This window comes from Cavia porcellus, unplaced genomic scaffold, assembly GCF_034190915.1.
Source record: "Cavia porcellus strain 051 isolate PalLab524CR breed Dunkin Hartley unplaced genomic scaffold, mCavPor4.1 scaffold_9, whole genome shotgun sequence".
Classification (NCBI taxonomy): domain Eukaryota; kingdom Metazoa; phylum Chordata; class Mammalia; order Rodentia; family Caviidae; genus Cavia; species Cavia porcellus.
Genome location: NW_026947492.1, coordinates 65,507,803 through 65,579,891, shown reverse-complemented (window position 1 = coordinate 65,579,891; position 72,089 = coordinate 65,507,803). Strand labels below are relative to the sequence as shown.

The window sequence follows — 72,089 nt, the reverse complement described above, 5'->3', positions numbered from 1 at the left end:
CTTAGTTACTACCTGATTGCTTGTAGAAAAAATACCAGACATACACAATTTGAAGCAGGAAAATTTGTTTCAGACCACAGTTAATATTGTTTTGCTTCGATATTTTTCTGGCTCCAAGCAATGTGACATGTCATGGGGTTAGCGGTAGAGAGCACGACAGAGAGAAACAGTCTTTGTCAAGGTAGGTAGGAAACAGTAAGCACTGAGCTTGTATTCTTTCTTTTTCTGTTTTATTCCATTCAGGCTACAAACTTGTTGGATAGTTCCACTCACACGCAGCCTGAGCCTTCCCATACCCACACGCAGAACCATGCTAAAGTGATTAGTTCACTCTCTTAATTATCATGCACTCTCAATCCGTATTCACACACTTTAGGTTTTGCCACCTCCTAAAGCCCCAGCTATGACTACAGGAGTCTTTTGAAGGAAAGCTAAGGAAAAGCCATAACGATGTTATTATCCTCTTACCTGGAAATTCTGTTTGGCAAGTGCATTATAATGCATGTATAACCATAATAATATTCATATTTGACTTTTATTAATACGCATCAAATAGGAAGGACAAACATGTTGTAGGGTCCTGTTTTCTTGTGATTTTTTTTTTATCTAAAGAGAAAAAAAAGAAGAAATAAAATAAAAAAACAAAGCAGTAAAAGGGTACAAATAATACAGAATTTAAAAGAAAAAATACAGTAAGATATCACTAGTTTAATAGGTTACATATTGTCATCTTTGAAATAGTTGTCCAAATTATAAAATTAAAGCATGTAAAGTGAACATTCATACAATGAGATTGCAGACAGTGCTGATCAATGATCCAACAAAAGTTCAGTAATATGGATTTCCATCCTACACACTCAAACATACATGCAGTTATGTCCCTTAGACCACCTACCTTTCGTCTCTTTTTAATAACAATTACACTTTTGGGGGTTTTTTACTCCCACAATTCTTATTATTTTTTTGGAGTGAATAAAACCTAACGTGGCTAAACAAAACAGAGTCAGTTAGAACAAAAGGATGGGCATAGTACATGATGTAAAATGAGAATATCAGGTGATCTAAAATGGTTACCATTGTGTCTCTTGCTATTTTTTAAAAAAGTTGCCTATATCGTCAGGTATAACAGAATTGATCAAAACAGTACAGAACAAGACCAATAAAACCTACACTGGAGACCTTACAGGATTTCAAAAGAAAATAATAATCAAACCATAATGGGCATCTTCGTGAATCTTATTTCTTCAGAGCGATTGCCTAGACCCTCAAACTTGATACTATCAAACAAAATAGAATATAGTAAAATCTGACAGAACAAGATGGGGAGAGCAATACTAGGGATCATATCAGGTTAATAGGAAAACAAAAAAGTTACTATAATATATCCCACTATTTTTGAATTTAGTTTTCCCTTAATTGAAAAGATAAGTAAGAAAAAATAGATTAATTTTTAAAAAGGGTGGGATTGAGGTAAAAGAAGACATTGTATTAGAACAACACAGGTCAGAACCGAACAATTTAAGCATCATTGTGTTTCACACCCAGATAATCTAACATAATAGTAGCCACCATAGTGCCTCCTTCCTTGAATTATTTGAGTATAACTTCATATACTACAGCATCAAGCATATCAAGTCAGTCTGAAGGTATTCAAGAGAATGAAGAAATTACAGGATATTGAGAACCAGTTAACAGAAAACGAACAATGTTTTCCATATTATCTCTTTGCCTTTAAAAAATTTTGTTTATACTATTGCATATAGTAAAATATAGCAACATACCACATGTTAAAACTGAAGAAAATTAATATAACACAGATACAAAAAATAACTTACATAAAACTAAATGAAAGATGCACAAAATACATGCTGTCTGACTCCATTTACATGAAGTTAAATAATGAGCAGAAATGAATTACAAATGTAACATGTTTGATTAGCTTGTAAAATATGTAGAAAAATGGAGGACAAAATAAGTATATCACATGCTATCATGAAATTTAACTTTGTGGGAGGTAGTATATTCGTGAAGGAAAGTTTCCAGGCTTTTAGAAAGTGATTGAAGGTTTATTTCTTCATTTGGATATCACATTTATGGTTGCTTCCTTTATAATAATTCAGGGCAAATCTTTTGTTTATGAATTATACAGAAAAACAGAACAATACACTTTCAATATTTATTTTTTCTCATCACCTAACTCAAAGATACAATGGCAACTAATTATTCAGAGACAAATTGAGGGTACAACCTCACATAAATTCTCTTCTGTACATTCTGTTCTTACTAATTGATCTGTATCCATCTATTTTACATACAAAAAGGAGTTATTAGCTAAATATGTGATGTAATATTTTCTTTAATTAGAGTTTTAAATGATCTTATTGCAATGTCATAGTTTCTTAAAGCTATCAATTTTTCATTGAAAAATTCTTTTTTTTTTCTCCATGTCAATTTAAAGATTGCAATGTTTATTCCCCTCATAGTTAAGAAAATGAACGAATCCAAGAGTTTTAAGTAAGGACACATATATTTTTTACTGATATGATGAACTATGTCTATATTTTTCTTGTACAAAAACTTGAAATGAATTAGCATATTTCTGAAGGAATTTTTATTTTTGTTTTTATTAATTTTAGAAAATAATTCTTTATGAATTTTTCACTACATACTGATACCAAAAATAATGAATTATCTAATTTTCTAATGCAGAGTTAAAATAATTTATGTATTACTAACTTTTATTATCATAATCATTACATTAATTGTCTTTGCAGACTACTGGTAACGTTTTTATCACTCCTATAATTGTACTTCTGTTTCTTAACATTTTATGCTGAATAAATGTTATTAAAAACTACCCACATCATGCCACCTGCTAAACATTGTTAAAAAGATTTTTTCAGACATAAAATTACTTTCCCCATCCCGTTTTGAATGATACAGCTTTTCCTGTGTATGAGAGAGGTAGAAATAGAGCAAGACAGACAGAAAAGCAGGTCTTTTTGTGTCCTGTCTTTCATTGACCATATAACTACAAAAATTAGCTATCTAGATATCTATCCCTATCTGACTGCTCATTCTCACACTGTTTTCATGGCACCACCCACATTCTCACGTCCTCCTGTGGCTCTCTGCCTCTCACTGGTCACCTTTTCTCAGAGCACCCCAGACATTTAGAGCCTTCCCTCTGTGTCAGGAGAGACTTGCAAGAGGATAGAAAGGCTGCTCTGTCTTCTAAAAGTCAAGGAATTTCCTTCCTGACAGCCTGTGTTTCCACTGCCTACAACATGTATTTGCCTCCATTTCAAGAAGTACTTGCACCCCAGGATATGGAAATTATAAAACAGCTTACAAAATACATTCATTTTCTTTTAGTAAATATAAACACAGTTTTGAAACCATTTAAGTACAGCTAGAAATATGTGAATATTGTGAACATATATAAAACACCAGATGGTGTAGAGCACTGAATATGGTGTTCAACAGCCTCTACCACTGATTAGAAACTCTCATCGCCAGCCCGCCTTATCATTTGCAAGTGTTTTTGTTGTTGCTGTTGTTGTTGTGTTGTCACTCTGATTAAGTTAGACTGTTTCTGAGAACTGAAATGTCACTATAATCTATGTAAACTAAATGGCAGGAGTATTTGCTACATGTCCCACAAGTTAAATTTCTAAGAATTTTTGTACTAACAAATAAATACTAAACTAAAATCAGCCTTAAATAAGAGGCCGTACATAAAAGATTTTTACCTAGTAGTTCTATTCAGAAATATTTATTAGTTACCTACCATTTCCAAGCATTGTTTTGAAACATTTGAGACAGATATGCTCATTTAGTCTGTATTTATGAAGCACCCGGATTGTTTAGGTAGATGGAGTACAAAAGGCATCATCTACCACTTAATGCATATGCATTAAACATCATTTAATCTCTTACTTTCTTTGAATCATTTGAACTAATTTAGTTTCTTAAGTTTATGATGTTGATATCATCACTTTATGATAGTAATGAGAAAACTAAGAATTATATAGGTAAATTTCCTTCATGCCATAATATTTCACAAAATACAAAAAAAAAAACAAATCTGCACAAGATTTTTCATAATTATTCAGCTCATAGAAAAATGATTACATGTGTATATTTTCAGTCATGTATAAGTGTATGAATATTTCTAATCCAGCAGATTGTTACTTATGTGTGTTATACAGGTGTATAGTGTTCCAGTCGGGATTCTGAAACTATCCCATATAATTTTCATAATTTATTAGATAGATTTGAATGATATTGAATATGCTTATGTTATGCTGCCCATCTCATGTATGGCCACATTTCTAACAGTACAGCATTTCTATAATGCTCAGAAATCTTGCATTTTATCTGGATAATGTTTATCCTCCCCACCAGCAACATTAATTTGTAAAACCTAAGACTGCCACAAGAGCAACAGTTGACTTGGAGAACAACTGAATCCCAGTCTATATGCTAGAATTCTGATAAAATACATTTTTGAGAAATAGCACACAAAGAGGTGTGAAAGTTTATAAGAATTAAGGACTAATGAATTGGAAAACAAACCCAATAGAAACGCTTGTTTTCAGTGTATCAAACCACAGATCTTATTTTGTGATCACTTTGTGAATGTAAGTAATCAATTTTCTACTTCCAAAAGGTCTGACTTACACTATGCTAGGGCAGGTTTCCCAAGTCTCAACATAATTGACATTTTAGGCCAGATATATTGTTGTGGAAGTTTCCTCTGTATTGCTCATAATTTAGCAGCATCCCTGATTCCTACTCTTTAGATGCTAGAAGCAAACTCTTCTAACAAAAACCAAGGATATGTTTTACTGACAAACATCCCTTGGATGTGGGGAGAGGGACATACCTCAGCCACATGCTTCCCACTATGTTAAAGTCTTAACAGTGGGGAGGGGAGGCGATTCCACTTGAATAAGAATTAATCACTTTACTTACTGTTAATTAACTTAGAAAGAATTTAAGCACACAGACAAAGAAACGATTCTTCAGTCTATATGCTACAAAGCAAATAATTCCAAGAACAAGGAAGAGCTTCCTCAAAACACAGGGGACAGAACACTGCTGCCATTTCTAATCAGTCACTATTATAGCATATAAATTTTCACATAAGCAGAAATGAGAGGAGTTAAGGATAATGAACAGGGGGGAAGACCACATGTAATATTACCATTTTAAGTCAAATACTTTTACACATTTGTTGGTGGCAGGTGGCACAGAGTTTCTGCCTATTATAAATCCAATCAGCAATAGCTTTGGGAATAACTTAAAAGGCTTCCATAACACAAGGCAAGAAGATTTTGACAGAAAGCTCTTTGTGAGGGTTCAAATGAGGTACAAAGAAAGGAAGTGTCAGTGAAGTGTCAGTGAGGGAACGAAAAGGAAGCAAAATCTATGGGATCCACTGACTTAATGCAAAGCCTTGAGGGAAATTTGTCTAAAAATATTCTTGAATGGAGAATTATTATGCTGGATGACAAAAGGTAATCTAGGGAAAATTGGCACACACAGATATACACACTTAAGAAAAAAATAAAGCTTCCTTTGACCATTAATATCCTTTAGCAAAGATAAATAAAGTTGAAACTGTAGAGCATGTACATTAGGATTGGTGTTCACAAGGTGATTAAATTTAGATGCTCGTGTCCCTCAAATCTTTTAAATCTTTGGGATTAGCCTGAGTCAGAACTAGAGTTGTAATTATTCCTAATGATTCAGTTTATGTTAATACAGAGAAAATCACATATTCAAATTCATTATGTTTAAAGCCCTTGACATCATATGTTCTCATTAAATTTCCAAACTTGGTACACCATCTTCTAAAAACAGTAGTGCAGCTGGTTTGAGGGCAGACATGTGCTGGAGGGAACTACTTAGAAAATCAGTTGCTCACGGGTCTTTCAGCTTTGCACTTAGTGACATTATGCTGGTAAACTGAAATCTGACAACTGAAAACTGAACTACCTACAGGAGGAAAACTAGCAAACACTACAAAAAAGAGAGCCAATCCATCACTTGAGGAACAGTAAAATAACTCAAAATAAAATGAAATATTTTTCATGGAAACAGGTAAGTATTTTTCAAATAGTACTCTTGGGTAAGGTCAATGACTTCTAGTAGGCATTTATTGTTCTTTATATGTACTGTGACTAGCATATGTAAACTTATTTGATGACTCCCAAGATCCATTTGAAAATGTGCAAAAAGTGTCAGAACTTTGAAGAATTACAATACTATATAGATTTCTAAGAAAAAATGCATTTAGATATTGGTTAAATAAAGTGATTCAGAAATAATCAGTGTTAGAAATTACATGTCTGCTTATACTCATTCCTGATATGTATCTTTATAGTACATAGCGGGAAGTGCCAATTTCCTGGGTTTAGGATCCAACCTGGGGATTGTTGGACCTCACTTCTATATGCTGGGCTTTCTCATGCAGACATTACCGTGGGTTTCTGTGTCTGGACCCTCACCCTTCTTCTCTGACATTGCTCACCTGCTCTCTTCCCTGCCACCATGAACTCGGCATCTGTGCTCTGCTCTAGTCTCCACCTTAAGACTTTGGCCTCCATGCCAGGTGACCACCAACCGAACCCCTTGAAACGCTGAGCCAAATTCAACTTCTCTTTCGATTTTGAATGTGGGCTATTTTGTGCAACATCAGCAAAGCTGCTAATATGATCACAACAATAAAGTTTTAAATTTTTCAAATTTATTCCATGCAAACTTAGTGAATGTAAATATCTACAAAACATAAGAGGATATTTTAAAAGCAAATTTAAAAAAAAAACAAATATCTCCATTTGTTTTTCAGAGAAAAACAGAAGTAACACATTGAATTATTGTACATAAAGGATGTAGACGTGTAATTTAAACAACTTTACAACTGATAATTGATAAAATGCATCAAGGAAAAAGAAATATAATTTGATAAAAAGTAATATACAAATACAGGGGCCTGGTTTGGATGTATATTAATTATAAGCTTGGCTGAATTAAAGCGGAAGACGCTATCAGGTAAAAAATAATGACTATGGAAAAATTTGACTTTGCTAAATACCTTACTCTATGTTCAAAAATAGTCTCAGATACTGCTATAAAGTTAATATTATTAACCCATAATAAATTATAGTTAGGATTTCAGAAAAAAACACTCATAAATCCTGAGCACATGCTAAATGAAAGAAGCCAGTTGTAAAAGCCCACATATTGTGTGACTGCTCACATGTAAAATACTCATTGTACACAAATGTGTGGAACATAAAATATATTGGTAATTACTTGAAATACCGGGAGCGAATGCACAGTGACTGTCAGTTTTGTATGCTATTTTTTATTGTTGTGATTAAAATATTCTAGCTTGAGACTGTCATAATATTTGTGCAACTTTGTGAGTATAGTAAAACACATGGGTTTGTATTCCTGTAAAGTGTAAATTCTGTGATAGATAAATTATATATAAATTTCAAAGAAAACAAGTAGCCATTTTCTATTGGTTCTATGAACTAGCACAGACACTACAAATTTCAATATGGACATTCCTCAAATATCTACAAATAAAAATTCCATTCTACCCACCTTTCCCCCTTCTCAATAGCATCTAAAAAGAGTTAAAAACATCATATTGCATTAATACCTGTGTATCCATGTTTATCCAGCACTGCTCATACTATATCCATCAATAATGAATGAATTAAAAAATGTGATACTTGCACAAAGTTAAGTACTACACTGCCATAAAGAAAGACAAACATGAGTAATTTGTTTGATGTAGCTTGAGGATATATTGTGAAGTGAAATAAACCAAATCTAAATGTTTAATATGGTTTCTCTTGTATGAGAAGCCCAAATATAAAAACAAAGTAAAAAGTAATACCTAAAAATAACACACACAAAGTAAAACAATGAGATTTATCATCATGGGACATACAAATAGACAGGAAAAAGTGTACACGTGTGTACAGTATTACAATAATGATGCAATTCGACAACCAAGAAAATATAGTTAATATGCAAGTGTGAAAAACTTTATTCCAGCAAGAAAAGATGAGAAAGTTCTCTACTCCCCACTTAATTTTCTAGAAAGCCAAATTTGCTTTAAATAAAGTATGTTGTTTTAAATACAGTAAAAGTTTGAAAAATTTGTACTCCAGGTTTGCAAAATACTATGTTCTCTCACTAAATTTGGGATTTCTGTTTCCCTCCATATTTTAATTAAGAAAAATACACAAATAATTCTATAGCAAAAGTTCATGCTTATTGTGCAACTTTTCATAAAACATTTAATGTGTATCTTCTCTCTTTTTTCTTTAAATATATGCTTATTTATCATTGAAATATGTGAATAACAAGTCATAGTAATATTTTAATCAAATTTTTACTTTCATTCAATATATCTCCTTGTAGGTTTGATTTATATTATCTGCATATTAAAGAGTGACAACCTGCGTGAGTAAAAAAAAATAAGAAGGAAACCTGTGTAAAATGTGCACACTGTAAATGATAAATAATAAAATCTGTATCACCAAGAAGATGAACACAACTTTAACATCGATATGATAAATTGAATAACCATTTTTAAGGCAGATTATCTGAGTAACCATTTAATAAAAGCAAAAATAAAAATTACAATATACAATATAAACAGATTCCAAAATTCATTATAAAATAAATTAGAAGAAAAATTTTGTAAGGATAAAAATTATTGGTATTATTTAGCACAGAGCAAATATAAACAAAAAAGACTCATCTACTACAGAGAGAATGTAATTGAATATAATAAGTTGCAATTTCTGTAAATATTTATACTATTTATAATTTTAGTCAACCAATTCTCTTTTGGGGACCACAAATTTGCAATGGTTAATTTAACTTACTTCCCTAAGGGACGATAAAATGGAGGCTTGGGGTTATCAGTATCACCCATTTGAGAGTTCCCATTGCCTTTCCTTAACATATGATCAGCTATGTTCATTTGAATCATCTTGAGATTGTACTGGAGGACAATTTCTTAGCATAAGATCATCTCTGTCCTCTTGAGTCATCCCAGGGTTACATTTCAGGACAAGATCCTTCTTAGCATATGATCATCACTGCCATCTTAAGTGTGAGTCTCACTGAATTGTATTTTTCACTAGCCACACTTATCACAATATACACCCAATAAATAGTGGTTGTTTAGGGGTGTGAAGAGGAATACCTCTCCAGAGACACCGACTTCCCAGTCACTCAGGTACTGTTCAATTTGTCTCTTTTATTTTACTTTCTCACTGCCCCCTTAAGACAGATAATAGGGACTTTTTGTTGGATGCTTGATTGTATTCCTCTTCATATTTTATGGAATTAATTCACTGGAGAGAAGTTAGCAAATATGCAAGTATCTTGTAACAGTGAATTTTAAATTTTCCATATTTAAAATATTTACATTACACTCATCCTGGTTAGTTGGTTCAGGTTCATACACATTATTTCATCCCCTTTCTCTCTCCTTCTTCACTCCATTTTTTTGGTCTCCATTCATTTTGCAAAATATGCATGTCTCTGTTTTGCATTATATTATATTTTGCTGCTAATATATTCATATATTCAGTTTCCCTTAAAAGACAAAGAAGAATATCTTTAAGCTTACATTTTAATACTGAAATTTTAAGATATTCCAAATGCTCACCAGTATTGAATTGACTGAAGTCCTCAATGTGCATCCATGTAATAGAAATAATTTATCAGTTTTTTAAATGGTGAATGAAATTTATGTCACCGGTAAAGATGATTAACAGTACATTAGGTTAAAAAACACTTTAATACACTATGATTATATTTTTGCGAACAAGCCAGTAATTTCATATTAAAGCAATCTGAAGAAGCAACATCATACTGTTTAGAGTGGTTAGATGAGGAAGATGTGGTTCGGGTTCAGTCCCACTCTTGTCAGTTACCCTCATAAATGCACACCCACACTCGTGTATGTATAGTTGCACACACACACATTTACCGTTACCATCACAACCTCATTGTACATAACTTGTTGTGTGAGTGTATATGCCTATGAAAAATAATGAATTCATACCATTCCAGTTAAAATTTGAATCACTAAACTTCCTTTTAGAAGCAAATATTTTCACAAAATTAACTTCTCCAACAGTATAGAAGTTGGTTTTCATTTTTTAAAACCATGTCTTCCCATTATCTGGAGCCTAGGATATACAGGAAGCAATTTCTATACGGCCAACAGGAGTCAGGTTCCAAAGTAAACAAACTGTTGGGAACTCAGAATTTGTTTAAACAGTTTTTAAGTGATGACAGTTACATGGTACATCTTAAAACTATATTCTAAAGTAAATACTTTTTGCTATTTTATCCAGATAAAATGTAAGATTTCTGAGCATTATAGAAATGCTATACTGTTAGAAATGTGGCCATAAATGAGATGGGCAGCATAACATAAGCATATTCTATATCATTTATACTTATCTTGTAAATTATGAAAATTATCTGGAATAATTTCAGAATCCCAATTGGAACACTTACTAAAACAATTTTAATGCTCATTTTCTAATTTTATTGAAATTGCTTTATTTCTCTTCTAGACTCTCTTTCTAGTAAACTGCACCACTTTAGTACTGTGCACTGTCTTCTTCCTTATAATTTTTTATTTTGCATATGATAGAGTTTAGCCCATGTGCACCATGAAGCTACCAAGGATCTTTGATTAGAGCAATCTATTCTGAAATGAGAACAACTTAACATTGATCATAAAGATCTGAAAAGAAACAAATGATTAAAGAGAAGTAAAAACACCAGTGAAAGTCTCTGCTTGCTTTCCATTCTTCCACACAGGTGAAAATTTGATACCCTATATATGTTATCTACTAATAATATGGTAATGTAGTCAGCATTATTTTGTTGTGCTTTATTTTTATAATAAATTATGGATTTTTTATCTACCACATTAGTTTTTATATCAATAATAGGGATCAAACTCATGACCACATGCTTGCAAGGCCGGCACTTATGCCACTGAGCTAAATCCCCAGTCCTCACCACATTAACTTTAAAGTATTCTGAGACCAGATACTTTCCACTGAGTTTCACTCCATGTGATAGTTTCATTTAACTTACAAAAGTCTTTTTCTTTTAGTTGCAAGAATACCTATTAGGAGTTTTGTAAGGCACATTTCACGGGATTACATTTTCTCAGGTTTACTGGACACAGGATTCTTGAGAGGCAGGGGCTTTGTTTGGTGGGATATTTCTTTGCATTTTAGCCCTAGTAATGTGAAAATATGATCCACAAATCTTTTCTCTTTTCTTCCTTTCTGGTTTTCTTTTTTTTTTTTTTTTAACTGGGGACTAAATTCATGACCCCATGCTTACCAGGTAAGTGCTTGAACCACTGAGCTAAATGCCCGGCCCCATCCACACATCTATAATGGCCTATAGAGTTCATATTTTCAAAAATAAATTGTGGTAATTTTAGATGGTATTTGGCTTTTTTTTTCTTGTGCTACCTAGAAAATATTCTCTTTATCCCTAAACATGATGAATTTGTGTTCATCTCTTGAAGTACACCTCATCCATTTGAGATTATTTGGCCTTGGACATTACGGTGGCTGGATGTTTGTGTCTTTCTCTAAGTTTGAGAAAGTTTCTGTTATTGCTTTTTTAGATAAGCTGGCTACTTCTTTGACATTAATAAGTCTCTCTTGAATTTTAGTAACCTAAGTTATTTCCCATTTAATGCTTTTCCTAATGGCTTAAGGAACTCTCCCATCTCAGTCCTTGAGTTTCTTTCTCTTCCAACAGTGTATTTTTAAATGATCTGTCTTGATTTCACTAACTCATCTATTTTGTCTAGTCTGCAAGTAGTCTCCTTTATTGACAAGCTGAATTTTTCTTAGTGCATTTTTCACATAAGAATTGGCATTTAAGTTTTCAAATTACTTCAAAAAGTCTGTTATTTTTCCACTCTCTGTGCTGTCTTGATGCTTGTTGAATTTCTTTAAAACATTTATCTGGGTGTTTGAATGGTCCACCTCAGAGTTGCTATAAGATCAGTATTTGTCACTTAATTTTGTTCCATAAGTATTCACACCTTAGTCTACAGCCCGAGAACAACAGTACAAATTTGTTCAGGAAAGTAATAGTCTTTACAATAAAAACCTTTTCCATAAAAGTGCACTAACTGCATCTTTCAAACAGAAAACAGTATATTCAATAGATATTACATTGTAAAGGATTGATCCTGTTGTATAAAATAAAATTTGTTTGCTATGATTCTCAGAAAAATGCCTGTTTTAATCAGAAAGAGTTAGGACTATTTATGTACCAAATTTTGAAATTCAAAAGGCTTTGTGCCAGTCTATGTGTAAACTATGACACAACATAAAATTCCTATATGATGACGTTGATTTTAGTTGAAAAAGTCAGTTCTTAAATGTTTTGAATCATTGGTTAATGTCAGAATGTGCTTGTCTTAGTTACTTCCTCATTGCTTGGTAAAAATATCAACACACACAAGTCGAAGCAGGAAAGTTCATTTCGGATCACAGTTTATAGTGATTTCCTTCAATATTTTTCAGCCTTCAAACACTGTCGCATGCCAATGGGAGAATGGCAGAAAACATGCCAGGGGAGAAGCCGTCTTCGGCAAAGCAGACAAAAAGCAGCAAGCACTGATTTTGCATGTTTTCTGTTTGAATTTTATTCCACTCAGTCTATAAACCTATTTGATGGTGCCACTCACACCCATTATGAGTTCTTCCATTATGTATGCTCAGAACCATGTTAAAACAAATTAGTGGATTTACTTAATTACTGTACACCCTAAATTCATATTCACACACCCTAGATTCAGCCACCTCCTAAAAGCCCCAGCCATGACTATATGAGTCTTCAAAAACAAATCTGTACAAAAACCATAAAGTTACTATCCTATTAACTGGAAATTCTGATTGGTAAGTGCATGATGATACTTGTATAATCATGATAATATTCATAATTGACCTTACTTAATGCATATCAGCTAGAATGGACAATTATATTGTAGTATTCTATTTCCTTTGGATATTATTCAGAGATAAAAATGAATATAGCACTAATACAAAAAATTAGTTAGATAAAACTAAGCAAAGGATGTACAAAACACATGCCCACTTATATAAAGTTAAATAATAAGAAAAAATGAATTACAAAATGTTAGAATGCATGATTAAATTGTGTTACAGTTGATACATTTTATCAACTTGACAAGTTTGCAAGTTTAACTGACAGATTCAGTAGGGAGTCAGGGTTCTTACTTTGTAAATATCCTTATACTGTGCAAAGGAGAGCAAGGAGACTTTCTGAGTGCCACATTTGCCCTGGGGGGGTCTCCTTATATTATAAGGAAGGATAAGAGGCTTGTCCCCCCTTCCCTGGCTGCTGCCTTGAAGTGCTGCCCCTGTGTCATGCCACTCTGCATTGGAGCTAACTGAGTATGGACTAAAACCTCAAAAAACTCTAAGAAATAAACCTTTCCTTCCTTCATGTTGGGGATCAGGTATTTTGTCTCAACAATGAGAAAAGTAACCAAGAAAGGTTGTAAAATAAGCAGAAAAGAGTGAAGAATAAAATAGTTATATCACACATTACCATTAAATTTTACTTAGTGGGATGTGGTATATTCATGAAGGAAAGTTTCCAAGTTTTAGATGGTGATTGAAGATATATTTCTTCATCTGGATAACAATTTTATGGATTTTTTTATAACAATTCATGGTGTCGTTTATGAATTATACACCAAACAAAAGAAAAAATACACTTGCCCATATACATTTTTTCTCATCACCTAACTCAAAGATAACTATTTATTCAGAGGCAAACTGAGGATACAACCTCACATATATGCTCTTCTAGACCTTTTATTTTTGCTAATTGATCTGTAGCCTATCAATCTAATATACAAAAAAGTGTCGTTACCTTAGTATGCCGTGTAACATTATCTTTAGAGTTTTAAATGCCCTTATTGTAGTGCCACAATATTTAATGCTCTAAATTTTTCATTCAAAAATTAATTTTATCTCTTAATGTCAATTTAAAGTTTGCAATGTTTGGTTACCTACATATTTAAGAAGTTGAATGAAACCAAGAATTTTGTGCAAGGACACATATTTCTTTTTAACCTGATACAATGAGCTATTATCATTTTTTTCATGTATAGAACCTTGAAATGACTTGGTATATTTCTGAACAAATTATTGAGTGTTTTTTGTTAATTTTAAGAATATAATTGTTCATGAATTTTTCATTATGTACTATTGATATCACAAATATTGCACTATCACTTCTTCTAAAACAGAATTAAAATATGGTATGGATTATTAACTTTTATTATAATATTTGCAGTATTACTTGTCTTGATTTCTATCAATTAACATGTTTTATCCATCTTGTCTTTGTACTTTTGTTTCTTAATAGAGTTACTGCTGTGCAAATGTTATTAAAAACAAAACACTTCATGCCAGTAGTTTAATATTGTTAATAAGATTGTGTTTAAAAAATATTTTCTACATTTGTCTTTTAAATGATACAACTTTTCATGTGTATGAGAGAAAACATACAAGAAGAAAAATGGAAATCCAGATATCTGTCCCTAATTGACTCTTGTTAAAAATCGCATCATGAGATGCAAAAATTGATGTTTGCTGATGAAAATTTAAACTAATTTGTGATTATAACAAATTATAATTTCTCTCAATGTTTATAATATTTGTAACTTTTAGTTAATTGTTCTACTCTTGATATTTTATGATACTAAAGTACTGAAGCCAAATTAGCAAAGATACACAAGTATCATGCAATAATGGTTTTTAAATCTTTTTCTTAGTATATATTGAAAACATTTACATTGCATTCACCTTGGTACATACACATCATTTGTTCTTCCCTTTCCCTCTCTCTCCTCTTTTTCCTCCATCTCTTGGAATTCATTCCTTCTGAAAAGAATCCATCCTTCAGGTTTGCATTATCTTATATTTTGCTCTTAAGATAGTCATATCGTTTTTCTTAAAAGAGAAAGTTGATGATCTTTAAGCTTCTGTATTAATAAATAGATATTACAGACATTCCAAATGCTCATCAGTGCTGAGTTGAATGAATGAAGTCCTCAGTGTGCATCCATGTGAAGGAAGTAACTTACAGACTTTGAAAATGGTGAACAGATTTCATGTCATCAGTAAACATGGCTTGCAGTACATTAATATATAAAGGAGTACAATGCACTCTTATGATAATTTTTATGAAAAATCAGTAAATTCATATTAAAGCAACCTGAAAAAGCAACATCATACTTTTTACAGCGGTTGTATGTGAAAGTTGTGGGCCAAAATCAGTTCCAACCTTGTGTGGTACCATCATATACACACCCACAACCCCCCCCAACACACACTTGCACACACACACATTTACCATTATAATCAGAACCTCATTCTACTCTTTATAAATTATCTTGCTTCTTTGGTTTTTTGTTTTACTGATTTTAAAAACGTCTCATATCCCATTGCATAACATGAGTGAGACAGAATGTGTTTGTACAGCAATTTAAAGTCACAATCACACTGAGAGAAATATTTTAAGTGTTTCACAAATTGCATAGGTAATTAACATATAAATAAATTAGATATGTGATGTAGGTCAAGGGACCAGTTACATGAGGAAGAAATGGGAGGACAATGTGACATTTGTTAGGAAAGCTGGGAAGCAGGGCTCAGAAACACAGCAGTGAAATGGATAGATCCTGTCATGGGAGGATTCACCTAAATAAATTCTAGAAGCTGAGCAGGAAATTGTCTGCCAGAAAAGTACAACTGCTAATATTCGTATAACGACAAACAGCATGACATGAATCAGCAAGCAGCTTATTTGCTGCATAAAATGAAAGAAACTTTCAATTTTATGAAGTAATAGTAAATCATAGCATATAGGGATGACATGGTAGACTTTACTTTTACAAAACTAATTCTAACTTACTGAAAAACACCATTCATAAAATATCTAATACGTGAAGAATGAAACATTTCATATTTTATTTTATGTAAAGTCTCTTTTAAAGTGAACAAGGAAATATTTAATAACAATGGAGAGAAAGAAATACATTTCACATTTTTTCCAAGATACCACAAGGACTTGGAGATTGAGTAGGGATATTTTTGGCAGCTGAGCTTAATGTCAAAGGAAATGACAGGGATGCTGAGTTTGCCAAGTGTGTCATTAAAGGCACCATGTACTCAGAGATATTATGAGAAACAGAACCTTCCTAAAATGTTTTAATGATAATCTCATTTTAAGTACATGGAATTCTTCAGGAGTCATGTGTCAAACTTTTTATAAGGTGTATCAAAATTAAAAACTTTTATCATTTTACCCCTTTTCCTTTATCTATATGTAAGTAAATATTTTGATTGATCAATAGATCAGTAATGATTTATCAACTGATAAATTGTTTTCTGAACAATTTAGGAATCAGTTAAATAAATAGTATCCATTTAACTTTTAAATATTTAAACTGCATTTCTCAAATAAATGGATATAGAATTGCATAAGTATGGTACTGTAGCCACAATCAAGACATTTCACATTGGAATAGTGTAACCTCGTCTACATGCCTTCTCTACTTAAATTCAACAAGAGTTTAAACAGTGACCTGTACAGTTATGTTTTCTTATGTCTACTCCATCTGACCGTCACATAAGACATTTAAATTCTGTGAATATTTAGTCTTCTTAACTCTGCACCAGCCCCTCAGCCTTTTCTTTCTGTTCTTGACAGTGAACTTTCTGAACAACAGATATCATTTATTGTACATGATTTCCATCATTGGTCTTTATTTGATGTTGTTCATTGTTAAGATGAAGTTACATGGATTTTTCTGAACATATCTCATTAAAGAATAAATTGGCCTTTCTCCGTTCACTATGTTGCTATTCATATGATTCTGTATTTTCTAAAGAAAATGTTAGTTTCAGTCACTTGGTCTCTGGATCTGATCTCCTATGTGGTTCATTTTAATTTTATTCCATGTAGAAATCCGAGAAGAGACATTTTGGTACTTTGAAATGCTACTCCCGCTAAAATTCTATTTCATTGATGAATTTCCAAGGCTATCAAACCTTATATATTTATTTACTAGCATTATACTCTAAGGAAGACTGTAAGCTCTATTTTTTGGCATATTTTACTCATTTCTATATTATCTTACAGAACTTAATTTTGTGATGGGCTATAAAAAATTCCCATTATTGTTTCATTGGCTGTAAAAAATTCTTAAATTTTATTTGAACAAACATCTCTGAAGACTGTCTTGGATGCTTCAGGCATGATTGGATCATATGTTGAGGACCTCCTTTCTTTCTGGAGAACAGGTTTCCAATTTATTTTATACTTTCCAAGTCGAGTCACAGAACAAATATTTTCCAAGGAAGCCTGGTCTTTCTGAGTGAGCAAAGCTTTTTACTTCTCACTTTCCAAAGGAAATTCACATTACTAAAGCTCATTTTAGAATTGAATTTCTTCATAAATTTGATTTCTCCAACAGTGTGGAAATTAGTTTTCATTTTCTGCAGTCATTTCTCCCCATTACTGACGCCTAGGATACACAGGAACTAATTTGTTTGGGGTCAGCCTGAGTCAGGGTCAAAAGTATTGATAACCATTGCTCAGCATTTGTTTAAACAATTTCTTATAGTAAGGTCAATAGAGTGTGTAAATCTTAAACACAGATGCTGCAATATATATTTCTCATTGTTTTATCAGAAGATAGAAAATTACTTTCATTCCAGAAATATTCATCATCCTGTGTTTTAGTAGAGTAGAAACCTGTCCTTCTTCTTCTCTGGAAACTCTCTTCCTCCTCTTCCATCTCCTCCTTCTCCCCCTATCTTCTTCTTCATTTTGTCTTTTCTTCTTATTATTTTCCTTTCCTCCCATCATGTTCCTCTGTTTCATCTTCTTGTTATTCACCTTCTTATTTTTCTTCTTCCTCTTCCTGTTCTCCTCCTCCTCTTTTACCCCATCCTCTTTTCATATATCCACTTCAGATTATCTACCTGAAACTTAAAATGCTCATATTTTTATCCTTTTTTCCCTGCCCTCTTTGTTCATGCCCTCCTGTCTCTACTTTTCAATTTTTGTTCAAGCAAACACTTAGCTATAAACTTATAAATGTAAGACATGCATCACATTTAATATAGTAATAATTTACTACCATATTATTATTCTCTTATGTAAGATTTGATACATTGTGATTTTAGCACTTGAAAACTTAAGAAGTGTGGGAAGTAGTAGAAAAATTATTGATGCCTAAATTTCAACACTTAACTCCCATAACCTATGGGACTATAATGTCTGAATGAACTTCGGAATGATTAAAGTTTAAATTTAAAAAAAAACACACCATATAAATATTTCTAGTTTAAATCATATTTCAGAATCTCTTTCTTTTGTTTTTTAAATTACTGAGATTGTCAAAATTAATAGGATAAATAACTTGTATTCAGTGCCTGGACACTACAGATTAATGAACCTCGAGTGTATTTCAATTCTGTGACAGATGTGTACTTCATGAATCCTCCTAGAGAAGATTCTTAGAGGAACAACTGAAACCAGAATAAAAGTAAAAGGGAAAAAAGGTGTAAAACATGTTCACTGTTGTGCTCTGTTTCTATTCCTTATTTGTTCCGTAGGGAGGATGCCCAAACCCTTTGACTGACAGCTGCCATAAAATATTGCATTCATTCTGGAATATTTCACATGACAATTTCTGTAAAAGCAAAAGTTTGGTATCTCAAATAATATGGGTCATTGTTGTTGCTCTATTTGACAGATGGTTATATTTCACCATGCAGAAAGGCCAGTGCTGTAGCAGGGGTAGCAAGGAGAACACAATAGTAGAGGATACATAATTTATATTATTATTTATAATGCTCACCCAAGGAGTCAAATCCCAAGAAAGTACAGGAAATATGTCCATAAACTGAAGATCTAGAGAATCCAGCTGAGAACTTGGATCCCACAGAAATGTACTGCATGAATCTAGTTGAAGAATTAGAGCCCATGTCAATGACTCCCACAAGTTTAACCAGAGACCAAGAGCTCCCAAGTATTTTCATGCAAATGTTTCATGGATATGTGCTGTGAAAGGCCCAAAGGTGAATGGTGAGGACAGAAAGTCTATGCCAGCAGGATGAAGAATCTGTACCAGCAAGCTGAGGGTTCTGCACTGGAGTCAGGAAGTGATGTTTAAAGTAAGAATCAGAGCTCCCCTGAAAAGGCCAGCAGTCTCCCTCAGTAAGAATGAGGTCCTGAGCTCCTCTGACAATGAGAACACCCAACTTCACATCAGGAAGCCAGAGTGAAATTTTATTCTGGAGACTGAGCAGAACACCATCTTCTCCTCTGAAGCCAAGAAGCCATGCTCAACATAAGGACTATAGCTCCACCAAAGGGAACTATGGCCATACTCAGCCAAGTACAGGGATCCTCCGATGATGAGAACAGCCAAGTTCCTATCATAAAAGAAGCTTGACACATTCGTCCAGGAAATGCACAGCAACGGGAGAACCAACAGCTCCAAACAAAACTCTACCTCTTCAGTTGTCCTTTTTATGCTGGGAACAATCCACAGGTGAGCCATCTGCACTCTGCACTATGCAGATTGAGTTCAGCTGGTGTTTTGTTGACCATCGGTTTTCAATCCACCACAGACAGAGTATAACACACAGCAAAATTTTACCACATTAATATGGATCTGCTTGGTCTTTATACCATAGACAAGTGGGTTGAGGAATGGAGGAACCAGTAAGTAAAAGCTAGAAAAGAGGATATGGATCCATGAGGGGATGTGAGATCCAAACCTGTGAGTCAAAGAGGTGAATAAGGCCAGGAGGTAGAACTGGAGGAAGACACAGATGTGTGCAATGCAGGTGTTGAAAGCCTTCAACCTAGCCTCCTTCTGGGGTAAATTAAAAACTGTGACAAATATCTGTATGTAGGACAATGTGATGAATGTGAGGTCAAACCCTGCAACAGTGAAGGCCACAAACAAACCATAGATTTTGTTGACCCTGATATTTCCTGCAGCTAGTTTCACAATGGCCATATGCTCACAGCAGGAGTAGGAGATGACTGTTGTGTGATAAAATTGGAACCGACACTTTATCAGTACTAGGGATGGGGTTACAAGAATGGCAGCCCGTAGGATTACAGAAGCTCCTATTTGGGTGACCAGCTGGTGTGTGAAAATGGTGGCGTATCTCAGTGGATAACAGATCGCCACATAACGGTCAAAGGCCATGGCGAGTAGGATGCCGGACTCTGTGCACTGAAAGGTGTGGATGACCCACATTTGAAACAGGCAGCAATCAAAATTGATATCTGGCAAATGAAACCAGAAGACTCCAAGCATCTTGGGCATAATGCTGGTAGCAAGCACAATGTCTGTAGCACCTAGCATGGCTAGGAAAATGTACATGGGCTGGTGGAGACTGTGCTCTGACCTGATGATAAGCAGAAGCAAAGCATTTCCTATCATAGCGATAAGGTACATGGCACAGAAAGGGATTCCGATCCAGCACTGCACAGACTCTAGGCCTGGGATTCCAGTTAGCGTCAAGACAGAAGGCATGAAGACTGTGATGTTGGAGTGCAACATGGTGCTCTTGGGCCTCCTGGTGTCAATAGAAGATCCACGCAGCTTCTGTGAATCTGCTTTGTGTTTTTATCCAAATCCACCATTCTGAATCTGTTTGATATTGGTGGACTTCGAACATCATCTCAGTCACCTCATTCATACAGTTGAAGAGAAAAGACACCTCTGTAGGGACACATTACTGCTTTCAGTGAGGGCGTTCATGCATATTCTGCCATAGTAAGAAGTTCAAGGCCAGGCTTCTGACCATCTAGTGTTTTGAGACCTGTGGATGAATAAATTATACTCATTTTCTTTTATTAGAAATTCAAAGTGTCATATGATACTGATATGTCTTGATTTCCTGCACTTTTTGTACCCTTTTATCAGTACACTCATTCCAGCCATCTTTAAGTGAGGAGCAGTCAATGTGGGTCAGTAAATTTTCAGACATGCCTCATGTATTAGTGTAAAGGGAACAGTGTTAAAACAGTGGAATAGAAATAGTGCGCATCAATAACAGAATAAAAGCCAGGTTTGATTGTGCTCATCTGTAATGCAAGAACTAAGGTAGGCTGCAGAAGTAGAATCTCAAGACTTTATATCAATTTTTAAAAAGTGGGAAGGATGAAGTTGTGGCTCAGTGTGAAGGCCCTGAGAATAAAGAAAAGAAATAAAGAAATGAAGGAAGGAAGGAAAGATAAATGTATGTGTTTATATCATTTGTATCTGTATATAATTTCCATACCAAAGCAGTAAAACATGGCATAGCATGTCTGAAGACATCCTTTCAAAGTATTCTGAACAAAATGCTTCAGAAAAAATAAATAAGTATGTTTCCAAATTTTAAGTTTTCTCCTTTTGTTTATTGGTACATGTTTGCAGTACTAAAAAAATTAAATCTACTTTAGTGAACTGACACTTGTTCTCTGATGTCCAGTATAAACATTGTTTAATAAAAAGTCTCACTTGTTAAAACTTACAGGTTTTAAGCCAAGTAATTTCTAAATCATATATTATAGAACTATCCACAGTTTTGTCAAAATAGCACTAGGTTATTTTATTCTTTCCTAGATGTCTAAAAAATATTCTGCATTTCAGCAGGCTCAAGAATTTGCTAAATTTATATTTCATATCAACATTCTACCAGAATTTCAATAATCAGCTAGGTTTGATTACCCTAAACCTTCAGTAAAAGAATAGAATCAGCAGCAGACATTTTATGATGTAAAACTCTATCAATTGACAATAGTTTAGGATAAACTGGTCAGTTAACTATAGTACTGTGGCTTGCATAGGTTTTCTCTCAAATTCTTAGTCCTATGATATTACCAATCATAGGTCACTTACTATTTGTAATATGGGCACATTTTTGTGTCTCCCAAAGATAATCAGTTAGAGAGAAATTTTTTAGCAATCATCTTGTGACTTTATTCCAGAGTACCCAGTTGACACATGAGCACTGCTCTACAGATACAGAGGTCCAGAAGTTGTAGTTAGGGAAGCATGAGACTCTCTAGTTAACTGAATTGTATGGCTATTACTGCAAAAACTGATAAAGGCAAATTATGAAGGGAAAACATCAGAATACTGAAACTCACTTTGTGGTGTGGTCTGTGAGCTGGTTGTGTTCTCACCAGGTGTCTGAACAGTACTGGGAGTTGTTCTGTCGTTTTCATCCATCACTCACTCACTGATGCTCTTCCAGAGATTTCTGTCCCATTTCTTCATGCTTTTAGCTGAGTGTTCTCCGTAATGGCACCAATGTGGTGTCAGTCAGAGAGTGTGAACACTTCTGTGATAGCTTCTTGCCCTTCTCTGTCTCTTCAGAACACATGCTCTTTTCATAAATTTGTCTGCTTGCTTGTTCATGTTCCTGCCAAACTCATAGCAAAGTCTGCAGCTTCTAGAAAACTGTGTATTTCTTCAGCTCAAGTTGGTGACGAAAGTTTCTGGATGGCAACTCAGATGCTCCCTAATGAAAGTCTAGAGAACAAGGAGTTATAACAAGGATTTCTTGTCAACCTTCACTTTTTTCCCTGATGGTTTTCACATGAGGGAAAAAAAATAAATAAATGTTAAACCAGGCCTCTTGGGCTCATTCATAACTAATAAGCCTCTAATTCTCTCAACAATTACAAGTCTCACTCTGTTTTTTTTTTTATTAGCTAAGTTCCTTTTCTGTCTCTTTTATATAAAACCTAAATTCTATTCTCTATGGGAAACTAAGACTGAAACATGGACATTTGCCCTCAGTTATATTTGTAGTGTTTGTTTGTTTGTTCATTTGTTGAGTCAGGACTTCCCTAAGAAATTAAATTTTCTAATTTGAATCTCAAATTTTCAGTCTCCTCAAGTGGCAGGTATAATCACACCAAAGTACAAAGCACTCTTGGATACAGACAATTTTGTATACAAGTTTCACTCAATCTTTAAAAATCCATGTGATAATTTCTTTCATGGAGACAGTATTTCATTTTCTTTTCTGCAATGAAACAATCTACCTTTATACTTATTGCTTTATCCCATATACTCTCCTGACGGTCTTGGGCAATTTTATTCTACCAAGTTTCATTTTATTCTTGTTCTTTTCACAAAGTCTGTAACATCCCCAGAGTGACTTATCATAATAGAGATTTCTATGTCCTACCCTGTAGAAAGAAGTCTCAGCAACTTGTGGCACAAATCAATTAACTCTATTCATTTTTCACTTGCTGCTTTGCCTCCATCTTCTTTCATAAATCGTGATATGCCACTCGCCTATGAAGAGACTTTAACACGTAGTTTGCATCACAAAAAATTCAAATGTCATACATTTCCAAGTACTGTGCTATAAATTAGGACGTCATTTATCATGAAAGCATTGAGAAATGTACATCAGTGGGCACACATTTATATACTTCACATATCTGCACTAGTTTTCTAAACTGTCCTGTATATAGATGACCGAGAGCTACTCGATGGAGCATCAAAGCATTGCCTCATTTAGAAAGACCAGCAGTGGTAGGGAGCACTCTCAATGGATTACAGTGAGAGTACAAGCAAAGGTGAACATGAAAGTAATCTTGTATGTTCCCCTCAGTTTCCCCTGTAAAGTGAAGTGAAGGATTATGAACCAATGCTGGATGGACATATTGGCAGCAAAGGTGTCCTCAGGCTCATTCTTGAGTCATAAACAAGTAAATTCAACTACTATGGTGCCACCCTCTTCTTGTACTTTGTTGATATTTGTTAAATGCAACAATTCCCTGTGGTTCTGACCTCACACTTTTTTAATCATGCTATTTTACCTTGCTCAACTTGATATTTTCTTTCAGAAAATATAAAACTCATGTTAGTCACATTTACAGAATTCAAGAAATAATTGCATGGAATCACTCTTGTTTTAACTCATCTGTCACCTGCTTTATGATTGATGCCACAGGCCTGATTTTTTTCTGATGATCAACTGTATGATCAGCTTTTCAACAGTGATATCCCACTCAATAATTACAGTTTAAGTTAGATTTTACTGAAATAATATATAAATCTTTAAAGACAATTGTTAAATAAAATACATAATTTAGAGAATGTTGAAATGATTCTGGCTGTAGCTTTAAATTTAAGAAAAGTCTTCCTAAATTTCAAAATTTATTATTTTTTATAGACCAATTCTGTCTACCAAACCAAAAATAAAATAAAATAAATAAATAAATAAATAAATAAATAAATAAAAAATCAAAATGACAAGAGTCGCCTCGCCACCAGCAAGGCTCCTGCCTGCTGCAGGCAGCCAGTGTAAGCAGATGGAGCCAGCAGATCTGCATCGACCTGCCAGGAGCCACCACCAGAAGGATCTTCCCTGTATGCAGCAGTGTGGGCAGCCAGACTGGTCCACCTCCACCTGCTGGAATGCCCCTTCCTACAGGTATTCTGTGTAGTCAGAGAGAACCACACAGATCTGCCTCTGCCTGCTAGGCACCAACACCAGAACGCTCCTTCTTGTAAGAAGCCAGCATGGGTAGAGAGCCAGCAGGTCTGCCTCTCCCTGTTGGCCTCCACTACCAGAAGGCTCCTCCCTGTGGGCAGCTAATGCCAGCAGATCCACCTCTGCCTGCCAGGCACTACCACCAGAAGGCACCTTTCTGTGGACAGACAGAAGGAGCAAGGACATTCATCCATGTAAACATCAACACCTATAGGCTACTATTGGAAGCCCTTGGTTCCTTTACAGCAGCCAACACTCACTGGGAGAATCACACAAACACACCCCTGAGTGCGTGCCACTATCATGGGAGTCTTAGTGTAGCAACACAGGCTGAGAGAAGCAGCCCCAACTCTGTGCACACCTGGTCATTTGGGAAGCCCCAATCTAGCTTCACAGGTCTGGAAAACCCCACCCCACATCCTGCTAACTCCATGTAAATCTAGGGTACAAATTTTTGGAAGAAAATGAGATATTATGTGTAACTACTGTTCGTTTCCTATTATCAGGTTTTGAAATCCTATTATGCATTCATTCTTTTGATTAGTTTCATACTACTTTGTTATGTTAGATATTATTGTGTGTGAAGGTATGATCAACTATTTCAAAGAAAACAAGAGACATTACTGTAGACAATATTGATATCCTCACCTCGTTGTGAAGTCCTGTATTGCTTGCGTTATTCTGTTCTGAATTGCTTTGTTCTGTTTTATTCTCTTCAAAATAAAAAAAAAAATTCAAAAAAAATGATAGGACTTACAGAATTATAGAGTAAAAATTTATCAATAAAGAAAAAAACAAAATGAAAAATTAGAGCCACAATTAACCTATCAGCATGAGACATTGATGCTACATGATTCGTATACAATCAAATGAGAAAACAGTTTCCTCACTCATTCTATGGAAAAAAGTAGCAACTTTCAAGCAAAAGAGTTTCACTATCCCTTAAAATATAGTTGTGCAATATGTGTCAAGCATCCACGCTCATTGAAATGCTAATAGGATAATTTGCAATCCTTGGAACAGTCAATCCCACACAAGTAAATAAACTGGCACTCTCTCTTCTTGAAAAATCTAGATATTTTAAAATGCTCACTTTCTATTCCTGTAAGTCTCATGTACTTAAACTTCATGTAATGAAGATGCTTAGTAATAATGATTTTCTGGGAAACGAATGACTATCAACAAGGAATCAAATAAGCAAACCCTGCCTGTCTTAGGTTTATGTTATCATTAGTTACTATATGTCATGTGACCTGATGCAGGCAGCTGAGCTTTCACACATTCTACCTCACAACTGCATCAAAGGACAAAACTCTGACCTTGGCCCTTCAATCATCATGTCGTTTTTTGTTTGTTTGCTTGCACTCCTCACAATTTGCTGTCTCCACATTTCCAGCCCTTTCCATATATTTGATCCTTCAATGTTCTCAACCCTCATCAGAACTAAGAAATGTGCACTTTTCCCTCTTCTGTGCTTAGTCCGTTGAGATGATTTATCTGATCCTTTGGTCTTTGCCTATCACTGGAAAGAAACAAATGCATAGTTAACTAAAAGCAGGAAATTACCTTACTTGAAGGCCCCCAGTTTGATTCATGCTTAGTTCTTTTAAAGGCTTCTAACTGAGGCTTTAAATGATGCCTGGCCTTCAAAGTTCTTGGTAACACGTCCTTTCATACTGCAATCCACATCAAACTAGGCCTTACCATATTCTGGTTTCCATGTTTGGTTGCTTTTTAATTATAGACAGTCTATAAGTTGCCTTCTTGACCAACTGAAGATAATAATTTGAAGTAATCATGCTAGGAATTAAAAAATACATTGCTGTAGGGTGAAAAATTTAGTGAAATATGCTTACCTAAAATATTAAATATTATTTTGTATGAAAACATTTTAAAATAATTAAAAGAAGTCAGTAAATGTATGTAGTGTAGGAATAATTCTAAAAATACTCATTATGTGTAGTGATCACAAACTGACGAAGATGACTGTAGTGATGGTGGTGTGATTACAAACATGACTGTGGCAACTAACAACAATGACAGAGAACACAGCCAGTCTTTAAGTTGCATGAAAATAAAGGGCATCAGAAATGCCCAGGATCTGGGGAGTCCTTGCATGCAGGAAAATAAGAAGAGGAGAAGTTCAAAAAAGTGAACCTAGGGAGCTGTATGACAAAAATAGCCATTTGCTTTTCAGTTTCGTTCAGTGAAATCTCACCAGAGAAAGGTATTGTGTCTTAATCTTTTTTTTTCTCCAGTATTACATGATAATTGTGACAGGACTACCTGTGTGCATCTTATTCTGTTTTGTGGCAAACTTGGAAGAAATATATCCACACTAGAAAGTATACTTTTACCCAAACAAATAATGAGATCATTGCAACTTCAGGAAGCTATGAATTTGACCAGTCATGTTAGTCATTGTGAAGTCTCTCTCTCTCTCTCTCTCTCTCTCTCTCTCTCTCTCTCTCTCTCTCTCTCTCTCTCCACAAATTATTAGGATTTGTTATTCTATAATTCTTATAATGTGAAATTGCGTGACTTGTTTATATAATTCGTATTGCTTCTGTTTGCATCATTTCAAAATGCTGCTCATGTCTATCTGATCTCTTCCAACAGGCTCCAGAAAACAGAGGGAGTTTGTACAGTTTGTGCATAAACTACAGTCTACTTGACATGCAAAGTGGGGTTGATACTTTTGGACCATATTTCAAGTCACATTAAAAGCACTGACACTTGGGATTGGAAAGGGCTTTGTTATCAGCTGAATTTAAATTTCCTTTTGAAATTCCTGCTTTTTTATGTGAAAATTGTCTCCTTCATTGTGCAAATAACATGCTGTGGATAGAGATCTCTTTCCTTAATACTCAAGACCATTTTAAGCCCTGTCTGTTTGAGAAGTCTAACTCCAATATGGTATTCACAAGCATGAATGCTAACAAGAAAGATATTTTGGTGCAAATTATGTCCTCAACTTAGATGAGTGCTGCTCCATCCCTGAAGTAGTCTTTGGGTTCCGAAAACACTTTTACTACCTGCCTCCTGGCTTGCTTCTCAAACATCCCCCCTTGTGTTCTCCTAGGTCCTTCCACTTATGGTTCACCCAAGTCTTACATACTTTACAGAATGGTTCCTCTTGTCATTAATGAATGTTACAGCCCTCAGTATAATCAGGATGTGCTAATATGGCTTCCTCCAGTCCTTACACTTATAAGACCCAGAAAAAACTGTTGGATCATTACTCTAACCTTTTCCCTGCCAACATTTCAGTCCTGGCATTTACCAAAATCCTCTCTTCCTCAGATAAAGACTGTAATGCCACATTATACTTAGGGACATACAGGAAGGAATGCTTTGGGAATTCTCAAGTATTTATTGACTCAGTTTCTTGGATAACTGAAACAATGAACAATTAAATGCGATGTTGATTTGTATCTACAATATGAGAAGACAGCATAGATATTTTAAAGTGGTGTAGCCAATGAAAGCAATTTATTGAGGCCTTTACTTTTGGAAGAGCATATAGTCTGGAAAAAAGAGCTTTTTTACATAAAAATGCTTGATAATAGTAAGACTTGCTTATTTAACTTACCTTTTTCTGAATCATGTAATAAGCAAAGAGTCAAAATTATTACTGAAACCTTTTTATTCTCTCATGAGGCAATTTTCCATTTTGTCACATAGATCTTCCCAACAAAATAAACTAAGTAAATATGGTCTGACTAAAAATGGAAGATTTATTCAATGAAGAAAACACATATACATTTACTTATAATATTAACTTCTAAATAAAATGCAGGCTAGTTACATTATGTAACAGTTTGGCATGTTGATCACTAACAGGTAAAAATCACTTAGGTAGGATTGGTAGTTTAAGTTGTAATTTCTGTTCCATTTTGCACAGGAATCAGTTTTATCAAATGTCAAATTCAAGTGCTATTTAATACATTAAATCAGTAAGTAACTATATATGTAATGAGGTTCTTCTAGAGAGATAACAGTTCACATAAAACATGTTAATTTCAAAGATAATGTATGAAAAAGAATGACCAAAAACTACCATAAGAAAACACTTGATATCTCAACCCTTAGAGTTCCATTTCTTACACTATTAGAAAAATTATTTCTTCTGTTTATGTTCTTTAGTTTGAATACACTATAAATGTTATTTTACTTTATATATTCTAATAGTAATTCAAATAACATTGGCTTCATTTAAATATGATATCTTTCATATCATATGATATCAACTGAATTTGGAGGATTTTCATTAGTACTAATAAAAATTTATGGTATGTATTTGTTAGATACACAATGGAAGGATAAACAAAACAATTGCCTTTTCCTCCACTGCCAGATTGTTTGTCATCCTCAGGTTAAATGAGAAGTTGATGGTCAAATGTCAACCTTTAGAGTTGAGGGAGGAACACACCCTAAACCACCTAGCATAACACTGGGTACAACCTGAAAACTAGAGTGATATCAGATGGAAAAAGCTTGCTTAATAAATTTTATATGTAACCTCCCCTGTGTCTGAATGCAATGGATTCTGTAAACAACCATTCTTCCTCTCCTAGTTGACATGGTAAATAGTGGATACTGAAAGAAAATAATAATCCAGAGAGTCTCATGTTTGGAGTGCTTATCACTTGTCACTCATCCAGCCCCTCACTTTGAGTCTTTGTGGTGGCTACAAATTCATGAAGAGAAAGTCATCAGGTGCCCTACCACTGTGGAATTCTGTTAAAGGTTTCTCTCACCACTTTATTAATAGAAGGACATAAGCTTCCACCTGCACATTGCACATATATACTCTATTGATTCTTCCTAAATCTTACTGATTTTAATGACTTTATTTAAACAGGTTCTTCAAATGATTCACACAGTTTGCAATACAGTGTTAAAAACAACTGCAATATGCTATGACTATAATTTTTGTGAAAAGAACAGCAAATTCATATTGAAACAACCTCATACTGTTCACATGGTTGTACTTAGAAGATGCGTTAAGGGCTCAGTCCCAATCTTTTCAATTTGTCTCATAAATACAGAGAAAGCGGGGGGGAGAGAAAGAGATGTACACCTGCATAAACACACTTACCATTACCAACAGAACCTTGTTTCACTCATTAGGAATTAACTTGCTTCTTTAGTTTTTCATGTGACTCTGAAATAATTTTCAAAATGTCCTCCATCCCATAACATAACATAAGAGAGAAAGCACATGTTTATACTGCAATTTTAAGCTGCAATCACATTTAAAGAAAAGTTTTTAAACATGTCATGAGTTGCATAGGTCATGAGCTGAGCATACAAATAAACTAGATATGTGATGTAGGTGAAAGGGCCAACTACATGAAAAAGAAAGGAGAGAACTATGTGACATTGTACTATGAGAACTGGGATGTGGGGTTCAGAAATACAACAGTGAAATGCATAGACACTGTCATGGCAGGATACACCTAAGTGAATTCTGGAAGCATAGTAGGAAATTGCCTACCAAAAAGTGCAAGTACTAACATTCATATTAAAACAGTATGACATGAGTCAACAAGCAGATTATTTACTGCATAAAATTAAAGAAAGTTTAAATTTTAGGAAAAATAGGTAAGACATAACTTATAATGATGATAAAGAAGGCTTTAGTTCTACAAACCTAATTCTACTAACTTACTGTAACAAAATTTACATAGTAAGTCCAATCCATGAAGAATAAAGAATGTGATATATTATTTTGCAAAAGAGCTCATGCCAGGTAGACCAGGAAAGGATTTAAGACTTAAGGGAGAGGAAAAGGTACATTTAAGAATTTATTCAAGATATCATGAGAACTTGGAGATTGAGTAGGGATATTTGGGTAGCTGAGGATAATGTCAAAGGAAGCAATAGGGGTGCTGCATTCCATATAGATGATTAAGGGTGCTCTTTGCTCAGTTAGGCATATTCTGAAGAGCACTACCTTCCAAAAAGGCTTTTATGTTAATATCATTTTAAATCGATAGGATTCTGCAGGAGTAGTAGGAGAAACTCTTTTTAATATGCACCAAAATGCAAAAACCTTATACAAAACTGCTTGAATGAAACTGAAGATAGACTCTCAGACCTTAAAGATAGGATTAAAGCTTATGATCATGAAAGAAAAGATCTCTTAAAAATATCAAAGTACCAGGAAACAGCAATTCAACAACTGCAAGATGACTCAGAGAGAAACAATAGAAGATTGCTAGATGTCAAGAAAAAAGCAAGGGTCAACATAAATGACATATAAAGATTATTTATGGAAATAATATCAGAAAATATTCCAAACACAGGAAAAGAATTTGACACACAGAAAAGTGAGGCATATAGGACTCCAAATAGCCACAGAAAAAATAAATCTTCACTCAGACTTATAATAATTAGGATAACAGAAATTCAGCATAAGAGCAGAATACTAAAAGATGTCACAGGAAAGAAACTGATCATCTACAAAGGAAAGCCTGCTAGAATCACAGCACACTCCACAACACAAAACTTCAAGTCAGAAAGCTTGGGGTGAAGTATTTCAGGTCCTTAAAGAAAATAACTTTCAATCCTACAAAATTATCTTTGAAAATTGATGGAGAAATAAGATACTTCCACAACAAAGAACAGCTTTAAAATTTCATGACCACCAGACAAACAGTAAGAAGAGCAATTATAGATGCTCTATAAAAAGATAAAGATAACAATAACTCTAAGAAAAACAGCAGAAGGCAACAACTAAGCCAGGCAAACAATTAAACAGGAAAAGTAGAAAACCAACAACAGAAAGATAAAATAATGGGGATAAGTCAGTACATCAGTGATATTCACCAAGGTAAATGGTCTCACCTCACCAATAAAAAGAAACATACTGGCAGAGTGGATTAAGAAATTAAATCCAATATTCTGTGTACAAGAAACATATTTACTCTAAAGGAAATTCATAAACTAAAAGTCATGGAATTCATAAACTAAAAGGATGAAAAAGAGAACTACATGTGAAAGGAACTCAGACAAAAGCAATGGTAGCTATTGTGTTGCAAACAATGTGAATTTTAAACCAAGAATTATCAAAAGAGATCAAGAAGGTCACTACATGTTTCTTAGGGGAAAAAATGAGAAACAAAAGATTACACATACACATAACTATGTAAGACAAATATTAATAGACACGAGAAATGAAATAAGCTTTAATACAGATGTATTGGGGACCTTAACACCCCACTGTCACAAAAGACAGATCAACCAAACAAAAAGTCAGCAAAGAAATAATATAACTGAATCAAATTTGTGAACAAATGGACCCCGTAGATGTATACCAAGTGTTCTAACCAACAGCATGAGAATATACATTCTTCTCAGCTGTACATGAGTCATTCTCTAAAATAAAACATATGCTAGCCTACAGAACATGCTTAAGTAAATGCAAAAAAAATTGAAATAAATTCATGCATATTTTCTGACCATAGATCAATATAATTGGAGGGTATGACAAAAAATTGCCCACAACAACTCGATAAACACATGGAAATTAAATAACACTCTCCTAAACAACTAATGGATCACAGAAGAACTTGAAGTAGAAATTACACAATATCTACCACCAAAGGCAATTGCATGTGGGGCACAAAAACAAACAGCAAAAAACATGTGGGACACAATGAAAGCAGTGAAATGTATAGCACTAAAACTTCGCGTTAGGAAATCAGAACAAATGCAAATAAACAACTTTATGCTGCACCTGAAACTTCTAGAAAAAGAAGAGCAAGTCAAGCCCAGAGCTCAAAGAAGGAAAGAAATTATTAAGATCAGACTAGAAAATAATGCAGTTGAAACAAAGAAAACAACAGAAAAAAATAATGAATGTAAGAGGTGGTTCTTTAAACAATAAATAAAATTGATAAACGGTAGCTATCTTTATAAAAAAGAGGAATAAAAAGCTCATATCCATCCAATAAGATATGAAAATAGTGAAATCACTACAGACCCTGCAGCAATACAGAAGATCAGTAATATTTATTTTGAAAATCTTTGTTCTCACAGATTCAATTACACAGAACAAGTGGACAGACTCCTAAAAAACAAATGGGCTAACAAATCTGGATCAAGAAGATGTGAAACTACTAAATAACCCAAGTACAGTTAATGAAATTTAAAATGTAATTAGAGCCTTACCAGTGAAGAAAAATCCAGGTCCTGATGGATTCATTGCTGAATTCTACAAGAAATTCAGAGAACACTTAATGACAACACTCTTCAAACTCCTCAACGAAACAGAAAGGGAAACAAATCTTCCTAACTCACTTCTGGAAGCAAGTATTACCCTAACACCAAAATCAGAAAAAGACCCAATCAAAAGCGAGAATTATAGGCCAATCTTCGTAATGTATGTAAATGCAAAACTCCTCAATAAAATACTGACAAAAAGAATGCAACAAATCATCAAGTAGATTATATATCATGAACAAGCGAGATTCATTCCAGGAATGCATGGGTGGATCAGCATATGTAAATCCATAAATATAATATACCATATAAACATAATCAAAGGCATTAATCATATGATCATTTCAATAAATTCAGAAAAAGCATTTGATAAAATTGAACACTCATTCGTGATGAAAACTCTATAGAAAATTGGAATAGATGTATTTTAGTCAATCTGATAACAGCTATAGATGATAACTCAACAGCCAACATCTTACTAAATGGAAAAAAAACCTGAAAACTTTCAACATAAAATCAGGAATAGGAAAAAAAAAAATGTCCACTTTGACCACTTCTATTCATTATAGTGCTGGAAATATTGGCCAGAACAATTAGACACAAGAAAGGGAAAAAAAGGAATAAGTATAGGAAAGGAAGAACTTAAATTGTCATTATTCACAGGTAATATGATTGTTAACATAAAAGACCTCCAAAACTCCACTGAAACACTTATAGGTATAATAACCAAATTCAGTAATGTAGCTGGGTACAAAGTCAGCACTAAAAAATCAACAGCATTCCTATATAAAAAAAAAAAATCACTGAGACTGAAATAAGAGAAACCAAACTCTACATTTAATATCCAAAAAAAGTGAAATACTTAAGAATAATCTAACAAAGGAAGTATAAAATCTAACGTTGAAAATTACATTATTCTGAAAAATGAAATTGAAGACGATTTCAGAAAATGGATACACATTTCCTATTCATGGAAACGTAAAACAAACATGAAAATGACCATTTTCCCAAAACTGTTACACGGATTTAATGCAATTCCAATCAAAATACCATTTGCAAAGTCAACAAAGGGAAGGGAGGAGGCATCACAATCCCTGACTTAAAATTATACTACAAAGTTATTGTGATTTAAAAAAAAAAATGCAGCATGGCACTGGAATTAAAACAGACCTGAAGATAAATGGAATGTATTAAAAGATACAGCCACAACTACAAACACATTCAGCCATCTTATCTGTGACAAAGTGGACAAACATGTTTATTGAAGAAAGATAAACTCTTTAATAAGCAGTACTAGAAAAAACTGGCTTTCCATGTGCTGAAAACTAAAACTAGACACATGTCTATCAACATGCACTTAACTGAAGTCAAAATAGATCAAAGATCTAAATATTGCATCACCAATTATTAATCTTTTGGAATGCAAAATAGGTAAAAGTCTTGACAACAAAGGGTTAGACAGAGAGTTCATAAACAAAAATCAAACTGCATGAGAAATACTGACCAAAATCAACTACTGGGATCTCATCTTATTAAAAACTTTTTTCATGTCAAAAGAAAACTTCAACAGAGTGAAAAGAAAACCCATGAATTGGGAAAATATCTTATCCAACTTTCTCTCAGACAAAAGACTTCTATCTTGAACATATAGAGGTTTTAAGAATCTGGCCCCCAAATTTCAAAGACAATTGAAAAGTGGGAGTGGGCATCTGAGATGAATACACATTTCTCAGATGAATAAATACAAATTGCAAATAAATACATGAAAAACTGTTCAGCATCATTGACTATTCAAGAAATGCAAATGAAAACAACACTGAGATGCCATCTCACTACAGAATCAAGAAATCTATCAATAGCAAATGCTGGAAGGACTGTGGAGAAAAAGGAACTCTTGTACATTGTTGGTAGAAGTTTATGCTGGTGCAACCACTGTGGAAATCAGTTTGGAGGTTCCTCAAAAGGATAGAATTAGAGATTCCATTTGAGCCAGCTATTCCACTTTTTGGCATTTTCCCAAAAGATTTGAAAACTCCATACTACAGTGATATATGTGCACTCATGTTTATAGCAGCAAAATTTGCAATAGTCAAATCTTGGAAGCAACCCAAATGCCCTTCAATTGAGGAATGGATAAAAATACATTGCATTTTTAGACAATGGATTACTCAGTTATAAAGATTGCATCAAACCTTTATAAATAAATAGATGTTACTTGAGAACATAATCATAAGTGAAATGAATCAAACACTCATGTGTAAATACTTTATTGTCTCCCTATTATAAGAAACTGAAAGAGCAAATAGGGTCCAAAATCTATGATAAATATTGTAGATATATATATATATATATACATAATACAATAAATATATGTATACATGACATAGCTAAAATGACTTTACTATTCATTATATTAGCTCTTGTAAAGGAACAGTTAGTAATTTAGTTACAGTTAATGATTAGATCAATTTTACATGTTTATATCTGGCAATCTAAGCAATCCTTTTAAAGCTAACAATACACAGTTCTATAACCACTGTTAAATTCCTATCATCTTATTTTAAAAAGTATACTGTTATTGAGTAAACTGTAATTCATTTATCTCTTTTGTTTTTTTTTGTTTTTCTTTTCTTTTTTCTCTTCAACAATTCTTTTAAGTTATGAATAACTTTGGAATTATTTGAATTTTTACACATATTTTAATGGGCAACAGAAAAATTTTAGGTATGAAACAATATTTAAGATTCACTTCCTTCAATATTATAAATTACTAAGATTTTAAAATTATTAGAATGATTAACTTTTGGACATGGTAGGAAAATAAGCCAGGAGTCCATTTCAAGTTAGTCACTAGTGTGTACTTTATGATTCCTGAAGAGAAAGATTAGAGGAGCGACTGAGTGATTAAAAATTAAAATGCAAAAAAAAAAATAAATAAAACAAGCTCACAATTTTGCGTGATTTATATTCCTTACTCAGTCCTTAAGGAAAATGCACAGGCTCATTGACTGGAGCTGTCATGCAAGATGGCTTTCATTCTGGAAATTTCACGTGCTAATTCATGTAAAAGGAAATCTTTGGTATGTCACATAATGTGGACTGATGTTCATGTTTTGTTCTGAAAGATAGTTATTTTTCACAATGAGGAAAAGACAGAGTAAAACGAATAGCAAATTTTCACCACATTACTATGGATCTGCTTGGTCTTTATACCATACACAAGTGGGTTCAGGAATGGTGGAATTAGCAAGTAAAAACTAGAAAAGAGGATATGGATTCATGGCTGGGTGTGGAAGCCAAACCTGTGTGTGAAGGAGAAGCCCAGGAGGTAGATCTGGAGGAAGACACAGATGTGGGCAATACAGGTCTTCAAAGCCTTCAACCTCGCCTCCTTCTGGGGCAAATTAAAAACTGTGATAAATATCTGGATGTAAGACAATGTGATGAATGTGAGGTCAAACCCTGCAACAGTGAAGGCCACAAACAAACCATAGATTTTGTTGACCCTGACATTTCCTGCAGCTAGTTGCACAATGGCAATATGCTCACAGTAGGAGTGGGAGATGACTGTTGTGTGATAATATTGGAACCAACAATTTATCAGCACTAGGCATGGGGGCACAAGGATGGCAGCCCTCAGGGTTACAGCAGCTCCTACTTGGGTGACCAGCTGGTGTTGTGAAAATGGTGGCATGTCTCAGTGGATAAAGATCGCCACATAACGGTCAAGGGCCATGGCGAGCAGGATGCCAGACTCCGTGCACTGAAAAGTGTGAATGAGCCACATTTGAAACAGTCAGCAATCAAAATTGATTCTGACAAATGAAACTAGAAGACTCCAAGTATCTTGGGCATAATGCTGGTAGCAAGCAAGTGAAAAAACAAGCAAGTAAAAAAAATAAAGAGGAAAGAAGAATTTCTATATCATAGCAGTAAAACTCATGGCACAGGATGTTTGAAGAAATATTTTTGAAGTATTTGAAAGAAAATGCTTTAGAAAATATTATTCAAATTTCGTGTTTCTGGATTCCTTATTTTGATTATTGATACATGTTTTCTGCACACAATCATTACATCTAACTGTGGTGAACTGATACACATAAATAACACATCTATGAACTTTAGATGGGTCTGAGCCAATGCTCTTTGGTACTTTGAATTTCTACTTTAGTTTCATTATATTTCCAAGAGCTGACATTCTTACAATTGGTTGTTTAAAATGTCGAAAAGTCTATAAAATTCTATAACACACAGTAGAATCCTACACAGCAGAAATCCCTAAGAAAAAATTAGTGGGCAAATGTTACTTACTTTTGAGAGAACACATTCATAATGAAACGTAAATATAGGAAAAAAGGGTGGATGTATAATTTATTCAGAACAGAAGCTAACTTCTTGACTTTGAACTTCCCAAACTATGATTAGTGTGAGATGTACACCTTAAAGCTTTAGTAGTTTATAATGAAATATTTTTTATTTTTTGAACTTAGCTATAAGAAACCAATGGAAAATAAAGAGGTAATGAAATTTTTTCTAAACAGCTAAATATAGTTAGTTAATGAAAACAGATAACAGAATTTGGGATGCCAGAAATTTTTAACAGTAAACTTCATAATCACTTAGGAAAGTTTAATCACTTCTAAATTTCTCCTATAACTGAATTTTCTCAAAACTTATTCTCTGATTCTCAGTATGAAAGTTGTATAATGAAAACCGTCACTTGCCAAAAATTACAGGTTTTAAGCAGAGAAAATATTTATCTGTATATTAATTTATCAATGATATCAAAATAGGTTATTTTATTTATTCCTACTTTCTAATGAATTTCATGTATTTCAAAGGCTCGGGAACAGTGAAACTTACATTTCGTATAAAATTGTACCGGTAATTTCCTAAGTAGCTGGGCCTAAAGATCCGAAACCTTCAATAAAAGATCAGAATCAGCATACCATTTGATGGGAAAACTCCATCATTTAACATGAGTTTAGCATAAACTTCTGATTTAATCTGATAATATGGTTTGCACAGGTTTCCTTGCAATAGCTTATGTAGCCCAGTGATATTAGTATCCATAGGTCACTGACTTTTTCTAATAGGGACAAATTTTTATCTCTTCCACAGATAGAGTTAGAAGGGCCAATCTTTAGCAATCATCTCCTGACCTATTCCAGAGTAAACAGCTGACCCATGAGCACTCCCTACAAATACACATGTACAGATGGCAGTTGAGGGGAGCGTGTAAGTGTCTAGTCACCTGAGTTGTGTGACTCTTATTGCAAAAGGGGCTAAAGATGAATGATGGTGGGAAGTCTTCAGAACATTGAAATCTACTCCATGAATGTTGTCTGTGAGGGGCTTTGTTCTTCCATGTGTATGAAGAATAATGTCAGTTCTTCGGTTATTTTCACTCATCACTCACTCACTGATGCTCTTCCAGGGATTTCAGTCTCATTTCTTCACACTTTGTGCTGAGCGTTCTCTGTAATGGCATTCAATTCGTGTCTATCAGAGAGTGTAAAATTTTGGGGACAGCTTCTCAGACTTTTCTGTCTGCAGTTCACATGCCCTTTTCCTCCTCAGTCTGTCTGAGTCCCTGCCTGCATGGTCCCCTTCCAACAAAACTCATGACCAAGTCTGCAGCATTATAGAACACTGGTGAACAGAGCTGCTGGATGTCACTCTGATGTTCTCTAATGAAAGACTGGAGAAGGAGAAGAGCATATGATCCTGGAATAAGGGACCTCCTTCTCCTTAGTCAAAACCACAAAAGACACAAGTAAACACCAATGGTTGGGTTCAGTCATATCTAATATGTCTCTAATTCTCTCAACAATTGTAGAAGTCTTGTTCTGTTTTGTTGTTGTTGTTTTTTCCTTTTCCAAAGGCTGAATGCAGAGGTGCTGTATAAGTTGTGTTTTTATAAGCTCAGTTCCTTTTCTTCAGTTTTTATATAAAATATAAATTTCTTTCTCATGAATTAAAAAAAAAATCCATTAAGGCACTAAGGCTGAACTGAAGGCCATTAAACCGAGTTACAGTTGCAGTGTCTATTTACTGAAAAAGGACTTTTCTAAGAAATCAGATTTCCTGAGGTGAGGTTCAAATTTTCAATCTTTTTTCCTCAGCTTCCTTGAGTGGTGATTACAGCCACACCTGGGTGAAAACCACTCTTAGATACAGACATGTTTGTGTAGAAATTACACGAAATCTTAAAAAAATTCTTCTGATAACTTCTTTCATAGAAATAATATTTATTCATTTCTTATAAGGAAAAATCAGTCTTAATACTTATTTCTTTATCACATATTTACCTGTTTGTGTTCAGCAGGTTCATTCTTCCGAGGTTCATTTTACTTAGGCCCTTTTTGCAAATTCTGGGATGTCTCCAGCATGACCCATCTTAATATACATCTCTAACTCCTGCCACATACAAGTCTAGTTAAGTTGTGGCATAATTCAATGAACTCTTCATTTGCTACTTTGCCTCCAGCTTCTTTCAAAAAATCAATTGTGATATGCCATGTATGTGTGGAAACATCTTCACATATAGTTTCAATCACAAGAAAAACATTTATATGTCACTGTCTTTCAGTCCCAGTGCTGAGTCATGATGTCATTCACCATGAAAGCACTGAGAAACATACTTAGGTGAGCATACATCTGTACGCTTCACATCTGCACCATTTTTCTGCACTGTTGTTGTAAGTAAGGCTGAGAGGTACTTGATAAAACCTCAAAGCATTGCCTTGGAAGACCGGAAATGGTAGAGAGCACTCCCTGTGGATTCCCGGGAAAACACAAGGAAAAGATGAACATGAAGGGAATCTGGTATGCTCCCTAGGTTTTCCCTGTTAAACGAAGTGAGGGGTGTATAAACTGATGCCGATGGACTTGACTCAAAAAGCCTATCAGCAGCTAGGATAATTCTCAGCCAATTCTTGAGTGAGAAACAATTTCTGCTAGTTTGGTTCCATTCTCTCCTATTTTGCTGACCTAAACTAAATGTATCAATTCTCTGAGATTCCATCTTAGGTCCTTTTCATTCTTCTGCTATGCACATTGCCTTGCAATTCCTTCCACTTGAATATGCCAGCTCTGATAACAGTATTTCTAATTTTATCTCTTGATTCTAGGCACAGAGAGGGAACGTGACTCATTCAAATTTCATGTCTCATATTCTTAATAATCTGTCTCTGATGGCTTTATTTACCTCTAGAGTGGGTAACATATATCATGCCTGACTTTTTGTAAAGTATCACTACATCTTCAAACATAGATAAGTGTTCATCAATCTTTGATAGTCGCTTGCTTATTTTGAAAGAGGCATCATTCTAATTTGTGTACCCCAAATATACAGACATGACTGCATTTTGAATTAGTCACTGATATGACATATGAAGACATCAGCTGTGCGAAATCGATTAGAACTGTTTATTTTATTTTATTCTATTTTACTTTATTTTCTCTCTCCTAAGAATTGTTCCAAACTTATCTCTTATTTTGAAAAAGGAGAAAATTTTATTTGAAAAAATTGCAAAAAAGATGAATAAATTGAATGTCCATGATGTCTTCTTTTAAATTATGTTAGAATCAGCATTTGTATCAAAATGCTTTATAAACCACAGTTGTGTGATTTAGTGTCCCATCTTCAGGGAATTGATAGATTTCAATGAGATTACAGTGAATTCTACTCCAGCCCTTAATTTTTAATGACATACAGAACATTTCAAAATAACTTTCGATAAATACTAATTTAAATCTAATAATATGAAGAAAAGTTTACTCCCTTTGATATAGAGATTTTATTTTATGATCTTAATTTTTTCCCTCCTGGTAACTATACAACATATTAATATAATTTAATGTACTCATAGAAACAGATAACATATTTTGTTCATTCATTTCCCTCTACCCCTTCCTTCCTTCTGTGTTTACTGACTCTTTTCATTTTCTCTGGTAGTCTCCCTTCTGTTTGTTTCACATAAACTCTCATTTTTGCTGTGATTCCATATGTAAAGGAAACATACACCACCTGATTCTGAGTTCCATCTACTTCTCTGCAAATGCCATGGTTTTACTCTTTTGGTCAAATGCTACAGCACTGTACTTCTATAGCCATTATTTTAAAGTATTTTTGACATGTTTGCCCCTTTCTGTTTGTAGATATTGTTGTGTGACCTATGCCACAGTAAACATGACTACTACGTTGCCCTTTAGTGCATTTGGGTCTATGTTATTAAGGAGATGGGCCTAGAGTTTTCTCTTCTTATTTGGATCTGTTTTGGGCTCAGGGATATACTAGATACCCTAAATGAATTTTGGTACATTCCATCTCTTTCAATTACTTTGGAAACCTTGAGACTACTGATGATAGAACATCATTATCTTTTTATTGTAAAGAGAATAAGAGAAAACAAAACAGACTACAAGACTTGAAAACAAGATAATAGGAAATAAACAATGGCTATCATAATGTCTCTTATTCTCTTCAAGATAGCTGTCCACACTATCAGACTTAATAAAATCAAATAACACAAAACAGAATAAAACCAGTCAAAGGAAAACAAGGAAAGCATGTTTTAAAAAGAATAAAACAAAACAAAATAAAACACAATAAAGTAAATCAAAACAAAACAGTAAAAGTAATACAGGATTTCAAAACCGGATAATAGGAAGTCAACAATGGCTAATGCTTCTGCTTGTCTTCAAAATTTCTGCCTATATCTTCAGACATAATAAAATCTAACAAAACAGATGAGAATAAAACTAATCAAAACAAGACACTGAATAAAACAAAACAACAAAACAGAGGAAAACAAAACAGTGAGAATAATATTGGATTTCAAAAACAAAGCAGATAGAAATACCCTATATTTGTAAAACAACTTAATCCTTATATTGTTTGCTTGATTTTGAAGGAAGATCGGTAATCTGAGCATCTACTAAGAGGAAAATAATATGATAGAAAATCCTTATACATGTAGTAAAATTTAACTGTATATTTCTCAGGTCCCATGATTTTATTTAATTTATTTTTTATGTTAGTGGATTCTTTATTATGGTGTCAATTTCTTTGTCGTTGGGTTATTAAGTATGCAATGAATTGTTGGGTTATTTTTGGTAATTTTATGCTGTAAGAGTCTGTCCATTTCTTCAAAATCTTCCAATTTGTGGGAATATAATTTTTAAAAGTAGTTCCCAACTGTCTTCTGCATTTTGACAGTATGTATTATGATTTCAACTTTTGAATATCTGTTTGCATTGATGTGAGCCTTTTCTCTCTTTCTCTGGGTAGGTCTGCTAAGGGTTTAACTATTTGATGTATTCTTTCAGAGAACCAGCTCTTCAGCTTCTTGCATTTATTGTAGTATTTTTGGTCTCAATTTCATTGCTCTCTGCTTTCATCTTTTTAATTCCCCTCTTTAATTTCATTTTGGGAATGGTTTGTTCTTGTCTCTTAAGTACCTTAAGATTTCTCATCAAGTTATTTATTTGGGCTTCCTCTGTTTTCAAATGTGGGAAGTGATTGTGATGAATTTTCTTCTTAGAACTGTTTGCATAGTACCTTAGAGGTTTGCTTGAATTGTACAGTCACTAACTTCCAAAACTTTTAAAATTTCTTTGAATCGATTTCTTCTGTGATTGATTGGTTGTTTTGAAGTCTGTTGTTAATTTTCCACAGCTTTTTCTTTCTACAAATTTCTTGTTACTGATTCTGTTTTCACTGCACAATCTGATAGTATGTGTATGATAATTTCTATTCATTTGTAAATACTTAAATCCGGGTACCTGAACTTGTGTGTAATCTATTTTGGAAAAAGCAGCATATCTGTTGAAAGGAATGTGTATTCTGTTTTAGAAGGGTGAAATACTCAGTAAATCTTTATTTGGCTCATATATTCAAGGACGTTACTTATTTTCTCCTCTTGAGAAAAACCTTTATTCTGCTGCTTTTGAGTAGAGTGCTTGGTAAATGTATTAATTCACTGATCTATGGCTGAATTCAATAGTTGTGACTTTGCTGAATTTCTGTGTCCATTGCTGAAGATGTGTTGGCTAAAATCTGCATTTATTATTGTTTTGAAACCTACGTCTCCCCCTAGATCTCTTAATGTTAACAATATATATTTGGCTGCTCTATAACTGGCCAGATATATATTTTAAATTTTTAAGACCTCTTTTTAATGAACTACTTTAACATTATTTCTCCCTTTTATAGTTTTCAATCTAAAGTCTATTGTATCTGGTAAATGACTATACATGACTTTACATGCTTTTCATGCTGACTATACATGCTTTTTTCTCTTCTATTTGATTCTTTTTCTGACTTGGATTCCATTTGGATGGAATATCTCCCTTTTGTTATTTAATGTCCTGTCTTAATAGTGAGGTGAACCAGGCAAGGTAGTGCACACTTGTAGTCCCTGCCTTTGAGAGGCTAAAGCAGGTGGATTACCATGAGTTGGAGGCTAGCCCAAGCTACATACTGAATTCAAGGATTAGCCCGGATACATAGAAATACTGTGTATTAAGAAAGAAAGAAAGAAAGAAAATAAAGCAATTTTTTGTAATCAACATATAATTGGGTCTCTTTCCACCCTTTCAGTTATCCTCAGTCTTTTAACTGGGAAATTTAATTCATTTTCATTTCAGTAACTATTGATATGATAGATCTTACTTGTATCACTTTGATGCAGTATTTCTACTTTTTCTCCTATTGCTTTTTAAAAAAACTCTCACAGTCTTTCTCTTTGAGTAAACTTTTATCTAGCAGGCTTTGGTTCTTTGATTTTTTGTGTGTATATGTTACAGATATTATCTCTGTCATTCTTACGTTTACAAAAATATCCTCTGGTTAAAAAAAGCTGTTTTAAAATGATAGTAGCATAATTTTAAGAATATAACAATAAAAAAGAATGAGTAAGTATATACTAGTCAGGAAATTCTATAAGTGAACAACCTCAAATATGATAACCCATTTTCAGAATCCCATAGAGCCTCTTTTACGAATTATTGATACTAATTATTTAATTGTTTAATTTTTGGTTTTCCCTGCCATGCTTCCAGTATTAGAGCGTTCTGTATTCTGTGCATGCTTCTGTCCCCTGACATGTTTCCCTTCTCACATTTTCTTCTCTTCTTTCAGTTTGAAGAAATACTTGCAGCATTTCCGTAGTATAAGTCTTGATGACATATGTTTGCTCATTTTGTTATCTAAGTTTTTTTTAATATCCTCTAAATTTCTAAAATACTTTTTGCAGAGCCCAATATTCTTGGTTAACAGATTTTTTTCCAGCAAGGATTGCCTGATCTAGAGGTTTTCCAAGACAAGTCTGTTGACATGTAAATTGGAAGACACTCTTGTGTTGTTTTATATCTCTTTTCATTTTATTATTATATGTTTTCCTTATGTAATGATTGCATATGTCATGTAGAATTTGCACATCTACATAATATATCTTAATTCTTTTTTCCCATTCAGGTCATTTTCCTTATATTGTTTTTCCTATCTTCACTTAAAAAGCGTTTTTTTTTTTTTTTTTTTTTTTAATTTTTCCTTCTATTGTGTTTTTTGAAAATCTCTTTTCCTTTTTCCCCCAGCAATTCCCATTTGATCAATTTCTTCCTAATTCCCACTGTTCAGCCTCCACTTCCCTCCTTATTTACACATTCCTTTCTTTTGATGACTTCAGAATTAACTTTTTATCTTTGATCTTGGAAGGTGTATTTCAACATATCTTGAGATAGACTTGGTTGAGTTACACATAAATCTGACCTGTGACATTTGATCTTACTGCACCTCAAATTTGTGACCTTATCTGGTAATGGGAAGTTTCTGGAATTATTTCTTTGAGCCAGTTTTCATCATTGCTAGCATTTTTGTGACATTTATGTTTACAGTCTATTTACTCTTATCATATTGTCCCTATGTTCCATAAGCTACATCCTGTCTTATTTTATTCTTTTTTTCTTCTGCTACTGGGTTCTGCAAAAAGCTTGTGTTCTCATTCTGATTCTAATTCATCCCCATTTGACTTATTTTGGCACTGATGAATTGTGTTTTTAGTTTAACTGAGTGTGCTTCATCTCTAAGATTTATGTTTAACTTTAAAAAAAATACTCTCTTACATATGTTAAATTTTCAGTTAAAGAAGTGAAATATTTCTTTGTTTCTTCTTTTAATTCTGAATTTACTCAGAGCAGTTGCTTTAAATTCTCTGTCTAAGAATTAACTTATACTAATTATTACCTATCAGTTCCTAGTACTCTACTTTTAGTACTAGGTGAAATCATAGTTTCCTAAAAGACCTTGATTGCTATTAGCCATTTAATAATTTTCTAAAAATTCAAAAATTAAAAATTATTCTATAATTTAGCATTTATTAAATATTTATCTTACTTTGGTTGTGCCCATATTTCTAAGATGTTCCATGCAGGCAACACAGTCTCTCTGTACCAACCAATGCTTTGACTATTCAACACTTGGTAACTACCACTTGAGGCTTGCTGGGAGTCTGTTGTATGTTATTATACCTCATACTAAAAAGAAACCTACACAACATTTTTACACAAGTGCAATGTTGCTATATTGCTCAAAATGAAGTGGCAATGTATGTAGGGAGTGTAGTTCATTCTCATAAACATCTAGTTGGAGCCACAGTAACCCCAGATAACATCGCCAGAGTTCATACATTGGAATGAGGCATTCCATGGGTTTTGCTAGGCTCTAAAATTACTCACTGTGCATGGGACATTTCCAAGCTCTTAGGTCACAGATTTGGCCACCAATGCAACTAAATATTGTTATACCTAGAGCTCACATACTGAAATCAGTACAATAGAGGGTTACGAGCAAGGGCCACATCAAATAGGTTTTCTTTTTCTGAGATAGACTTGCCCAAGATCATGGAACCTGCCACAGAAATGTTATTTACTTTTGTCTGTCTGTTTCTTTTGGATTGAGACTTGAATGTATGGCCTTTGCACTGAGCTTCATCCCCAGGTCCCCTTTTCTATTTAGTATTTTGGCATACTGCCTCACCAAGTCATCACAGGCCCCCACTGAACTCAATCTTACAATTCTGCTTCTGCCTACTGATTTATGCCAAATAGTCAGCTTTCTTTCTGGAATAAATGAGCTGTACTATAGACAGAAGTCATGTATTTTTCCCTTGCGACCAATCCTTTTTCAGACAATCTGTTCCCAGGAATGATTAGAGATGAAAAGGGGAAATTTAAATAACCTTTTTGAAATATGCTGACCTCCAATGAGTCTCTTTACTAGATAAATCAAAACAAAACTTCTATGATTTTGGGGGCTATCTTTGATCTTGGTGTCACTATGATAACAACAAGAGCAATAGAATACACATAACTGAATATTTGCCAAATAGCATCTTAATCAATAAGGTAGTAAAGCTTCGTGATAAATCTAGGACTTAAAAACATTAATCTGAGGTTCCAGAGGCACCGCAGCCTGCAGTGAGTGCTCAGAGCACTCTGCCCAAATCCCAGACTGTTCCGGACCCTCCAGGCTTCTGGGTGCAGTGAAGTGGAGAAGTGGGTTTTAGGCCTCTACATCCGCCTCCCCATCCCAGCTGCACTTGGAGAACTGCTGAGCTTCCAATGGGTGGGCGGCCCCTGCTATCCCTGGAGCCCAGCCTATTTGGGCCTCCCGCACCTAGCCATCCATGTGCAGAGGAGGGGCTGGGCGGATCTGGGGCCCCTGCATCCGCCTCCCAGTGTGTCTGGAGGACTGTGGATGTCTCAGCAGGCTGTGGAGTATCGTGGGTGCCAGAGGCCCTGCAGCCTGTGGTGAGTCCTCAGCACACACTGCCCAGAGCCCAGACTGTTTGGGTCCCTCCAGGCTTCCAGGTGCAGTGAAGGGGAGAGGTGGGTTTGAGGCATCAACATCTGCCTCCATATCCTGGCTGCGGTTGGAGAGCTGTGGAGCTTCCAACTGGCAGGTGGGCGCACAGTGTCCCTGAGGTGCAGCTTGTCTGGAACTGTGGAGTTCTGAGCAGGCAGAGGAGGGCCATTGGTTCTGCAGGCAGAGTGGCTTGGGGTAGCATGGTGCCAGAGTCTCAGTAGCTGCAAACATAGAAGGGGATTTCCAACAGATCCTGAGGAAGCGTTTGAATAGAACTTGAAACACAGAAATATAGGAAAATGACAAAACGAAAGACCAAATTACAACCTCAAACCTCCAGCCCATCTAAGAAAACCTAGGAGCAATGTATATAGAAGAAAATATATGCCATTCACCTCAAATATCAGACACAATAGCTACAGAAATTAACAAGCAAAAGAGTTGAAATCGTCCCTTGCATGTTATCGTATCATAGCGCTCTGAAATTAGAAAGTAATGATAAAAGATACTGCAAAAATCCCACAAACACATTGAAACTGAATAACACACTCTTGTGTAATCAGTGGGTCACAGAAGAAATTAAAGAAGAAATTAAACAATACCTAAAAGAAAATCAAAATGCAGATACAACTTACCGGAATTTGTGGGATGCAATGAAAGCCATCCTCAGAGGAAAATTTATTGCACTGAGTTCCCACATCAGGAAAAGAGAATGAAAACAAATAAATAACTTGATGCTACACCTCAAACAGCTAGAAAAAGAAGAGCAAGTCAAGCCCAAAGCCAAAAGAAGAGAGGAAATTATAAAAATCAGAGCAGAAATCAATGCAATAGAGACTAAGAAAACAATCCAAAGAATCAATGAATCAAAGAGTTGGTTCTTTGAAAGAATAAATAAAATCGATAAGCCCCTAGCCAACCTTATTTTAAAAAGGGAAGAAAAAGCTCAAATTCATGCAATAAGAAATGAAAAAGGTGAAATCACTACAGACCAAATAGAAACACAGAAGTTCATCAACACCTATTTCGAAAACCTCTACTCTCAAAAGTTTGATAGCAGAAGAAATAGACAGATTCTTAGAAATATATGAAGTACCAAAGCTAGATCAAGAGGATGTAAAACTGTTGAATAACCCAATCTCGGTTAATGAAATGGAAAATGTAATTAAGTCCTTACCCACCAAGAAGAGACCAGGCCCAGATGGATTCACTGCAGAATTCTACAAGAAATACAAAGAAGACCTAATGCTGACACTCCTCAAACTATTCAATGAAATTGAAAGGGAAGCAATCCTTCCTAAGTCATTCCTGAAAGCAAATATTAATCTAGTACCAAAACCTGAGAAAGACCCAACTAAAAAACAGAACTATAGGCCGATCTCCCTAATGAACACAGATGCAAAAATCCTCAATTAAATATTTGCAGATAGGATGCAGCAAATCATCAAGAAGATTATACACCATGACCAAGTGGGATTCATCCCAGGAATGCAAGGATGGTTCAACATACGTAAATCAATAAATGTAATCCACCATATCAATAAAACCAAAAATAAGAACCACATGATCATTTCTATAGATGCAGAAAAAGCCTTCAATAAGGTCCAACATTTATTCATGATAAGAACTTTACAGAAAATTGGAATAGATGGTCTTTACCTTAATATAATAAAGGCCATTTATGACAAACCAACAGCCAGCATCATATTAAATGGCCAAAAATTGAAAGCCTTTACTTTAAAATCAGGCACAAGACAAGGGTGTCCTTTATCACCACTCCTATTTAATATAGTACTGGAAGTACTAGCCAGAGCAATTAGGCAAGAGAGAGAAATAAAAGGGGTAAAGTAGGAAAAGAAGAAGTTAAATTATCATTGTTTGCAGATGACATGATACTCTACATAGAAGACCCCCTAAACTCCATGGAAAGACTCTTAGATACAATTTATAAATTCAATAATGTGGCTGGATACAAAATCAATACTCAGAAATCAACAGCATTCCTATACACAAACAACAAAATCACAGAGAGGGAAATAAGAGAAATTGGACTATTCACATTAGCAAGCAAAAAAATGAAATATTTAGGAATTACTCTTATGAAAGAAGAGAAAGAATTATACAGTGAAAATTATAATACACTGAAAAAAGAAATTGAAGATGATCTCGGAAAATGGAAAGACATCCCTTGCTCATGGATAGGAAAAACAAACATTGTGAAAATGGCCATTCTCCCAAAACTCTTATACAGATTCAATGCAATCCCAATAAAAATACCATCAACATACCTTATAGATCTAGAGAAATCACTCCTAAATTTCATCTGGAACCAGAAGAGACTTAGAATAGCAAAGACAAGTCTAAGCAGCAAAGACAAAGCAGGAGGCATCACAATCCCTGACTTGAAGTTATACTACAAAGCAACAGTAGTAAAATCAACATGGTATTGGAATCAAAACAGAGCCGAAGATCAATGGAATAGATTAGAAGATACAACCACAACTACAAACACACTCAACCACCTTATCTTTGATAAAGGAGCCAAGCAGTTTCACTGGAATAACGACAGTCTCTTTAATAAATTGTCCTGGAAAAACTGGCTCTCCATTTGCCGAAAACTAAAGCTAGACTCATGTCTACCACCATGTACTAAATTAAAATCTATATGGGTGAAAGATCTGAATATTAAAACAGAAACACTAAATCTATTGGAATACAAATTGGGTAGAAATCTTGAAGACATAGGAGTAGGTAGAGAATTCATGAACAGGACTCAAACCGCACAGGAAATTCTTCCCAGAATCAATAACTGTGATCACTTCTTATTAAAAAGTTTCTGCATGTCAAAAGAAATCTCCAGCATAGTGAAAAGAAATCCCACAAACTGCGCAAAGATTATAGTGAGCACTCTCTCAGACAAGGGACTCTTGTCTAAAACATATAAGGAATTAAAAAAACTCATACCCCTAAAATTCAAAGATCCAATCCAAAAATGGGCATCTGAGATGAATACGCACTTCTCGGATGAAGAAATGCAAATGGCAAATAAATACATGAAAAAATGTTCATCATCATTGGTCATTAGAGAAATGCAAATTAAAACCACACTGAGATACCATCTCACTCCTGAAAGAATGGCCAGGATCAAGAAAACCAACAACAACAAATGCTGGAGAGGCTGTGGGGAAAAAGGAACTCTCCTACACTGTTGGTGTTAGTGTAGACTGGTGCAGCCTTTGTGGAGGTCAGTCTGGAGATTTCTCAAAAAGCTGGGATTGGAAGTCCCATTTATTCCAGCTATTCCACTTCTAGGTATATTCCCAGAAGAATTGAAAGCATCATACCACAGTGATATATGCGCACCTATGTTTATAGCAGCACAATTTGTAATCGCCAGATCTTGGAAACAACCCAAGTGTCCATCAACTGAGGAATGGATAAAATTAGTGGTATTGCTATATAATGGAGTATTATTCAGCTATAAAGAAGAATCACATTAAGATATTTATCAATAAATGGGCGCAGCTTGAGACCATACTCATAAGTGAAATAAACCAAACTCGCATGTGTGAATACCGAATGGTTTCCCTAATGTAAGCAATGATTCAAATATATAAAAATATGTGGTAATCATGATTCCCCATTATGTGGCCTTGAAGCCTTATAAAGTTTTTACTTATTAATTGGAAAGGCTTTATTCTGGGCTTCTTGATATGGAAATATTTGAAGCTAGAGTATATGAAGTTTTATCCAAATAAGGAAAAAGACAGACACTATGGTAACTACTATTAAGTTGGGTTATTTGGTGGTGAAGCACTAGGTTGCTGAAACAGTGATGCTTTGACCTGTATTGTTATATTGTTATGTCCTGTTTTATCTCAATCTCTCCCTTATTCATTAAAAAAATATTTAGTTGTTTTTTATGTTTTTTTTTACTTAAGGGGAAAATTTTTAAAAATTAGCAGTATATATAATAGTAACTTTTTTTGATTTCCTAGTAACTTGTTTTGAAGTCCTGTAATACTCCCACTATCTTGTTTTGACTGATTAGACTCTGTTCCATTCTGTATGATACTATCAAGTTTGAGGGTATAGGCAACTACTTTGAAGGCAATAAGATTCACTAAAATGCCCATTCTGGTTTGACTATTGTCTCCTTTGGAAGTCCTGTCATGTTTACAATGCTTAAGTTTTATTGTTTTTGTTCTCTACTGTTTGTTCAACTTTATAATATCTAATGAGATAGACAATTCTTTTTAAGTAAACAAGAGACATTGTTGATAACCAATGTTGATAACCTTGTACTTTGTTCTTACATCATGTGCTATGTCTATCTTTGGTTTAGATTGACAGCTTTGTTTTGCCATATTTGACTTTATTCTCCCCCCCCCAAAAAAAAGTAATAAGGACTAAGGAATTATAAAACACAAAATGTGTAAATTTTGTTGTAAAAAAGAGAAGGGAAAAAACTGCTCTAAAGGATACAACAGCAAGTGTGTTTAGGTGTGTTAAATAGCTGACCATATTAATGTTTTTGGTTGGATCATTGAACACAACTGTTTGCAGTCTCACTGTTTGAATGTCCACTTTGTATGCTTTGGTGCTGTGATTTGAGCAACTATCTCTAAGATGATAATATGTAATCTATTAACTGGTGATTTCTTACTGTTTTTTTTTTTTTTTCTTTGTAGTTCTGTATTACTTGTACCCTTACACCGCTTTGTTTTGTTTTGTTTTTTCTCTTTTTCCTTTTAAAAAAAATTAGCTTCCACTTTCATTGTGCCTACTCTGATAACATTATTTCTAGTTTTCTCTCATGATTCCAGGCACAAAGGGTGAATATGACTCATTCAAACTTCACTTTATGCCTCATATTCTTTAAGAAACTGTTAATAACAGCTTTATTTAACTCTGGAGTGGGTAAAGTACATATTTTGTTTTATCTCTAAAGTTTAAAACACCTTCATATATAGTGTCCATCATTCTAGGTGACTCTTTGTTAATCTCCTGCTTATTATGTGAAGAATCACCATTCTAATTTGTGTACCCCAATTACATAGATATGACTGCAGTATGAAGTAGTCACTGATCTGACATAGGAAGTACTGGGTAAAATCGATAGAAATCTTATTTTATTCATCATTTTTTCCTCCCCTGGGACCTGAACTCAGGACGTCCACATTAACATATATCCTCAGCTCCTTATAACATTTAAAAATTATTATTTTGTAGAAGGGTCTCTCTGAGTTTCTGTCTTACAGGAACAGCTTGCTCTAACTTGACCCCACCTGAGTCTCCTATAGAATTGGTCATCACAACTGACTTACCTCTTACTTTTAAAAAGGAGAAAATTTTATTTGAAAATATTGTAGAAATGTTGAATATGCTGAATTTCCATGATGTCTTTCTTAAAGCTGTAACACCTTGAAAATCATCATTTTTATCAAAATGTTTTATGAACACACAGTAGTGTGATTTAGTGTCTCATCCTCAGGTACTTGATAAATTAAGTGACATTATGGTAGATTCTATTCCATCTATTAATTTTGCTGAGACGCAGCACTTTTATGAGATAACTTCTGATAACCACTAATTTATATATATCAAGAAATATGTACTTCCTTTGATATATTTTTGATCTTAAATATTTTGTCCTTTTTCCAGTTATCTACACAGAAGACTGACTGATGTTTTGATGTTCTCACAGTACATAAAACATATTCTGATCATTTGCTCTCCTGTAACACCCTTTTCTTGATGCTTTTCATGTTCTACAGTAGTCTCCTTGGTACTTTATTCCCATAATCTCTCATTTTACCCATGATTCCATATGTAAAGGAAACCTGTGCTGTTTGAATTTGAGGTCCGTCTAGTTGCCTGCAGATGACATGGTTTTAACGTCCTGGCTAAATGCAACTCCGTTGAGAACCCATAGTCTTTTCTTTTAATCTTTTTGACAAATATTTGCCGTATCTCTGCTTGCACAGCTTCTTCTATAAATTATGTCACAATAAATACAGCTAGTAAATTTTTCTATAGTATTTTTTTTTCTTTTGTGTTCATTAATGAGATGGACCTATAGATTGTTTTCATTAATTCGCTCTTTTTCCAACCTAGGGCTCAGGGTGATACTGGATTCCCTAATGAATCTGAACATACTCTATTCTTTCAATTTCTTGGAGAACTTTAGGTTTACTAGTGATAGAACATTCTTAGACGTTAAGTAGAATTTAGCTGTGAATCCATCTGGCCCCACTACTTTTGGATTGGTTTGGTTTGGTTTGGTTTGGTTTGGTTTCATTTCATTTTGTTTGGTTTGGTTTGGTTTGGTTTTTGATGAGTTCATTTTTACGGGACTCTGCCAGGTTTTACATGGTGCCTGTCCATCATGGTGTTGACCCTTGAAACAACAGCATATCTCTCCTACAGTAACACCCAAATTTGTCTTCAGGTACCAAAACAATAAACTTTCAGTCTCCCTTTTCTGCATACACCAGTGATCCTCCAATCCCTCTCCTAAGACCATCCACTCAGGTAGTCTCCACCTCCTAGGCCAAAAGTCCTCCAGTCCTCTCCCAATATGACGACCTGTCCACGCTGGTCATCTCCACTCCTATCTGAATTCCATAAAAGCATCCCCTAACTTTGTCTCCTTTGAGGGAATCTTGCATTCTACCACAACCCTGCCATGCCCACAATGAAGACTCCTCTGTCTGTCTGTCTGTCTGTCTGTCTGTCTGTCTGTCTGTCTTATCTCTATCTGACTCTTTTTCTCAACTATGCTAAAAATCTCCACAGTTTTCTTTTGTGCTTGTTGTAAGTTAAATTCTTTACTACTGTGTCAATATCTTTGATATTGGGTTGTCAAGAAAATTTATGACTTCTTGGATTAGGTTTGTTAATTTTATGCTTCTAGGAATATGTCCATGTTTTCAAATTTTGCTAATGTTTTGGAATAAAAATTTTAAAGGAGTTTCCAACTATCTTCTGGATTTTAACAGTATCTGTCATGACAAACATTTTAATATCTAAGTGCACTGACATGAGCTTTTTCTCTCTTTCTCTGGGTAAGTCTGGCTAAGGGCTTATCTATTTCATGTATTCTTTCAGGGAACTAGCTCTTTAATTTGTTGAATGTTTTACAGAAATTTTAGTCTCAATGTCATTGATTTCTGCTTTATCATTTTAATTTGAGAATTTTATCTTTGTTTCTCAAGTATCTTAAGATTTCTCATCAGAGTATATTTGAACTCCCTCTGTTTTTCAAATGTGAACAGTGATTGTGATGAATTTTCTTCTTAGAACTGTTTCCATAGCATCCTGGAAGTTAGTGTGAGTTGTGCAATCACTGTCATTAATTTCCAGAAATTTTTAATTTCTTCTTTGATTTGATATCTGTGACACATTTGATTGTTTAGGAATATGCTGTTAATTTTCTATGATTTTTCCCTTTCCAAAATTTCTTGTTACTGATTTGTACTTTCATTTCACAATCTGGTGATATGCATGTGGCAATTTCAATTTTTTATAATGACTTAAGCAGGTTTTTGAGCTAGTATGCAATCTATTTTGGAAAAAGTAGCATGTGCTGCTGAAAAGAATATATACACTGTTGTAGAAGAGTGAAGTACTCTGTAACTCTTTATTGAGTCTATATATTCAAGGATGTTACTTATTTGTGCTCATGAGAAAAACCTTTATTCAGCAATTTTTGGATGGAGTGCTTGGTAAATGTATTAGGCACAGTTTAGGGCAAATTTTAACTCTGTTCTTACTTTTCTGAAATTCTATGTGGACAAATTACCCATTGCTGAAAATAATTACTTAAATTCTACATTTATTATTATTTTGGAATTTATTTCACATTTTAAATCTTGTAATATTTATTTTATATATCTGTCTGTTTTAATACTGAGTTGTATATTTCAAAATTTTAATGCTGTTGTCAAGTGACTATTGTATCATTACTTCCCTCTTTTTATAGTTTTTGATTTTAAGTTTATTTTGTCTGGTAAAATTAGGGCTACACTTATTCAATCAACCCAAAAACATTGAGATACATTATCTCCAATACATAGATCATAATACATATCTCAAAAAAAAAAAAGAAACAAAAAAAGAAGGAAAGAAATGTAAAGTGAATTTTTGTAAGCAATATATAATTGAATTTCTTTTTCATCCAATGAGTTAACCTCAACCTTTTAACTGGGAAATTTAATTCATTTGCATTTCAATAATTGCTAAAATGTCAGATCCTGCTTTTTCCATGCTGATGCATATTTTTCTATCTTTACTACTAATGCTTTTTCTAAACTTCTTACCATCTTTTTTTGGTAAGTGGATTATTTTCTCTAATATGTCTCTATCATTTTCTTATTGATTTGGTGTATCTATTACAGACCTCCTCTTTGTTAGATTTGCAAAAATATCTTCGGTTATAACAATCTATTTTGAAATGTTAGTAACTTAACATGATTCTAAGCACATGAACTATAATAAAGAATATAAAACCATGTACTAATCAGAAAGCACTAAGTGAACAATTACAACTGTGATAACCCATTTTCAGGTTCTATCTTGCCTCTGTTACATTATTAGTGGTATTAGTTATTACAGTTAGTTAATTTTTAGTTTTACCTGCCATGCTTCCAGTACTAGAACATTGTGAATTATCTGCATAGTTCTTAGGACTGAGATATTTTACCTTTACATGATTTCTTCATATTCCTCTTTCAGTTTGAAGAACCAAGTGTGGCATTTCTGTAATATATGGCTGATATATATTTGATCAATTTTGGCATATGGAATATTTTCTTATCTTATCTAAGTTTCTAAAGGATCATATTTACTGAGCCCAGTATTGTTGTATCACAGATTTTTCCACCAAGGGTTAGCTGACCTAAACTTTTTTCACAGATAAGTTTTCTGTCACGCAAATTGAAAGACACTCCTCTTGGTTCACCTCTTTTTTAGTTCATTTTTTATTATGACATGTTTGCCATCCATAATGATTACATGCGTCATATAGAATTTGTACCTGTATGTACTACATCTACGTTTTTCACGTTACCCTCACCTTCTTTAAATGCTTTTTTCCCATCTACATTTAAAAGCTCTGTTTTCATCTTTTCCTTCCATTTTTAAAATCCATTTCTTCCTCTTTCCTCCCTTTCTCCCTTCTCATTGGAGCACATTTGTCCTAAGTCCCAATATCCAGCCCACACTTTACTTCTCATTAACACTTTCATTTCTCTTGACTCCTTGAGAATCTTTATCTTTCAAATTTGGAAGCTTGCTTACAACATGACTTGAGATATACTTGGTTGGTCTACAATGCAAATCTGACTGGCGACATTTGATCTTAGTACCTACTTTGAATTTTGTAACTTTTTCTGGTAATGAGAATTTATCTGAGATGATTTATTTGAATAAACTTTCTTTCTTGTCTGCATTCTAAAGAACTTGAATGCTTGTAACTTGTTTGCCCTTACAAGGTTGTCCCCAAAATACATAAGCTTGTTTTTTATTCTATTTTATTTTTTCTACCACAATTGTGTTTTTACAAAGAATCTGTGTTCATGTTCACCAATTTCTTCTTGTTTGATTTACTCTGTTATTATTTCAGCATTTTTTAGTTTTTTTTCAGCGTGCTTCAGCTCAAAGACTTCTGTTTAATTTTTAAAAGAACCTTCTTTCCTACATTAAATTTCTCAGTTAAGATTCTGAAATATTTCCCATTGTTTTCTTAAAGCTCTGAATTTACTCACTGTTTTAAACTCTGTGATTTTTAATTTTAATTCTGTGATTCTACTCTGATTATTACCTATCAATTCCTGGTGCCATATTTTGAGTACTAATTAAGATCAAGGTTTCCAGAAAAGTATTGATGATTCCTGGCAATTTGCTAATCATCCAGGAATTGAAGGATTAAGAATTTATTCTAGAACTAAGTATTTACTAAATACTTACCTAGTTTTGCTTTAGCCCACATGTCTAGAAGTTCTAAGCAGGCTACACATTCTCTTTGTATCCCTGGTGTACATGGACTATTCAAAACTGGGTAGTTCCCATTGGGGGTTTTCTGGGAGTTTGTTGTAAATTGTTATCACTCCTTGTGCTACAAAAACCCCTAAGCCCACGTTTACACAAACTTAGTGTTGGTGCTGTTATATTACTCTACATAAAGTAGGAATGTGCCTAGAGAGAGTAGTTCATTCTCACAAGCCTCTCATTCTGTCCAGAGTAGCCCATGATACTTTTCCACACTTAGTAGACTGGGGTCATGCCTTGATAGGGTTTTCCTTTGCTCTGAGACTATGCACTGTGGATGGAACTGCTCCAAGCTCTTGGGTCACAGATTTGGCCAACAGGAGTGCAAAGCTTTATTACACCTACAACCTACAACATGGTGAAATCAGTATAACGCTGAGTTAAGAGCAAATCAGTTCTCTGTTTCTGAGGTAGACTTGCCCAAGACCATGAAATCAGCCACAGAGGTGCTGTTTACTTTCGTTTCTTTGTTTCTTTTGAATTGAGTATTGAACCTAGAACCTTCACACAGCTTCATCTCCAGATTTTCTTTCTTTCTTTTTTCTTTTTTTTTTTTTTTAATTTTATATTTTGAGATGTAGTGTCACCTAGTTGCCACTTTTCTCTGGCTGGGATCAACTGAGTAATTCTGCCATAACTAACTAATGTAACCCAGCGTACTCAGCTTGCTCTCTGGAATAGATGAGCTGTAGTGCAGACTGAGATGGTATATTTTTTCCTAAGATTGCAGCTTTTCCAAAGGGTCTGCTCCCTTTGATGGGAGGTCAGAGACAGAAATGGAAATTTCTTTTTGGTAATATACATACCTCTTGTATGTCTATTCTCTAGACAGATCTAAAAGAAAATTCTATGATATTGGAGAATAATTTAGATCTCAGTCTCACTACTACATCAGGAACAATGAAATACCATACCTGTATAGATTTTAGACAAATAGATCACACCTTAATCAGGTAGTAAAGTCTTGTAATAGCTCTAGGATTTAAAACTATAAATGCAAACTAATTCTCATGTATTTATGGTTGATTTATTACAGAATCATTTATACATTCAGTAGCACTTCTTCAACAAGCAAAGAGCAAATTCTTGCAGGTCTTGCCAAATCATTAGAAAAACAATGTGAAAACTCATGTCTTTTTGTTAATACATCTGCAAATATTAGAACTGTAAAGCATTTTATGTTATTCTTTTCTTTCTATTTAATTCTTTGAGCCACTGTAAATGAATTCATTTTTTTCCATTAACATCAAAAAGAATGCAATACAAGGCATGTATACGTAATTTCAGGGCTGGAAGAGAAAAGCAAAATGAAACATAGGTTATAGAAAATAGAGAGATAGACCTTTTGTGAAAGAGAAGGTGACCAAGTGACCAAGAGAGAGGAACAGTGGAAAGGGAGAAGTAAAGGAAGGATAAAACAAAAATACAGTGTGTTATCTCTATCTACCAAATCCCTACGAGGCATGTATGCACTTTAAATTGTAAACATGTACTGATGGACAGAAAACATCTAAAAATAAAAAAGATTTCTACTTTCAAAAAACATTTACAGGCTGAGGTTTTAGCTCAACAAAGAAAGGTCTTATGTGGCAAGCATGAGGTTATGAGTCCAACCTCCAGTACAAGACTCTATATGAGCTATGTGTTTCCTGTGTATATATTTATTTGTCATATATGTCAGTAAACTACAGTTTTCCTATTAACATCTGTGGTTTAGATAATATAGATGGCTATATATTTAATCAATTGTTTATAGCTAATACATTTACACTGATATCTGGATGTTTAAAAAATATAGCCTTGCTGTTTTTATAAGAATGCAATTATTCCTAAAGTATGAATTAAATAGAACAAAACAAAACAAAAAAATGAGTTTGCTTATCATATCCATGGAGAAACTTTCCTCATGCAAGGAGAGAATCCGAATATCAAAGTTGAAAAGGTAGTGGTGATGCAAGATGGGGCTTCATCATGTTTATTTTTAGTCAAAATACGGATTTATACAAAAATAAAAAGGCATCATTAAAAAGCAAAAAACACGTATACAAAAACAATAATTGTACAGTAAAAAGCATAATAACCCATATTAAATATTACAATATGTCGGGAAACCAAAACAGGGCCTGGGATTTAGTCCAGGGGCTCAAGTGCTTTTGTGGTAAGTTCAAGGTCATGAGTTCAGTCCCCAATACAAAAAAAAAAAAAAAAAAAAAAAAAACAAAGAAGCAACAGATGTATGAAAATATATAGCAAATATACATTTTAATGTTCAAATAAAACTTTACAGATACTGACAAAAGTTTGAACATAAAAGTGGGAGAAAATAAATGAAAACGATTTCCCGCATATTCATCCATAATGCACTCAAGCCTACAGAGATATTAGGAAACACACATGAAATCAAGTTACTTTGTCTTAGTCGACACAAAATTCAAGGAAGCTCCTTTGGCTCTGTGTCTGTCTGTTAAGGACTCTTTTCTAACTATTCTTCCACTTACAGCAGAGATTTGATCATAGGTTATCATCAGTAGTAGTGATATAATTATTATTTCTTCAGGACATTCCTATATTCCAACAGAACTAATTGTGGGGCGAAGTAATAGCTGGAGGACTGCTTGGCGGATCTGCTTAGTTTTCACACTATAGATGATTGGGTTGAGCACTGGTGGCACCATTAAGTAGATATGAGCCATGAAAATGTGGACAAGCGGGGACGAATGCTTGGCAAAACGATGAACAAGTGATAACCCTATCATAGGCACATACAGAATGAGCACAGCACAGATGTGGGAGGCACACGTGTTGAGTGCCTTCAGTCTCCCCTCATGGGATGAAATTCTTAACACAGAATGAAAGATGAAAGCATAAGATACTAAAATGCCCAGAGCATCCAGGCCCCAAAGCAGAATAATAAAAACCAAACCATATATAACGTTAAATTTAGTATCAGCACAGGCAAGTTGGATTATGTCCTGGTGCAAACAATAGGAATGAGAAAGGACATGGGAATGGCAGAAGGTAAAGAAAGCTAAGCGAACCATAACTGGAATTAGTGAAATAGCGCTCCTGAGCAGGGCTGCAACCCCAATCTTGATGATCAGCTTTGGGGTGAGAATGGTAGCATATCGCAGTGGGTGACAGATAGCTACATATCGGTCCAGGGCCATGGCCAAGAGCACAGATGATTCAGTGAGGGAGAAAGTGTGAATCACAAACATTTGGACCACACAGATATTGAACTGAATCTCCCTAGAAATGGACCAGAGCACCCTGAAAAGTGTTATCATCGGGGGCAGGGACATTCCAATGTCAGTGAGAGAAAGCATGGCCAGGAAGTAGTACATGGGCTCATGCAGCCTGGGGTCTGTCCGGATGACATGCAGGATGGTGCAGTTGCCCGTTATTCCAACAAGGTAGAGGAGACAGAAGGGGATGGAAATCCAGTGGTGAAATTCTTCATAGCCAGGAATACCTGTGAGATAAAATGTGGAGGACAGGGTGCTGCTGGCATTTGAGGTTGTCATGAAGATGAGCATTCAACCACAGTCCAATTCCACTGTCACACACCAGAGAGAAGATTTGATAAATCCAAAACCTGCAGCATGAAAAGAACAGGATAAAAAGATAACTGTTAAGAAGTAGGGAGAAGCTTTTCAAGTGGGAATGGTGACATTTTAGGGAAAAAAGAGAACCAGAAAGAAAAAAAAAATTAAAGTGGAATTCAAAAAACTGAAAAAGAGATTTGTACATAAGAAGGGACAGAATGTAAATAGGGTGGTAGCAAGGGGAAAGGGAAGGAGAGAGAAAGAATTAAAACATCATGGGGGTCTGCGGTTTTAGCTCAGAGGCATAAGCGCCTGCCTTGCAGGCAGGCAGTTGTGAGTCCGAGCCCTCATACTGATAAAAAATAAATAAATAAAATAAAACATCTTATGTAGACCTACAAACTTCCAATGGTAAATGTAATCTTCACATATTAAAAACACACTATAAAAAAAAGAAAAAAAAATCTTTAGTGTTTACCTTTAGATTCTTAATCCATATCAACATTTCTTTTATTTTTTTTTTTCTGTATTTATTTCATGGCTGGTAGTTGTCAGTTATCCATCTATACTAACCAGGACCTGCACTCCTGCCTCCCATATGCAAATTCATTCAACATCCCCTCTAAACATGGATGACTATTCAAAGATTACCAGCACAGGGATACACACACACACACACACACACACACACACACACACACACACACACATTCAAACTTTAATTTTTAATTTTATTAGAAGTGTTCTTACGCACAGGTACTGCATTGATATTGGCCCTTTTTAATGTCTCCTCTAGCGATTTAAATTAGTTCACTTATTGATCACAGCTGAACATTTTCTTTTAGGAATTAGAATAACATGAAAATCACATTTACAGAATTCAAGAAAAAAGTAGACTACATCTCTCATTTTCATACTCATCTACCTCCTATTGTATAATTTGTGTCACAGGCATGGATTGTTTCTGACAATCAACTCTATTATTACTTTGCTTTAATCTTCTAATTCCAAAAGCTAATTAAAGTTTAAGATAGACTTTGCTGAAGTAATAAATTTAAAAAGAGAATCTTTAAACAAAATATATAATTTAAAGAACATTGAAGCAACTCTAGTAGTTTTATAAATTAAGAAATGTCTTCCTGTTACATTCCATACCCAAAAACCTGTTTAGAGAATAGCTCTGTCCATCAAAAGAAAAAAGGATATCAAAATGGTAGACACACAGAAATATAGAATAGGAATTTATAAATAAAGAAACGACGTAATACAATAATGAGTGTCAGAATTAGCCTATCAGCATCTGACACTGACACTGTATAGAGATCAAACATGAAAAATATTTCCCCCACTCATTCTATGGTCAAGAGAAACATCTCTGAAGCAAGAAAGCTGGGCAGTCCCTTAACATTCAGCTTGTGCAGCGTTTTCCAAGCATGCATGCTCACTTGAATGTTTACAGGTTAATTTCCAACCCATGGAAGTCACTCCAAAAAGTAAATAAACTAGTTTATTTCTGTGCTGTGAAAACTCCTTAAGCCTTTTTCATGCTGTCATGAAATCTACTTACCTGTTGTATGGCCTGATGCACACAGCCCTGCTAGCTCCCTCAGTCAAAACTCAGTGCTCTGATGGTAAGATTACGTGCCTCATCCCTTTCTTTATTTTTACTTCTTATAACTTTCAGTATTTTAATTTCTAGTTCTTTTCCATATTTTTAATGCTTATGTTCAATTTTCTCAAATGTCATCATAACTTGAAAATTTATCTCTTTCCTCCTCTCTGCTTAGATCTTGCCTTTTCTCTAATCCTGGAATCTTTGCCTCTCACTGGCATGAAGGGGAAATATTTAACTGCAAGCTGGATTTTTACCTTACCAGAAGGCCCCCACCTTGATTCAAGTCTAGCTATTTTAAAGCTTAATAGAGGCTTTAAGAAGAGGACTGGCCATCAAATTTCTTGTTAGCATTCTTTCTTATGCTACAATTACATCCACCTAAAATTATACAATATTATATTTTCAATGTTTAGGAACTTTTTTTTTAAAATCAGAAATCAAATTCAGGACTTTAAGCTTTCCAAGCAGGAACTGCGCCACTGAGCTATACCCATAAGTAGCTTTTTAACTGTAAACAAATGATATTTTAGTCTACAGTAAAGTTGCCTTCTTGATCAGTTGAACCTAATAACAATTTGAAAGACTCATGCTGGAAATGAAAAGTATTTTACAGTGAACAAATTAGTGAAACTAGCATATTTAACACATCAAATATTATTTTTGTGATATGACATTAAAATATCAATTAAAAGTAAAAGAAAGCAGAAAAGTCATTTACTGTAGGAAAAACACTTAAAATAATCATTATATGTACGGTGTAAAAATGATGGTGGTGGTGATGATGATGAGCATGATCGTGGCAGCTAACAATGGCAATGAAGACTGCACCAATTTTTAACATGCATGAAAGGGCAGCAGAAATGCCCAGGATCTGGAGAGAAATGCAGAAAAACAATAGGAGTGGGTGATTCACAGAAGTGTACCTAGGATGCCGTGTGACAAGAATAGCCATTTCCTTCTCAGTTTCATTCAGCAAAGTCACAGCAGAGACAGAGACATGAATTGGTTAGGAATCTTTTCCTTTCCTCCAGGATTACTCTGATAATCGGGATAGTCCCACCTCTGTGCTTCCTATTCTACTCGGTAGAATTATGAAAGAAGTAAGTCCAGGATAGAGAGTGCACTTTTACCTAAACAGTCAGATTCTTGCTACTTCAGGGAGCTAGGAATCTGACCAGCCACATTAGTTATTTTGAACTACCTGCATATATAGAGAGAGAAAGAGAGAGAAGAGAGAGAGAGAGAGAGAGAGAGACAGAGAGACAGAGAGAGAGGCATATATTTATATAATATAATCATGAATTACTTAAACTTCTTTATTCTAAAATGAAAAGAGTAGAAACAATGATCAGAACTCACAATGATTAATATATTAGTGTTGTTATCCTCACAGTAGTTGCTCCAATTACAAAATATAGGCATGAAAAAAGTGATCCAACGGTAAAAAACAAACCATTTTGTTGAACTAATAGAGATTAGTAGTATAATTATCTATCTTATATATTGTTCTATAAATATTACAGTGTAAAAATGCTAGATGTGATTATCCAACTCTTATTTTTCCTGATAATACATATCAAATATATCTACCTGCATATATCTACCTTATCTCTTCCAGCATGCTCTAGAACAGGATGAGGTATTTGTACAGTTTGTGCCTAAACTAGAAAGTCTACTTGATATTCAAAGTGAGGTTGATATTTCTGCACCGTCATATTAAAAGCACTGATACTTGGAATTGGAAGAGATTTTTGTTGTTTGTTGAAATTCAAATCTCATTTTTAAACTACTGCTTTTGTGTGACTGAAAATGGTCCTCTATTTTATGTAACACACTATGGAGAAAGATCACTTGCCCTAGAGTCAACCACATTTCAAGTCCTGTGTGAGAAGTCTAACTTGAAGTTGGAATTTACAAGATTGAAGGTCAACAGCAAAGATATTTTGATGAAGATTATGTCTTGAATTTAGATGAGTGCTGCTCCTTCCCAGAGCCACTCTTTGGGTTCTTTTCACATTTGTAGTGGCTGCCCTCCTCTCTTTTGTTTCTTGTGTTTTCTTATGTCCTCCCTCATAAGTGTTCCCCCAAGTCTTACATACATGATAGAATGGTTCCTCATGTCATTAATGAATGTTCTAGTCCTCAATGCAAGCTGGATGAGTTAATATATCTTCCTGAATCCTTAGAGATATAATTCCCTCAGATAAATGCAAGACACTGACTGTAACCCTGTCCCTGTAAAATTTTCAATAACAGCCTTTCCCAAAGTCCTCTGTCCCCCAAGTCAAGACTGTAGTGCCACATTACACTTAGGAATATACAGGAAGGAATGCTTCGGGAATTGTCAAATGTTTATTGCCTCCTGTCCTGAAAGGATGAATTCATGCAATATGAGATGAGGTACTGGTTTGCATCCATATTATAGGAGGGCAGCATAGAACGTTTAATGTGGTGTAGCCTATGAGTGAGTCTTATTAAGAACTTTAACTTTGGAGAAGCATATAGACTATAAACAAAGAGAAGTTTTATTTAGTAATACTTCAAAAATAAGGGTAAATTACTTATCTTTCCTCCAAATCATAAAATTCACAATAACATCAAAGTTAGCACATGAATCTTTTGACTCCTTCATGTGACATTTTTCTCACTGTTATATAGATCTCAAATAGGTAAATTAAGTAAACACGATCCAATTAAACACAGAAGATTTTTCAATGAATTAAATTCATATACATTTTTTGTAATATTTAACTCTAAACCCCTGTTGAATAGTTATGTCATGCAAAAGGTCAGTATGTGGACTACTAATTCATAAAAATCCTTTAAGCAGGTTGATAGTTTAAACTATAATATCACCTCCATTTAGCACATGGACCAGTTATTCAAAATGTCAAGTGTCTTAGTTTACTAATCTTCAAGTGTAATTGTGTTTAATGCATTCTATCAGTAAGTGGCTACATAGGTAATTAACTAACTCAAAAGAGGGAAAAAATTCCTGTAAAAACTGTGTTATCTTCAAAAATAATATGTAAAGTGGAATGACAATTCCTTATCATAAGTAAAATTTTCAAATCTCAATCTTTCTGCTTCACTTTCTAAAAATAGCACAAAATGATTTCTTCGTGTTTCTGCCCTGACTTTGAATACATTGTGAATTTCTTTGCATTTTAATTATTCTAATCGAAATTCAAATGACATTGACATCATCTAAATTTGCTATGATCGAGGACCCCAACTTTCCTGGAATGTTGTTAGTAGTCCATGCTGGTGTGCATTTTTACACATCAGGTGTGTATATTTGTGAGCTGTACAGTAGAAGGTGATATACAGCAATTGCACTTTTCTCTGCTCCCAAATTCTCCATCATCCTAAGGTTACAAGTTCAATCCTGAATGTCACACGAGATGAAGAGGTGATGATCAAATGTCTACACTTTAACATTGTATGAAGAACATGACCTAGGTCACAACAAATGGCACAGTACAATCTGAAAACCAGAATGATATCAGGGATAAAAGCATGCTTGAGATTATTTTGTGTCTATCCTGCTTTGTGTCTGAATGCAATGGACTGTGTCAACATTCATTCTGGCCCTCTGGGTTAACTTGGTCAGTAGAAGATACTGAGAGAAAATAAGAATCCAGAGAATCCTGTGTTTGAAGTGCTTATTCCTTGACTACAATACAGTTCCTCACTTTCTATCTTCCTGGTAGCTTCAAATCTAGGGAGAGAGGGAATGGCATCAGGTACTCTTCTCTTTGCAATACTGTTTTGGAGTCCTGATAAGAGTTTCCATTGACACTTTAATTGTAGTATGACAGTGAAGCTTTCACCTGAACACTGCACATATATATTGTCTTGACTCTTCCTAAATCTTACTGATTCCAATGACCTTTTAAACTATTTTTTTCAAATGCACATTTGAGGATGGCATGATATTTTCTATTGCTTTTGGTCTTCATTTCATTTACTTCTGCATTGATCTTTATTATGTATTTCCTTCTGGTAAAATTGGAATTTCATTTGTTCTTTTTTTAATTTTTTTGTGATACATTGAGAGGTTGTTTATTAGATCTGTTTTTGTTTGGTGTAGCTTTATGTCAGCAATGCTTGGCATAAACTTTCCTCTTTGTACTGCTTTTGCAGTATGACTAAGTTTTGGCTCATTGTGCTTTCATTATCACTTGTTTAAAGTATTTTTTAGTTTTCTTCTTAATTTATTCTTTAATTCATTGTTTTTTCTCAAGTAACTTATTTGATATTTATGTAATTGAATAGTTTTCAAATTTTGGTTATTGATTTTTTTTTTGTTTCACTGAATTAGGATCAGAAAAGAAAAGTGGTATAATTTCAATATTTTATATAGGTAATGATTTGATTTGCGACCTTCCAGTGGTCCCTGCTGAGATCATTCATGCTGCTGGAAAAATGTGCATTCTGCAGCTGCAAAACACAATGGCTGATAGATCTGAAATAGGATATGTTAGTCAAATTGGAGCTTATTTCTGTTGTTTTAGATTTTCTGTCAGATGATGTTTATCTCTGAGGGCTGTTAAATTCTGTGACTCTTGCTTTTGGAGTTTATATCTCCCTTTAGGGCAATCAGTATTGCCCTTTAGGTATTCAGGGTATGTAGCTTTACAACATTTCTTTATGTAACTGAATCACCTATCATACATATGGACCTCCTTTGTCTCTTTCATTATGTTTTTGCTTTAAACTCAAGTATTTTTTCTGATCAAAATAGGACTGCTCCCCCTTCTTTGGATTCCATTTGCAGGTAATGTCTAATTCAATTCCTTCCCTTCAGTTATGTCCATCGTGAAAAGTAAAGTAAGTTTCTTGTAAAAAAAAAAAATGCTATGTTAGGTCTTGGGATTTTTATGTTTACTTAGTTTCTTATTTGAAACATTTAATCCACTTATATTCAACACATCTCTTTTTGGTAAGGTCTTACTACAATAATTTGGATACTTACTTTTTAATATTATCAGGATGGCTTTATTTCTCCTCTCAGACTTTCTAATAAAATGTATAACTTTAAGTTCCATGTATTATCTTCTTCCTTAAGATTTTTGTTTGGTGTGTTGTGGAATTTTGACTCTGGTTACCATGTAGCTTTCAAGCAATTTTTGATTGCAGCAATCTATTTTAAAATGAGAGCAACTTAGCATTGATCATAAAGACACGAAAAGGAACAAATAATTGAAGAAAAAGAAAATATTAATAAATGTCTTCCACTCAGCTTCCATTTCTCCACACAGTTAAAATCATGATGTCCTAATGTACAATGTTTTTAATAATATATTTATTTAGCCAGCATTATTTTTCTCATGTTGTTCATACTGAAAAATGGCTAGTTCATACCCCATGTTAACTTAAAAGCATTCTGAGCCTATGTGTTTATACTTTCCATTGAATTGTATTCCAAGTGGTAGTTTCGTTTTACTAATGAAGATCTCTTTCTTTTGAATATCTATTAGCATTTTTGTAGGGTAGGCTTCATAGAGTTATATTTGCTCAGGTTTACTGGACACAGGATTCATTATCAGAAGGGATTTATTTGGAAATGATATTTCTTTGTATTTTATCCTCAGTAATATGAGAATATCATCCAGAAATCTTTTATGGCCTATAAAGTTTCTAGTGAGAACCATGTTTTCAGAAAACTTACGATACAGTTAGGCGTTATTGGTTTCTTATTTTTCTTTTGTAACCTTGAGAATTATCTATTGATCCCCAAACGTGGCGAATGTGTTTATGTCTCGAAGTAGATTTCATCCAGTTGAATTTATCTGGCCTTTGATGGACTGTGCCTTGTTATTTGTGTTTCTCTAAGCTTGGGAAATTTTTTTATCACTTTTTTAAAATAAGCTTTCTATTCCTTTGAAATTTTAAGTCCCTCTTGAAATTAATAATGTAAATAATTTCTCATGTAATAATTTCTTCAAATTCCTTTAAGATTTCTCCTTTCTTAATCATCCCTTAATCATTCTCCATTCTTAATCATTCTGATAGTTCTTTCATCTGTTTTCTCTAGTCTGTTAATATCTCCCTTTATTCACAAATTTAATTTTTCTAAGTGGAGTTTTCACTTGAGAATTGGCATTTGATTTCTCAAATTGCTTCTAAATGTCTATTAATTTTCAATTCACTGTTCTTTCTTAATGCCTATTGATGGTCTTTAAATTGTTATTTGACTTTTCAGAGAGTTTGAATTCTCTGAGAGTCACCCTAAGATCAGATTTTGTCACTTCATTATGCTCTTTAAGTGAGGTCGTAGTTCACTGCATGTTCATGATGCTTGTTAGCATCCAATAGCATTCATTAATTGAAAGAATACAGTTCTATTCTGATGGTCACAGCCTGTGAATATTTGCACTATGGTACCACAAGAGGACATCAAAAGTCCAGATTTACATTGAATTCTATGTGGCCACGTTTCTCAACACTACAGGGTTACCTAACTCCAGAGTTGCTGAAATCTTCGGTGAGTTGTTACAGATGACTTGGACCTGTTTATAGAAGTGTATTGTGCTTCACACTGATGTATGTCAAAGCTCCATGCTCAAGTGTATTGCCTTGTGGTGGAGTACAACAAGATTTTGCTCTTAGGCCTTGTTGCAGAAGACTTGCATGCGATGGATTGTCAACTACTTCCTTTTTGTTACCCTAAGGAGAAATTTTACTTTTTGAGCACTCAGTGGGTATAGAAATGAAACAGATTGGTCAGTTCCATGTATTCTACAGTGAGTATTTGGTCAGTGTCATGGAGGGTTCTCACATCTTAGCATACAGTCCACTAAACACAGTACAAATTTTGTCAAGAGTATAGTAGCCTTTGTTTAAAGGTCTGATAATTTGGTTATAGTACAATAAAAATCTTTTTCTTTAAAAATTTTTGAACTGTATATTTCAAACAGTTAACAGTATACTCATTATGTATTAATTTGTAAAGGATTGATCCTTATGTATAAAATAAAATTTGTATGTTATTACATCTCAGAAAAATGCAATATTATCATCCAAAAGAATTACTGCTATTATATACCAAATGACTAAAATCACAAGACATTGTAATACTCAGTATATAAATTAAGAAGTACCTCAATATTCCTATATTATGATGTTGATTTTAGTTAAAAAATGCTGTTCCTAAATGTTTTAAATCATCAGTTAATGTCTTAGAATATGTTTGTCTTAGTTACTTCCTCATTGCTTGAAACAAATACCAGGCATACACAAATTGAAACAGGAACAACATTTCACAGTTAACAGATGTTTCCTTCCATATTACCCTGGCTCCAGATAATGTGAGATGCCATGGGTTGAGTGGCAGAAGACATGGCAGAGGAGAAGCAGTCTTTGACAAGGCAGGCTGAAGCATCCAGCACTGATCTTGCATGCTTTCTCTTTCCCTTTTATTCTATCTGAGCTACAATTCTGTTGGATGGTCCCATCCATACCCAGGGTAAGCCTTCCCATGATCCCCACACAAACAGTGGTCAAGCAATTAGTGGACTTACTTAGTTATCATACCCTCTCAATCCACATACACACCCTGGATTCTACTGCCTCCTAACAGCCCCAGCTGTGACTACATGAGTCTTTGGGAGGAAATCTATAGAAAAGCCACAGCAATCCTATTAACTGGAAATTCTGATTGTTAAGTGCATGATGATATGCATTACCATAATAATACTCATAACTGACTTTTCTCAATGCACATCAAATAGAATACCCATACTGGATTTTTGGAACATATTGGATTTTTGTTTTTCCTTATTATTCAGAAATAATAATGAATAGAATGTTACTAGAAAAAATAACTTAGATAAAATTAATCAAAAGATGTACAAAATACATATTGTGAGAACAGGAGCCCGCCCGGGAACTCCTGCAGGAAGGCGCGCAGCACCGGGCCGGCCAGCGACTGCATGAACCCGGCTGGCCCGGAGCTCTGCCAGGGCGTTGGCGTTCCCAGCCCGGCTCCTCTGGGTGCTTCGCGCGGACTTTGCTCTCTTCGGCGATTCTGGGAGGTTTGCAGGAAAAAAAAAAAATCCTTGTCATGTCTGCAGCAGACTGCAGTAAATCCAGCACCCATTCAGCCTGACTGTTTGCAGACACCTGAGGAGTTGGACTGCCAGCTTGCAGGATCCTTGCTTTCTGTCCAGGACCGATCTCTGCAGTACAAGACAGGCTTTGCTCTCTTGTTAGCAGAGAATCACATGGAATATCTCTGCAAGCAGGGAGGGATCACAGGTTCCTGAGGCACCTCGGCCTGTGGAAAGTGCTCAGCACACTCTGCCCAAATCTCAGACTGTTCCGGAACCCCCAGCCTTCCGGGTGCAGTGAAGTGGAGCAGCGGGTTAGAGACCACTACATCCGCCTCCCCATCCCGGCTGCACTTGGAGGTCTGCTGAGCTCCCGACAGGTGGGCGGGCCTACACTATCCCCCCAGCCCAGACACACCTAGCCATCGGTGTGGAGAGGAGGAGCTGGGCGGACCTGGAGTGCCTGCAGAAGCCCCTTCCTTTGTCTGGAGGACTGTGGATATCTCTGCAAGCAGGGAGGGATCACAGGCTCCTGAGGCACTGTGGCCTGTGGTGAGTACCCAAACCCAGCTGTGATTGAAGAGCTGTGGAGCTTCCAAGGGGCAGGTGGGCGCACAGTGTCCCTGAGGCCCAGCTTGTCTGGAACTGCGGAGTTCTGAACAAGCAGAGGAGGGCCATTGGTTCTGCAGGCCCAATGGCTTGGGGTAGCGTGGTGCCAGAGTCTCAGTAGCTGCAAACATAGAAGGGGATTTTCAACAGATCCTGAGGAAGATTTCAAATAACACTTGAAACACAGAAATATAGGAAAATGACAAAACGAAAGACCAAATTATAACCTCAAACCTCCAGCCCTTCTCAAGAAACCCTAGGAGCAATGTATAAAGAAGAAAATATATGCCATTCACCTCAAATACCGGACACAATAGCTACTGAAATTAACAAGCAACTCCAGGAAGCTTTAAAGAAATTCAAACTCGAAATAATCTCCCAGGTAAAAGAAGAAATGATAAAAGAAATGAAAGAGATTCTGAATATATCTAAAGAAAACACAGATAAAAAATTGGAGGAACTAAACAAAAAGAATCCCTAGACGAGCAATATAAGAAACAAACAGAATACATAATGCAGATGAACAGAGATATACAGGAAATAAAAAACTCCACTGAAAGTTGTAAAAACTGCCTTAATGAAAGTGAAGATAGAATTTCAGACCTTGAAGACAGGATTGCAGCTAGTGAACAGAAAAGGAAAGGTCATTTAAAAATAACAAGGAATCAGGAAACAACAATTCAACAACTGCAAGACAATGCAAAGAAGAATAACATAAGAATGATAGGGATTAATGAAAAAGAAGGAGACAACATAAAGGATATCAAGAGGATATTTAGAGAAGTAATAGCTGAAAATTTCCCAAAAATGAGATCAGAAACTGACATCTGGATCAGTGAAGCATATAGAACTCCAAATAGTCATAACCAAAATAAAATTATACCCAGGCATATAATAATCACCATCCCAGAAATCCAACACAAGAATAGATTATTAAAAGCTGTCAGAGAGAAAAGACAGATCACTTATAAAGGAAAACCTATCAGAATCACAGCAGACTTCTCAGCACAAACAATAAAGTCAAGAAGAGCATGGAGTGAAGTATTCCAGATCCTAAAGCAAAATGATTTCCAACCTAGACTGATGTATCCTGCAAAACTATCATTCAAAATTGATGGTGAACTACGATACTTCCATGACAAAGAACAGCTGAAGAACTTCATGAACACCAAACCAACCCTGCAAAAAATATTGAAAGACAGTTTAGATACACAAAGGAAAAAACCACTAAGCAAAGCAGATAATTAAACAGAACAGAAAGATAAAGATGCAACAGCAGAGAGATAACATGTCAACAATAAACCAGCATTTAACAGTAATAACCATTAATGTAAATGGTCTCAATGCACCAATCAAAAAAAAAAAAAAAACAGACTAGCAGAATGGATCAAGAAACAAAATCCAACCATATGCTGTTTACAGGAAACCCCTCTAACCCAGAATGATACT

The 72,089-nt window shown here is 34.5% G+C and overlaps 2 protein-coding genes and 1 pseudogene across 2 annotated transcripts; all 3 read right to left on the bottom strand.

Annotated features, from left to right (window-relative positions):
• Positions 1-19,735: 19,735 nt before the first annotated feature.
• Positions 19,736-20,725, bottom strand: LOC100732266 (olfactory receptor 52A1-like). Its single transcript, XM_003465376.2, has one exon. The coding sequence runs from the start codon at positions 20,723-20,725 to the stop codon at positions 19,736-19,738; it is 990 nt and encodes a 329-aa protein (XP_003465424.1).
• A 15,308-nt stretch (positions 20,726-36,033) lies between these two features.
• Positions 36,034-39,231, bottom strand: LOC100732543 (olfactory receptor 52A1-like; annotated as a pseudogene).
• Positions 39,232-59,381: 20,150 nt separating this feature from the next.
• Positions 59,382-60,341, bottom strand: LOC100732814 (olfactory receptor 51G1-like). Its single transcript, XM_003465377.2, has one exon. The coding sequence runs from the start codon at positions 60,339-60,341 to the stop codon at positions 59,382-59,384; it is 960 nt and encodes a 319-aa protein (XP_003465425.2).
• Between the last annotated feature and the right edge of the window lie 11,748 nt (positions 60,342-72,089).

Excerpts from the sequence above, each read along its gene's own strand:
- LOC100732266 (XM_003465376.2), bottom strand. The coding sequence starts at position 20,725 with ATGTTGCACTCCAACATCACAGTCTTCATGCCTTCTGTCTTGACGCTA.
- LOC100732814 (XM_003465377.2), bottom strand. The coding sequence starts at position 60,341 with ATGACAACCTCAAATGCCAGCAGCACCCTGTCCTCCACATTTTATCTC.